The 71,536-nt window shown below is 39.6% G+C and overlaps 5 protein-coding genes across 10 annotated transcripts in view; 2 read left to right on the forward strand and 3 right to left on the reverse strand.

Annotated features, from left to right (window-relative positions):
* Window positions 1-25,272: 25,272 nt before the first annotated feature.
* LOC135607696 (cytochrome b561 domain-containing protein At2g30890-like) lies at window positions 25,273-26,740 on the forward strand. Of its 4 annotated transcripts, none has more exons than XM_065099702.1 (5): window positions 25,273-25,407; window positions 25,558-25,719; window positions 25,809-25,957; window positions 26,045-26,282; window positions 26,606-26,740. In XM_065099702.1, exons 1-5 carry the CDS (start codon window positions 25,282-25,284, stop codon window positions 26,645-26,647), a joined length of 717 nt encoding a protein of 238 aa, XP_064955774.1. In that variant the 5' UTR covers window positions 25,273-25,281; the 3' UTR covers window positions 26,648-26,740. The 4 variants fall into 4 exon arrangements, with proteins under 4 accessions (XP_064955774.1, XP_064955771.1, XP_064955773.1 ...); XM_065099699.1 differs by having other exon boundaries at window positions 26,045-26,327; window positions 26,606-26,739; XM_065099700.1 differs by having other exon boundaries at window positions 25,274-25,407; window positions 25,582-25,719; window positions 26,045-26,327; window positions 26,606-26,739.
* LOC135585589 (tobamovirus multiplication protein 1-like) lies at window positions 26,706-46,347 on the reverse strand. Of its 3 annotated transcripts, none has more exons than XM_065099697.1 (13): window positions 46,013-46,347; window positions 43,898-43,948; window positions 42,043-42,076; window positions 40,232-40,318; window positions 40,069-40,120; window positions 38,277-38,454; window positions 38,014-38,109; window positions 36,437-36,497; window positions 28,828-28,892; window positions 28,165-28,239; window positions 27,994-28,075; window positions 27,555-27,744; window positions 26,706-27,058 (listed from the first exon to the last, which is right to left on the reverse strand). In XM_065099697.1, the coding sequence occupies exons 1-13, from the start codon at window positions 46,121-46,123 to the stop codon at window positions 27,052-27,054; spliced, it is 1,089 nt and encodes a 362-aa protein (XP_064955769.1). In that variant the 5' UTR covers window positions 46,124-46,347; the 3' UTR covers window positions 26,706-27,051. The 3 variants fall into 3 exon arrangements, with proteins under 3 accessions (XP_064955769.1, XP_064955768.1, XP_064955770.1); XM_065099696.1 differs by having other exon boundaries at window positions 27,569-27,744; window positions 46,013-46,345; XM_065099698.1 differs by having other exon boundaries at window positions 27,569-27,735; window positions 46,013-46,344.
* Window positions 46,348-49,036: 2,689 nt separating this feature from the next.
* Window positions 49,037-50,777, forward strand: LOC135607697 (WRKY transcription factor 71-like). The gene is made up of 3 exons (XM_065099703.1): window positions 49,037-49,549; window positions 49,895-50,038; window positions 50,117-50,777. Exons 1-3 carry the CDS (start codon window positions 49,095-49,097, stop codon window positions 50,397-50,399), a joined length of 882 nt encoding a protein of 293 aa, XP_064955775.1. The 5' UTR covers window positions 49,037-49,094; the 3' UTR covers window positions 50,400-50,777.
* Window positions 50,778-52,756: 1,979 nt separating this feature from the next.
* LOC103974352 (ribokinase) lies at window positions 52,757-57,685 on the reverse strand. Its single transcript, XM_009389158.3, has 4 exons — window positions 56,968-57,685; window positions 54,354-54,539; window positions 53,350-53,545; window positions 52,757-53,267 (listed from the first exon to the last, which is right to left on the reverse strand). The coding sequence occupies exons 1-4, from the start codon at window positions 57,601-57,603 to the stop codon at window positions 53,155-53,157; spliced, it is 1,131 nt and encodes a 376-aa protein (XP_009387433.2). The 5' UTR covers window positions 57,604-57,685; the 3' UTR covers window positions 52,757-53,154.
* Window positions 57,686-65,834: 8,149 nt separating this feature from the next.
* LOC135607699 (mitogen-activated protein kinase 10-like) overlaps window positions 65,835-71,536 on the reverse strand; it is a 7,861-nt gene continuing 2,159 nt past the window's right edge. The window contains exons 2-11 of the mRNA XM_065099704.1: window positions 70,810-71,218; window positions 70,107-70,234; window positions 69,891-69,950; window positions 68,862-69,011; window positions 68,598-68,753; window positions 68,225-68,436; window positions 68,021-68,122; window positions 66,856-67,010; window positions 66,154-66,770; window positions 65,835-66,035 (exon numbers count right to left, since the gene is read on the reverse strand). Coding sequence (XP_064955776.1) covers window positions 66,328-66,770; window positions 66,856-67,010; window positions 68,021-68,122; window positions 68,225-68,436; window positions 68,598-68,753; window positions 68,862-69,011; window positions 69,891-69,950; window positions 70,107-70,234; window positions 70,810-71,218 — 1,815 coding nt within the window. The 3' untranslated portion in view covers window positions 65,835-66,035; window positions 66,154-66,327. The remainder of the gene's footprint in view (window positions 66,036-66,153; window positions 66,771-66,855; window positions 67,011-68,020; window positions 68,123-68,224; window positions 68,437-68,597; window positions 68,754-68,861; window positions 69,012-69,890; window positions 69,951-70,106; window positions 70,235-70,809; window positions 71,219-71,536) is intronic.

The raw sequence follows: 71,536 nt of genomic DNA on the forward strand, positions 1-71,536 counted from the left end.
CTAAAGCGGCCACCAACCCTACTAAAATAGGACTATTAAGCATTCGGCCGTCCCTCTACATGCTTACAAAGCATGAACATATCAAGAGACACGGACATACATAAGTATTAAATCAAACATCCTATTTAGAAGTTTGTCTGTGACATTAGGGACATAATTATTATAAAAATTAATTGTGTGGATACCATCAGTCATATTTCTAACTTAATGACGAGAGAAGTTACGAATATGAAACTCTTGAGACATAATTACAAATTCATTAATTATGAATATAATCATAATTATAGATTCATCAATTATGACTATAAATAAGGTTATGGTCACCGGTTGCAAAGTCTAATGAAGTTTCTCTTCACCCGTCAAAGAGAAATCTAAAGTTCTTAAGTATACTCTACAATTGGAAGGCCAAATCACTGATTAATTCAGAAAATACTCTAATGGATTCATCAAGTATGCTTTAGTATTAATATGATTCTTAATTGTTATAGGATTCCATGCATATTATTGTGGATTTAATATGTTTTATGGAAACATTCTAAAATATTGTTTTGGATCTATAAAGCATGTTTGAACCAAAATTCAGTTTTGATTCTATAAAATATTTGTTTGATCTATATTTAATATGTTAAAGATCTAACAATTGATATCAGAGCCATCCTACAATGATGGTTGAACATCTAGACTTGTTTTTTATTATTTTAATGATGTTTTCATCAATATTTTGGAGTGATTTGGTTATATCATCGTCTAGGAAGTTGATGGTTTTATATAACCATGCTACAACTTGCTTCACATTCAATTCAGTGCCTTTTTTCTTATATTAGATCACTTTAATTTTGAGATGTCTTTTCCTCTTCGTGTCTTTTCCTTTTCATAGTATGCAAATTTATTTTTTGTATTACAAGGTATAAATTTCTCAAATTCACTTTGGATTTTATTGATTAAATTTATATTATTGCAATATTATGTTGGTTTAATTATGTTATTACAATATGCAAATTTAATTAATAATAATATTATTGTAATATTATGTTGGTTTAAACATAATATTAGTTCTATAAAGTTGTTTGTTAACATAAATTGAATGGTTTATGTGTATTAAATATTTTAGTCAACAAATTAAGGTCAAGCTAATTTGACTAATATGATTTAAATTCAATTAGTGATTGTTTAATATTAGATTGAGTAATTTAATGTATAAAGTCACTAAAGTGACCTCTCATATATAATATTTTTCATGAAAATATTAAATGTAGTGTGTATTTACATTCATGTGGTAATTACTCGGCCCAAAGGAAGGTTAATGACGGGCAGGATTTTATACATACTTGTAATGATAAACATGTGACAATTATAAAGTTATACATGTAAATGATAAATCAATCCAAAGATGGGTTTCTCATTTGACATGCTTTATTACCAGTATTTGATCATTACAACAAGAGTACCACTAGCAATTAATATTGAAGTTCAAAGACAAGAGATTAATATTGCACTTGGTATCTTGAGATAGGTTATATCATTATTTGAATTTACTTAAGTTTATAGTAATAAATATGAGCATAATTTCTGGTTGTCTATTGTTCTTTTGTTTAGGTTCTTTTGCAATAATATCTGCTAACCTTAGTTCTATATCGGTTCTAAATGGAATAAACTTTAAGGATTGGAAGGAAAACATTCTGATCATTTTGGGCTACATGGATCTTGACCTTGCACTAAGAGAAGACCAACCCGTCTCTCTTACGGAAAATAGTACTCATGATGATAGGAGACTATATGAGAAGTGAGATAGGTTTAATCGCATGAGTCTCATGATTATTAAGGGCGGCATTCCATAAGCTTTTAGGGGTGCGGTATCCGAAGGGATTACCAAGGCCAAAGATATTTTTACTAAAATAGAAAAGTATTTTCTTAAAAATGATAAGGCGGAAACAAGCACTCTACTTTAAAGCTTGTTTTCCATGAGATACAACGACAAAGGAAATATAAGGGAATACATCATGGAAATGTCTAATCTTGCTTCAAAGCTTAAAGCATTAAAGCTTAGCCTATCATAGGACTTACTTGTCCATTTGGTTCTGATATCTCTCCCTGCACAATTCAATTAGTTTAAAGTTACTTATAATTGCTAAAAGGACAAATGGTCTCTTAATGAGCTCATTTCATATTATGTACAAGAAGAAGAAAAGCTAAAGAAAGAAAAGACTGAAAGTGGCAACATGGCCAACACCTCTAAGGGCAAGGGCAAGAAAAGAAAATATAAATCTGGAAAGAATGAGGTTGATAAGGGTCCAGTGCAGAAAAAATAAAATAAGAATAATACTTGTTTCTTCTACAAGAAATATGGGCATTTGAAGAATGACTATGCCAAATATCATGCTTGGCATACTAAAAAAGATACGTTCCTTACTTTGGTTTGTTCTGAAGTCAATTTAACTTCAGTACTTAGAAATACTTGGTGGTTAGACTCTAGTGTAACTACTAACATCAGTGTTTCAATGTAGGGTTGCCTGAGCTATCGAAGGCCCAATAATGCTGAGAGATGCATTTATGTGGGGGACGAAAAATCGGTAGATGTGAAAGCTATAGGTATATTTAGATTGTTATTATGTACTTAATATTATTTGAATTTGAAAGACACTTTTATTGTACCATCATTTAGATAGAACTGAATTTCTGTTTCTTATTTAGACAAATCTAGTTATTCTTATTCATTTAGGAAAAAATCAGTTTACTTTGTCTTTAAATTCAAATATGATTGGAACTGGTTCACTTATAGCTTATGACAATCTATATTTACTTAATACTATAGCATCCTATCATGAATCCTTGAATACAGAATTGTGAGGTACTAAACGTAAAATTAAAAATTCGGGTGTATTATGACATAAACGTTTGGGTCACATATATAGAAATAGAATTGAAAGACTTATGTTAGAAGGGATTCTTGATCCCATTGACTTATCAAGTTTAGATGTTTGTGTTGAATGTATTAAAGGTTGTTAGTTTGGCAAGTCCCACATAGTCCCACGTCGGGAAAATCAAGCTTGTTATCTCCTATTGCAATTATAAATAAGGGCCTGGGTTTTGAAGCCAGCTACACCATAAAAAAATCTAATTATTTACTTTAGGCTTTTCTTGTTTAATAGTTTCAAGTGTTTTATGGCCTAGGAACATCTTCCTAAGGCATTTATAATTGTCCCTTTTATAGTAGTGATTTGCTCCTCCTTCGTCCGTGGATATAGGTCAAATGATCGAGCCACATAAATTTGATGTTCTTGTCTCTTTTATTTTTCTACTTTATTGTCTTTATTGGGTTGTCAAATTACCCTTTGGTAAATTTCTTGGGACCAGCTCTAACAAACTAGTATTAGAGCTTGGTTTCAGGATCTTTTGGCAATGATGACAATAACAAAGATCATTGTCGAGAAATTTGATAAAAATATCAACTTCAACATATGGCAGCTCAAAATGAAGGCCATTCTGGTTCAAGACGGAGTTGTTTTGGCACTACAGGGAGCTGACATCAAAGGAAAATCTTGCGAGTATAGATAAGAAGGCCCGATCAAGCATTATTCTAAATCTCTCTGATGAGGTTTTATGGGATGTAGCTATGGAGACTACAGCTAAGAGCATGTGGGACAAGCTTAAAGCCTTGTATATGAATAGAACAGTGGAGAATCATCTCTACTTGAAGCAGAGTTTGTATATGTTTCGAATGACTGAATGTACATCTATACTCTCACATCTTGATAAATTTGATTCCTTAGTTATGAATTTGGAGAATATAGATGCGAAAATTGATGACGAGGATAAGGCCCTGTTACTTTTGTGTTCTCTTCCCCAATCCTTTAAGTATTTCCATGATACTATGATTTATGGAAAAGAAATAATTTTGTATCAGGAAATTAAATCTGCACTAAAATCTAAGGAGCAGATAGACAGGGATATCACTAGGGAAAGTAGAGGGAATCAGGCTGATGGTCTGGTTGTCAAGGGTAGAACGGATAAAAGAAAATTTGACAGTAGTAGATCTAAATCTAGATCTAAATCCAGACATAGAAATTTGGAGTGCAGATATAATCATAAAATGGGGCACATTAAGACTGATTGCTTTAAATTGAAAAATAAATTAAAGCAAAAGGGAAAAATTATTGAGAAAACTATTGAGTCCGCTAAAACTAGTGTAGCAGATGATGAGAATATTGAAAATATTTTCTTTGCTACTGATAACAGGACGAGGTCTAAAAAAGAATGGATTTTAGATTCGAATTGTTCTTATCACATGTGTCCCAATAGAGATTTGTTTTCCACATATGAATCTTGTAATAGTGGAATTGTTTTGATGGGCAATAATACCGCGTGTGATGTTGTTGGTAGAGGTACAATCTGAATTAAAATACATGATGGTATTGTGAGGACGCTCACTAATATTAGACATGTTTCTGATTTTAAAAATAATCTCATCTCTTTAGGCACCCTAGAGGCTCTTGGGTGTAATACGCGGTTGAAGGTGGAGTTATGAAAGTTTCTAGAAGTGCCCTTGTTGTTATGAAAGCTTGTAGGTATGGTAGCTTGTATATTTTGCAGGGAACTACTGTCATAGGCTCGGTTGTAGTCTCATCATCATCATTGTCTGATTCTGACATTACCAAATTATGGCATATGTGTTTGGGTCATATGAGCAAAAAAATGTTTTGAGCATATTGAGCAAAAGGAGTCTTCTTTGTGTACAAAGTACTGGGCCACTGGATTTCTGTGAACACTGCATTTTTAGAAAGCAGAAAAGAGTCAGCTTCAATTCTCCGGCAGTTCACAAAATGAAAGGTACTCTTGATTATATTTATTCAGACCTTTGGAGTCTAGCTCGTGTTCAGTCTAAGGGTGGTGCCAAGTATATATTGGCTTTCATTAATGATTATTCCAAGAAAGTTTGGGTTTATTTTCTAAAGCATAAAAATAATTTTTTTCTAACCTTTAAACAATGAAAGGCTTTGATTGAGAAGCAAACAGGTAAATAGATTAGGTAGCTTCGAACAGATAATGACATGGAATTTTGTGAAGGTGACTTTGATGAATTCTATAAAAATGAAGGAATTGTTTGGCATCGTACTATTAGGATGACATCTCAGCAAAATATTGTGGCCGAACGTATGAACAGTGTTGGGAAATCATAGGGGGGCGATATCATATGCGCAGCGGAAGAACAAGAAAACAAAAATCCCCGATTCCCAAAAAGATGTTCATCGTCGTGCGAAGATTGGTGCGCAAAATCCGCAAAAAACACAAAACTACGTATAGAGATTGTGTTACCTAGGGAGATCGTATATCCCTGTTTCCTTGCAGATCCTTAGGAGAGGGTGAAGGAGGTCAAGCGTCCTCCTCTCTAGCGGTGATCCACACAGCAGGGTTGCGACGACGCTCCTCAAAACTCCAGGCCTACTCTGAGGTGGAGAGGGAGAGGAGAATAGGAAGGGCAAGCAAAGACTCTAGCCTATGAGGCTGTGAATCCCTCCTATTTATAGAGATCCCGTGTCAAAACCCTAATGGGTCCTTTCCCTAGTGGGTATTGGATCTGCATCCAATAAGACAAGGGCTCCGTCGGATATCTCATATCCGAACCTCTACTCATCGCAATGCCTACCATATGTGTGTGACCCTCTAGGCCCAATATCGAGCTGGCCGTGAGTCATACCTGTCAGAACTCCTTCTAACTCAGTGAATTATTATCTCTGTAATAATTCACTCGACTCATCGACTACGGAAGTACTAGGCCACTACGCCGTAGTCACCAGACGATACAGGGGAATCCAATCCATTGGACCTGTCTGTCCTCAGTTACCATGTACCTATAGTCCCTCATCCATCTAATATCCCAGAGACCGTATATCGAGCATGGTGCTGTCAGACCCATACGGTTTCTACTCGAGTCTCGCTCTAATCGGATTCTCCCGGAGAACTCTTTCTCTCTCAACCCGAATGACCCTGGCCAGGGATTTGTCTGAGCAAGAACACATGGGATATTCCTCTCATGATACCGAGAGTGGATGATCCTCTATCGACACTCAATAGCCCTCGTAAGGTCGACTACCACTCCCAATGACCAGCTGTACTAGATCTGGGAACAGCCAAACCTATAAGTCTGGTATCAAAGAGTGGAGCACTCATACAGGACATCCTTGGTGTCTCAAGTCTAAGAACCAGATACACCACTAGGACTACGGAATTGTTGTCTGACAATAAGGCATCATCAACCATCCAGCATTCCGTAAGCGGATCAATCAGTGAACTCATTCTCCAATGAGCACCTGTACTGTATCCCTAGTGTCCCTACACGAGCAGCTATGAGACCAGCTGCATCCATCATATGGACGGGTATACAGCACACCAGTCTATCCGGTTATCACGATGTCCCTCTCGAGTAACCTATGACCGGGATTATTTAGGATATGTGTTTAAAGGTGAATCGATCTCATTATCGTGATCTCATCACGATCCGATTCCCATTGCACAAATCCAAGGACATCACAATATATATGCATTTATGCAATAGTTATAAAGTGATATATGCCAAAATATAATAAGCAAAAAGATTCTGTATCAAGTCACACGTGCCATCACTCACGTGATTGGCTTGCTGGGCACTTATGACTAGCAATCTCTCACTTGACCTAAAGCCAATCACCTATGTGTCTGATCCCCATCAGACCCCTGTGACGCTCAAAGACAATCTGAGACAATGGCTTTGTTAGTGGATCTGCAATGTTATCTTCGGATGGAACTCTTTCCACTGCTACATCTCCTCGGGTCACGATCTCTCTGATAAGGTGGAACCTCCTCAGAACATGCTTAGATTTCTGATGAGACCTAGGTTCCTTCGCTTGAGCAATTGCCCCGTTGTTGTCGCAATATAGGGAAATCGGCTCCTCACTATCCGGCACGACTCCCAAATCTGTGATGAACTTCTTCAACCAGACTCCCTCCTTTGCTGCATCTGATGCAGCAATGTACTCCGCCTCTGTGGTCGAGTCAGCAGTGGTATCTTGCTTGGAACTCTTCCAGCACACTGCTCCTCCATTCAAGGTGTACACATACCCTGAATTCGACTTGCTATCATCGACATCAGACTGAAAACTTGAGTCAGTGTAGCCTTCAACCTTAAGGCTATTACCTCCATATACTAGTAAAAGATCCTTAGTCCTTCTCAAGTACTTAAGGATACACTTTACTGCTTTCCAGTGCTCCAAGCCTGGATCCGCCTGATACCTGCTCGTGACACTCAGAGCATGCGCTATATCAGGCCTAGTACATAGCATGGCATACATGATAGACCCTATTGCTGAGGCATAAGGTATCATATCCATGTTCGCCCTTTCTTCTGGAGTCTTTGGGGACATACTCGTAGAAAGCGATATCCCATGTCTCATCGGTATGAGACCTCTTTTGGAATTTTCCATGCCAAACCTTTTGACAATAGTTTCTATGTACCTGGACTGGGACAAGCCAAGCATCCTTTTGGATCTATCTCTATAGATTCTAATCCCCAAGATATAAGATGCTTCTCCTAAGTCCTTCATGGAGAAGTGTCTAGATAACCAAGCCTTTATTGTGGATAGCATTCCTATGTCATTCCCAATGATGAGGATGTCATCCACATATAACACCAAAAAGGTGATAGCGCTCCCACTTACCTTTCTGTATACACAAGGCTCATCTTCGTTCTTAACGAAGTCATAAGATCTGATTGCCTCATCAAATCTTATGTTCCAACTTCGGGAAGCTTGCTTTAGTCCATAAATGGATCTAAGCAACCTACACACCTTATCTGGGCAGTTCTTGGACACGAATCCCTCAGGTTGCATCATATACACCTCCTCCTCCAGGTTCCCGTTGAGGAATGCGGTTTTCACATCCATCTGCCAGATCTCATAATCATAGTGTGCTGCAATAGCCAATAGAATTCTGATGGATTTTAGCATTGCTACGGGTGAGAAAGTTTCGTCGTAGTCAACACCTTGCCTTTGACGATACCCCTTAGCCACTAGCCTTGCTTTATAGGTCTCTACCTTTCCATCTACTCCGATCTTTTTCTTAAAGATCCACTTGCAACCGATGGGTACAATACCTTCGGGTGCATCAACTAGGTTTCAAACCTTATTGGAGTACATAGAATCCATCTCAGAATTCATGGCTTCTTTCCACTTCCCGGAGTCTATACTCATAATAGCCTCCTCGTAGGTCTGAGGATCAATATCCTCTACATCCTCTGCTCTAATATGTCCCACATATCTCTCAGGAGGATGGGATACTCTATCAGACCTGCGTAAAGTTGAAACTTGTGTATTAGATACCTGAACAGACTCGGGCTGTAGAGTGATGCTTGAGCTTGGTTCTCCAACCTCGCTCAATTCTATCATTCTCCCACTGTCTCCGTCAAGAATGTGTTCCTTCTCAAGGAACACTGCTCTCTTAGCTACAAAGACCTTTTGGTCCTCGAGATGATAGAAGTAATACCCACAAGTTTCCTTGGGGTATCCCACAAATTTACATCGCCCTGTCCTTGATTCTAACTTATCGGGGTTGTGTCTTTTAACATGGGCAGAGCAGCCCCAAATCTTAACTACTTTAAGATCAGGCTTCTTCCCTTTCCATATCTCATATGGTGTAGACACCACCGACTTAGTTGGAACTCTGTTCAGAAGGTAAGCTGCGGTTTCTAGGGCATATCCCCAGAATGAGATGGGTAGGTCAGCGAAACTCATCATGGACCGTACCATATCTAATAATATACGATTTCTCCTTTCAGAGACACCATTGAGCTGAGGTGTATAAGGAGGTGTCCATTGGGATAATATCCCATGGTCCTTGAGGAAGTGAGTAAACTCTGTACTTAAGTACTCACCTCCTCGATCTGATCGAAGAGTTTTGATACTCTTTCCAGTCTGGTTCTCCACCTCATTCTTATACTCTCTGAATTTCTCAAAGGCCTCAGACTTGTACTTCATTAAGTACACATATCCATACCTTGAGAAATCATCAGTAAATGTAATGAAGTAGGAGTAACCTCCAATGGCATGAGTTGACATGGGTCCACATACATCACTATGTATGAGTTCCAACAACTCATTGGCTCTCTCTCCAGTTCTACTAAATGGAGATTTGGTCAGTTTTCCACGAATGCAAGGCTCACAAGTTGCATATGACACATAGTCGAATGGATCTAGATATCCATCATTTAGCAACTTTTGAATCCTTCTTTCATGGATGTGACCTAGCCTACAATGCCACAGGTATGCACTGTTCAACTCATCTCGTTTCCTTTTGGACACATTTATATTCATGATATGTGGAGTGGTGTCTAACATAAATAAACCATTATGCAATGTTCCTTTCGTGATGATCTTATCATCTAATAATATCGAACAACCATTGTTCTCAAAAACAAATTTATATCCACTAATTGTTAAACATGAAATGGAGATAATGTTTTTGATAATAGAAGGAACAAAATAACATGCATCTAATGCAATAAAAGCTCCACTAGGCAGATGTAGGGCGACCTCGCCAACAGCTAATACAGCAACTTTTGCTCCATTACCCATCTTGAGGTCCATCTCGCCTCTCTCTAGTCTCCTAGGCCTTGCCAGAACCTGCAACGAATTACATATATGATAAGCACTACCGGTATCTAATACCCATGTGTTATCATAAGAGTCTGACAAATGGAGACTGATCATGAATGTACCTGAAGCTTCATCAAGCTTTTGTTTCGCCCTTTCTGCAAGGTACTCTTTGCAGTTTCTCTTCCAGTGCCCATCTTTACCACAGTGGAAGCACTGGCCTTTGTCCTTTGTTGGGTCTTTCTTAGCAACCTTTGCTTTACCTTGTTTGCCCTTGCCCTTTCCCTTCTTAAGGGACCTTTCTGCTTTCCTTTTCTTTCTGGTCTCACCAGTGTAGAGAACTGGCTTCTCTTTCTTAATAGTACTCTCTGCCTCCCTCAACATATTGAGGAGCTCTGGGAGAGTCACCTCAAGCTTGTTCATATTAAAGTTCATTATGAACTGTGAAAAGGAATCTGGTAGGGACTGAAGCACAATGTCCACACACAAGTTATCCTCTAGGACCATTCCTAGACCTGTGAGTTTCTCTATCCACTCAATCATCTTTAGGACATGGTTCTGAACCGGTGTCCCCTCAGTCATCCTAGCGCGGAAAAGGCTCTTGGATATCTCATATCGTTGAGTCCTTCCCTGTTCCTCAAACAATTTACGGACATGTAGGAGAATGGATCTGGCATCCATCTTTTCATGTTGTCTCTGTAACTCTGGAGTCATAGAGCCCAACATATAGCACTGAGCAAGAGTGGAGTCATCAATGTACTTCACGTAGCGAGCGATCTCATCCTCGCTTGCCCCTTCTTCGGGCGTAGGCATCACTGTATCAAGGACGTACACGATTTTCTCCGCTGTGAGAACAATTCTCAAGTTACGGAGCCAATCCGTATAATTTGGACCAGTGAGGCGGTTGACATCAAGTATGCCACGTAAGGGATTTGAAAGCGACATTTTCTGAAAATAAAGATGTAGCAAAAATGAATAACATGCAGATTTTGCAAGAAATAAACTATCAAGATATGGACTTCTATCTTAATATGCTCCCACTATTTTACTAACGAGTCACGCGACACCCTCAGCACGTGAAACGGAAGTCTCCGGCAGACTTCTAGTGGGGATCAGGATCCAATCAGCGTCTTAGTGTAACCTCGAGGGACTCGACCAATCACACTAAGCCTAAAAGGTAGACAACTCTTGCCGATCACAACTCCTTGTGATTCCCGTCCTGTTCGGCCTCCGAATCACCATGGCCTCGAGGGACTCGACCAACCATGATGCTCGGTTAAGTCAACACCTTCGTTACAAGATGAGTCTGATTTGATGATATACCCTCGAGGGACTCGACCAAGCATATCATGCCCTCAGGTTACCGGTGACATCTCTATGTCGTAAGCAAGATAGCGAATCGCGATATAGGTGAGTCTCGAGGGACTCGACCAACTCAACCTACACCGGGATTCGGTTCCTACTCATAACGATGGAAGGCCACGTGGGTCAATCTAATTGCCTCACGTTTACCGACTTAATATTATCGAGAGATGTTTCTATGATTTGGTCTCCTAATATGACATGTCACACATATACATATTTAATATATATCTACATCGCATGCAAATATATATACATATCTAGTATGTGTATAAGCAATCACACCAGATGATCATGGACCACAACCTAATATGATTAGGCCCGAGCCAGTAGGCCTAATCACTCACATCAAGATCTATGTGTGCAACGGTGCATCTCCATGCCTTGTGATCGTCCATCTCGTCCTCGTCGGTTCCGTCGATATCTTGATGCATCTCCATGCATGATCGTCCGTCTCGTGGGTCCCGCTATGGCTTCCATGCTCCCGCTGCGCCTCCTCATGTGATTACAACTTAATCATAGGCACGCAGGCCCGACAATAAACGAGAAATATAATGGAGGTTCGCAGACCTCAATAATAATAATCACAAGTACACACATCACACGGTCCATGATCATCCGTCCACTCATCATACATCACATGTATAAATAATCATTATCATGTAGGACTACTAGATAATAATAAAAATAATAATCAACTAAACCTTTTAATTAATTAATATTTTCTGAAATCAGGGATATATAGGGAATTTCTCAATTCCTAAGGGTATTTTCGTAATTTGGACAAAAGACAGAAACTGGAATTTCTCAAATTCCGAGGGGCAAAACTGTCTTTTGCGCAGAAAACCCTAATACCCTTTCCCCTTTTCGCTGCTGCCGCCGCCGCCACCCTGCCGGCGGCGCCTGTGCGGCGGGGCGAGGGCACTGCCCTCGCCTGCAGGCGGCACGCCCGCTGGCGGCGATGCCGCTGCGGGTGGGCGCCCTCTTCGGGCGCCGCTGCCTCCGCAGGCGGTGCTGTCCCGCCGGGCGGCCGCCCCTGTGGGGGGGTTTCGCCCGCAGGAGCAGCGGCGGCAGGCGTCGCGCGTCGCTGCCCTGCGGCGGCAGGCGTCGCGCGTCGCTGCCCTGCGGCGGCAGGCGCCGCTTCCTTTCGGCGGTAGGCGCCGCTGCCCTGCGGCGCCTCTGCCCGTGGGTTGCCAGCCCCGCCGGCAGCAAGCCTGCTGCAAGCAGGCCGCCGGCCGGCTGCTGCAGGCACAGCGCTTGCGCATGCGCCGGCGCTGTGCTGCCTGGCTGCGGCTGCGGCTGCCGCTGCAGGTGGCTGCAGGCATGCAGATCGAGGGCAGCAACTGTTGTTGCCCTTCCTTGCTTTTGCGTCAACGATTTTGACGTCAAAATTCTTCCTAAACACAATACACGCAGTTCAAAACCAATCATTCGCACGAACAACCTGGCTCTGATACCACTGTTGGGAAATCATAGGGGGGCGACATCATATGCGCAGCGGAAGAACAAGAAAACAAAAATCCCCGATTCCCAAAAAGATGTTCATCGTCGTGCGAAGATTGGTGCGCAAAATCCGCATAAAACACAAAACTGCGTATAGAGATTGTGTTACCTAGGGAGATCGTATATCCCTGTTTCCTTGCAGATCCTTAGGAGAGGGTGAAGGAGGTCAAGCGTCCTCCTCTCTAGCGGTGATCCACACAGCAGGGTTGCGACGACGCTCCTCAAAACTCCAGGCCTACTCTGAGGTGGAGAGGGAGAGGAGAATAGGAAGGGCAAGCAAAGACTCTAGCCTATGAGGCTGTGAATCCCTCCTATTTATAGAGATCCCGTGTCAAAACCCTAATGGGTCCTTTCCCTAGTGGGTATTGGATCTGCATCCAATAAGACAAGGGCTCCGTCGGATATCTCATATCCGAACCTCTACTCATCGCAATGCCTACCATATGTGTGTGACCCTCTAGGCCCAATATCGAGCTGGCCGTGAGTCATACCTGTCAGAACTCCTTCTAACTCAGTGAATTATTATCTCTGTAATAATTCACTCGACTCATCGACTACGGAAGTACTAGGCCACTACGCCGTAGTCCCCAGACGATACAGGGGAATCCAATCCATTGGACCTGTCTGTCCTCAGTTACCATGTACCTATAGTCCCTCATCCATCTAATATCCCAGAGACCGTATATCGAGCATGGTGCTGTCAGACCCATACGGTTTCTACTCGAGTCTCGCTCTAATCGGATTCTCCCGGAGAACTCTTTCTCTCTCAACCCGAATGACCCTGGCCAGGGATTTGTCTGAGCAAGAACACATGGGATATTCCTCTCATGATACCGAGAGTGGATGATCCTCTATCGACACTCAATAGCCCTCGTAAGGTCGACTACCACTCCCAATGACCAGCTGTACTAGATCTGGGAACAGCCAAACCTATAAGTCTGGTATCAAAGAGTGGAGCACTCATACAGGACATCCTTGGTGTCTCAAGTCTAAGAACCAGATACACCACTAGGACTACGGAATTGTTGTCTGACAATAAGGCATCATCAACCATCCAGCATTCCGTAAGCGGATCAATCAGTGAACTCATTCTCCAATGAGCACCTGTACTGTATCCCTAGTGTCCCTACACGAGCAGCTATGAGACCAGCTGCATCCATCATATGGACGGGTATACAGCACACCAGTCTATCCGGTTATCACGATGTCCCTCTCGAGTAACCTATGACCGGGATTATTTAGGATATGTGTTTAAAGGTGAATCGATCTCATTATCGTGATCTCATCACGATCCGATTCCCATTGCACAAATCCAAGGATATCACAATATATATGCATTTATGCAATAGTTATAAAGTGATATATGCCAAAATATAATAAGCAAAAAGATTCTGTATCAAGTCACACGTGTCATCACTCACGTGATTGGCTTGCTGGGCACTTATGACTAGCAAACAGAACACTCTTGGAGAGAGCAAGATAGATGATCTCAAATGTAGGATTGACAAAGGACTTTTGGGCATAAGCGATTAATATGGCTTGTTACGTTGTCAACCGTGCTCCTTCTACAGCACTTAATTTTAAAACTCCGGAGGAAGTTTGGTCAGGTACTTTTGTTGATTACTCTGATTTAAAAATTTTTGGGTGTCCAGCATACATGCATGTAAATAAAGAAAAATTAGAGCCTCGAGCTAAAAAGTGCATTTTCCTTAGGTATGCTTTTGGTGGTGAAAGGATACAGATTATAGTGTTCTGATCCCAAATCCCAAAAATTTATAATCAGTAGAGATGTTACTTTTGATGAATTATCTATGTTACCTTACAAAGAGGAATCTACTAGTTGTATAAATGATAGTGCGCAGAAGCAGGTGGAGCTTGAGATTGGTAGTTCTGATTCTTTTCAATCGAACTCTTCTACTCAAAGAATGCCAGTAGATGGTCCCAAGTCTACTGACGAAGATGATCCAGAGGAAGAACAATATTCCATAGCCAAGGATAGACCATGGAGAGATATTCCACCACCATAAAGATATACAAATTTGGTTGTATATGCTTTGTCTGTTGTAGAAGAAACAAGTGAAGTTGGTAAGCCTACTACCTACTCAGATGCAGTTTCTTGTGATAATTCTGCTAAGTGGTTGATTGCGGTGAATGAAGAAATTAAATCTCTCCATCAGAATAGAACTTGGGATCTTGTGAAGCCGCATTCGGGCAAGAAAATTCATACGAAGGATAATCCAACTGATATGCTTACGAAGCCTCTTCTAGTTTACAAGTTCAAGCAGTGCTTGGACTTGGTTGGTGTTCATTGTTGGTGATTGCCCATTGGGGCTTTTGTGAAGAAGGTGGGGCAAGTTTTGTTAATTGTCAATGTTGGGACATGCCAAAGTGGAGATTTGTTAGTTTGGCAAGTCCCACATAGTCCCACATCGGGAAAATCAAGCTTGTTATCTCCTATTCTAAATATAAATAAGGGTCTGAGCTTTGAAGCCAAATGCACCATAAGAAAACCTAATTGTTTGCTTTAGGCTTTTCTTGTTTAGTAGTTTCAAGTGTTTTATGACCTAGGAACATCTTCCTAAGGTATTTGTAATTATCCCTTTTATAGTAGTGATTTGCTCCTCCTTCGTTCGTGGATGTAAATCAATTGACCGAACCATGTAAATATGGTGTTCTTGTCTCCTTTATTTTTCTGCTTCATTATCTTTATTGGGTTATCAAATTACCTTTTGGTAAATTTCTTGGGACTAGTTCTAACAAAGGTAAACAAACCAAACCTAAGAGATCAAGTGCATATAAAGCTACGGACATATTAGAATTGATACATACATATATTTGTGGGTCATTTCCTATACCTTCATGGAATGGTCAATAATATTTTATATCATTCAGAGACGACTACTCTAGATATGGATACTTGTATCTAATACATGAAAAATCTCAGTCTTTAGATGTGTTCAAAACATTTAAAGCTGAAGTTGAAAATCAACTCAGCAAAAGAATAAAAAGCGTCAGATCTGACCATGGAGGGGAATATTATGATAGAAATGATGGCTCAGGTGAACTACGTTTATAACCATTTGCTTTATACCTAAAGGAGTATGGAATTGTCCCTCAGTATACAATGTTAGGGTCACCTAGCATGAATGGTGTAGTTGAAAGACGAAATCGCACACTTAAGGACATAGTAAGAAGTATGATTTATTAATCTACTTTGTCAGAGTCACTCTAGGGAGAAGAAATAAAAACTATAACTTACATTCTTAATAGAGTACCAACTAAAGCAACTGCAAACATGCCTTATTGGCTCTGGATTGGGAAAAAGCCTAGTCTAAGACACTTATATGTATGGGGTTGCCCAATTGAGGCAAGGCCTTACAGGCCTAATGAAAAGAAATTGGAACCCCGAATAATGAGTTACTTTATTGGTTATTCTGAGCGATCTAAGGGGTACAAATTTTATGATCCCAAATCAAAAAATATTTTTTAGATGGGTATTGCTACATTTTTTTATGATATTAAGTTTGGGGAAGAAATAATGTTAAAGACTTTACCTTTGAGGAAGAATTGGTTCAGTCTGATCCAATTCATATAGTTGCCACTAATGTGGCAAAATCAGTACCTCAAAAGGATATAGTCATTTCAACTCTCATACAGTACGAGGAAATTATTCATGAGGAACAAACTCAACATCCTCAAGAATCTGTGTTGCAGAGCCAGCACCTTTGCGACGATCCACTAGGGAAAGGAGGAGTGCCATTTCGGATGATTATATTATATTTCTCTAGGAACATGAAGAAATTAGTGGTATAATGGAAGATGATCCAATCAACTTTCATCAAGCCATAGAGGATTCCAAATCGGATAAGTGGATTCAAGCAATGAATCAAGAGTATAAGTCCATGCAAGACAATAAAGTTTGAAAACTTGTCCCGTTACCAGAATGTCACAAACTTAGCTGGAATTGCCTAAGTCATGAGGCTCCCTTGCGGCAAAGACGCGAACTTAGCTTGCGTTGCCTAAGTCACGAGGCACCCTTGCGGCAAAGATGCGAACTTAGCTTGTGTTGCCTAAGTCTCGCTTCGCCCTTGCGATTTACGTCTACAAATATCAGCCCACTTGCAACCTCTCGCAAGTTCCGAAGGACTTGTAAAAGAGAAAGTTGATTAGTTCGAAGAACGAGCGACGGACAAGTCCCAGCGTCTCGCAAAAAGGGGAAGCTTTACAAGCAATTCAGCGAGCACCTTACGTGCAAAAGAGAAAAGAGGGAGAGGAGGAAAACAAGAACTTTAGAGGGTTGAACGAACAACTGTAAGTCCACAAACAGCTGCTCACCGGGAGCTGGGCGCGACAACAAGTTCCTGTCAAGGTAACGTGTGAACTTGCAAAAGATTATTCAACGCCCGACACTATACCGAAGCCCCATCCCCCATGGTGCCACCCAGGTGGTTCCAGGGTGCTGAGATGGCTGACGTTTCATGTGCGGTAGCGGGCTACAGAAAACAGCCCATGGCACGCGAAAACGGAACTGTTTTATGACTATTTTGCTCGGTTCGGTGAGTAGTCACACTATAGCACTGCAACTTGTTCGAACTTATATTTTTACAAGTAAAAGAACTTCAAACTAAGCCAAAACATGCTACCAAGCAACTGTACATATAGACCAGAGCGACGAATGGTTCGTTGAATGGAGTTATTGCGGGTGCGCGACGACCGTTCGTGACAAGAAGGTGTAAAACCCATTGATTGTAAATGGACTTTTAAAACTAAAAGGGATTCTAATAGTAATGTGGGAGAGATACAAGGTATATCTTGTGGCAAAGGGCTATATTCAAAAGGAACAGATTGACTTTAAAGAGACCTTCTCTCCGGTTTCAACGAAGAACTCTTTTAGGATAATTATGGCTATAGTTGCACATTTTGATTTGGACTTCATTAGATGGATGTTAAAATAGAATTTCTCAATGGAAACATTGATGAAATAATTTATATAATACAAGCATAATACTTTGTGTTAGGAGACCCAAAGAAAATGGCTTGTAAATTGATAAAATCCATTTATGGGCTAAAAGAAGCATCCCGTCAATGGTATCATAAATTTCATAAGGTAATTATCTCATTTGGTTTTGAGGTGAAGCCGTTGATGATTGCATGTATCACAAATTCAGTGGGAGCAAATTTATTTTCTTGATATTATATGTGGATGATATTCTACTTGCCACAAATAATATAGGCATATTGTACGGAACCAAGAGATTTCTATCTAGAAATTTTAAGATGAAAGATCTTGGTAACGCTTCTTTTGTATTAGGAATCAAGATACACCGAGATAGATCTCGGGGTATTCTAAGATTATCACAAAGGAGCTATATCGATAAGGTACTCAAAAGGTTTGGCATGCAGGATTACAAATCAGGAGACACCCCTATCGCAAAGGGAGACAAGTTCAGTCTCAATCAGTGCCCTAAAGGAAATATGGAAACTCAAGAAATGCAGAAGATTCCCTATGCATCGGCTATCAGGAGTCTAATGTATGCATAGGTTTGTACACATCCAGATATAGCGTATATTGTTGGAGTGTTAGGTAGATATTTAAGCAATCCTAGAATGGATCATTGGAAGGCAGCTAAAAGAGTCATGAGATATTTAAAGAGAACAAAAGATCATATGCTCACATATAGGAGATCAGACATTTTGAGATCATTGGGTATTCTGACTCCGATTTTGCTGGATGCCAAGATAGTAGGAAATCCACTTCAGGCTACATTTATATGTTGGCTGGTGAGGCGATTTCTTAGTGTAGTGTCAAGCAATCTCTTATTACTTCTTCCACCATGGCAGCAGAATTTGTAGCATGTTTTGAGACATTAAATCATAGAATTTGGGTGAGGAATTTTATCACGGGGCTGCAAATAGTACAAGGGATTGAAATACTACTAAAGATATACTATGATAACAAATTAACTGTTTTATACTCCAACAACAATAGGAGCTCGACTAAGTCAAAGCATATTGACATCAAGTTCCTAGTTGTCAAAGAAAATGTACAAAGTAAACAAATTTCTATAGAACACTTAGAAACAAACTTTATGTTGACAGATCCTCTTACAAAAGGTATACCACCCAAGGTCTTTCACGAGCATACTACTCATATGAGTATATCAGAATTTGATAAAACTTCAGTTTAGTGGGAGTCTGTCATATGTTTGTTGTATGTTCTATGCCAGATTCTATATTTGTACAGATATTTTCTGATCAGAAATAAAGCTTCAGTTTATTATACTTTGTATATTATGGCTATTAAAGTTATCAATGATCTTAAAAATTGTCATGTACATATCACATTCATGTAATTTTTATGTTACACATTTCATAATTGATCTATGTCATTTGGTTATGTTAATATTAGTAATCATTGATGGGTTTAGCTATGATTGATATAGCAAGGCCGCTTTGGTCCTATATTAATATGGCCAATGGATGAGATTGTTTTGTATGTCTTGTTTAATAATGGTAACAGTTTTGAGCTCATAAAATATAGCACATTTATAATGATACATATGTGACTCAGTGGGAGATTGTTAGAATTTTAAGGGTGACACATATATAATTAAATGTGTTAAGCCATTATTTTGATTAGCCAAAATTAAAGTGATCTAATTAAAGTAAAGTTATTTGGCTAAGGGACATAATTATTATGAAAATTAATTTTTCATATTTCTAACTTAATGACGAGATAAGTTAGGAATATGAAACTCTTGAGGTATAATTGTAAATTCATCAATTATGAATATAATCATAATTATAGATTCATCAGTTATGACTATAAATAAGGTTATGGTCCCCGATTGCAGAATAAGTTTCTCTTCATCCATCAAAGAGAAATCTAAAGTTCTTAAGGATACTCTGCAATTGGAAGGTCAAATCACCGATTAATTCAAAAAATACTCTAATAGATTCATTAGGTATGCTTCCATATTAATATGTTTCCTAATTAGTATAAGATTTTATGCATATTATTATGGATTTAATAAGTTTTATGGAAACGGTCTAAAATCTTGTTTTGGATCTATAAAACATGTTTGAACCAAAATTCAGTTTTGATTCTATAAAATATTTATTTGATCCATATTTGATATGTTAGAGATCTAACATAAATCGCTGTTGAAATTCTTGGAGGTACATAATTTTATTTTCATATTAGTTTTTTTCTTGTGTTTGTATTATAATACTGATGCCAATGTTGTATTGAAATAAATGAAGATCATCATAAAAAATTCCTATTTATAGTCTTCAAACCGGTGGAGGAACAAATGCTTGGGAAAAATCACTGCCCTTCCGCATGCTTGGGAACAAATGCTGTGGAGTGCGAAGGTAGACACAGATGAAGAACATGAGCTTGCCGGGGACATGCAGGTGAACAATGGTTAGCTAACAGCAAAGTGGCATTGAATCTTGTCATTTTCTTCTAATTATTGACATTTAATAGGTCCGAGGACTGCCAACTCTATACCTGATTAGCCCAGACCCAAACAAAGATGCCATCCACGCCGAAAGCTCGTGCCACCAGAGATGCTCAAGAACATGGTTGATGATGAAATCATCATTTGGAGATGATCAAGAACAGGACTGCCTACACCATGGAATCGAAGTTCAGCTCATCCATCCTGTTAAATATGTAATACAGACTCCAATCAAGAACACCGAGTACAACAAGGAATCCTGTTGTTGCGACTTCTTGCAAGCAATGAACAGGTGAGGAGGGTGGAAGGCTTCAACGGATTTGAAGAATGACAATTTTCGTGTATCATCATCATATAGCTTAGCTTTCGTGTTTTTGGTTATGTTGTAGCAATTGTTTGTATATGTTCTGTTAACATGCAGAGACTATTGACTAGTGAGTCGGTCTGATTGGTTCTTTATCGAAAGTATAAGTACCTTCTAGTGACTCTTCCGTTTTGATATGGAGAGAAAGCGTTATGAGCAGGATGAAGGAAGCTATAGTAAGAGATAGTGTGTTAGGAGCTGGGCGATCTCCTCTACTGGGTAGCTTTCTAGCTATGCCTTCGGACTACGTCGATGACTCTGCATAATAGGCCTACACCAGGGGTGTCCCGGCTCAATCCCTCTGATATTTAAATCAGAAAAGCAGAGGGAGAGGAAGATAACAATATCAGCAATAAGTTAAGAGAGTAAAGAGTCTCTTTTGCCTATTTGCCCCAGCTTGGCCCGGGGTATGACTTTTATACCTGGGTGTTGGGTGGAGAAGACGAACCTTCATCAAGGCTCCCCTTACCCCATGTGATGGAAACATTTAATGCAAGCGGCTTGGCAACGCATGCTCCCAAGGATAGCATCTAGGGACTGTTGAGATGACACCTCCGATCGGGCTTCCTTGCTACCTCATCGTTAGTGGGGACCCAAGTTTCTGAGCTTTCTCTAGCGCTAGAGCTAGCTCATTAGTGAGCTGGGGAGGCCAAGTCGAGGCTTGAGGAGACTTGGGATGAATTGGCAGTCGTGAAGGATGATGCGATGCGCAGCAACATGGAAGCTAAAGAGCAACTATATGCTTTGTGGCTTGAGCTGAAAGATACCCACCGACAGTTGGGTGACGCTCTCGAGAGGGGGAGGTAGCTAGAGGACCAATTGTTAGCGAACTATGATGAACTAGTGGCCTCCCACATCGAGGCCCAAGAGGCAAGGGAGGCATGGGAAGAAGCAAGGGGCCAGGCCTCGGAGTGGGAGAGGGGAGTTGTGGCCATGTATAAGGAGTCTGAGAGGTTCCAATGTGGCCTTCGACAATTGGCTTAGGTCACCTATGAGTTCAGGTACCACATTACTATAGGTCGCTTCAAGGTGAGGTACTCGAGGATGGAGGTCGACAAGGATCCCTTCATCGAGCATCTCACATATGCTAACATGATGGCTCCGACGAAGGTTCTCTTCGATGATCGCCCCGTGACCCCTCTTCTCGCTTTGCCTCCTCCTTTGTGATGCCCATAGGGCTCTGTACTCCCAACAATCAATGAAAATTTTATTTTCCTTACGATGAGAGTCTTTTCTTGTGAATCATTTCTAAAAGTTTCCTTGGGGGCTATGGACAACTGACTTGAGTGGGGCCTCATGACACTAGGGTCACCCTTGTTCTCCCTTTCTAATCACAAGGTCTTTTGTGGATGGGTCATCTCCCTTTCCTCAATGGTTTTGTGGTGAGGGGACTCTTGGGATTTCGATGGTTTTTCTTTCTTCTTGGGAAGCAAAACCTTCATTAGATAGTAGTGTCTAGATTCTCAAGGGTCGCCCCATACTTCACCAACGCTATCCCGGGTGAGGAACTTGATCACCATATGATATGTGGAGACCATGGCCTTCAATCGATTGAGGTGAGGGTGACCGATGATGGCATTATATGCAGAAGGTCCACCATGACGAACTTGGTTTGTAGCATCTTAGATCAGGGCACCGCACGAAAGGTGATACAGAGGGTGACTATGCTCGGGGGGAGATGGGGTCCCTTGTAAATCCTGACGGTGAGGACGTTATCGAAGAGAGGTGATTCATGGCTAATTCCAGCTTCTGAAAGGCATGGAGGTTTAGCACGTCAACAGAGCTGTCGATGTCAATCATTACCCTTTTGACAAGGGCATTGGCCATCCGGACAGAGATAACCAAAGCATCGTCATTAGTGGGTTCTAGGTGGCACACATCTTCTTTGAAGACAATCCTAGGCCCTTCTTTAATCCTTGGGGTTTTTCCTGAGGAGGCCCGGGCGTAGGCTTTCTAACTTGAGGAGCTTTTGCCTTTGGAAGTGTGCCATTCGAAGATGACATCAATATGCTTTTCCATGAATCCTTGGGGGCGGGGCGAGCACTCCTAGGGTTGTCCCAAGTGCCTTATCAGGTGACCCTTCCTAATGAGCTTCTCAATCTAATACCTCATATCCTGACACTTTTTTGTGTCATGTCCATACCCCCGATGAAAACGACAGTACTTGGATTTATTCCTCTACTTTGGAGACCCTCTCATGAGTTTGGGCTCCTTTAGAAGGCCCTTCTCCTTTATTTAGAGAAAAATCTGTCTTTATCATGTTGTGAGAGAGCAGCCTCATTCTCGCCCGTTGTTTGTCTATTTAGGTGTTACTTACATGGCGATCCTTCATTTAGGTGCTAGGATTCATCCCTATCACCTTCTCAAAAGGCCATTTCAATCACTTATCCTTGCGAGACATCTTCTTTAGGACTGGTTAAATTGCTTTTCCTGTAAACCTGCCTCGGCTAATGAAGCCATTGCTGAGCTTGTCTTCCTTATCTGGAGTGGCTATTGAAGCCAGCGAAGCAGACGTTTGTTTTCCTCATCTTGGAGGGATCATTCTACACCTGCATTCAGCAGAATGATCCCTCTTGTCTACCAAGGAGTAATCTTTTAGATGCCACAAAATGTGCAGATATGCTGAATGTCTCCAAAAATTTATAGCGGGAATTGTAGCATGAACAGTACTCCAAGATGCCGCTAAAATGCGAAAAGGTTCGAGTTTGAAGTGCAAATTTACTTCACCAGTGTTGGTGGACTCCAACTCCTCCAAGATAAGATTCCGAGGAACATTAGCACAGCAAGTGTTTGAGAATAAAGCTGCTTTGTATCTCTTTTCCTGAGAGGCAAAAAGCTTCCTAGTCCACATTCCAACTCTTGGTAATCATCAAAAGGAACTCAGTGGCATCCCCTCTGACACTTGATGGCATGCACCTTGGCATCTGAACTGCTTCCTGAGGACATTGCACACCGGTGGAGGCAACAAAGAGGTCACTCCTGATCTAAATCTGCCCTGTGATATAGGTGTCAGGGAACATGGAAACCTTAAATGTTTTGAACTTTCAGCTCCATATTTGAAGAGGATTTTGATCTGTGTGCATGTTTTGAACTTTCAGCTTCGGCTAGACAGCCTCTCTGGTGATGGATTCTTAATTAATACGAAGAGAAAAGGCGAACATGAAGCATATAATGATTCGCAGATCCACTTCACCTTCCTCTCCTCCTTTTTGGAGCAAAACAGCAGACTACTCCCATGGTTTTCCGAAGAGAACAATTGGATCCTCAAAACGAACTACATCCAGAAAAAGCCGTGCTAATTCATGGTTGTTACGAAAGGAACCCAAGTCATCATTATGCTTTAGATTAACTCTGCCCTCTGCGGTGGCCTATCAATTTATGACAAGCTCAAGAACACCCTTTTTCTACTAGTTCGGTCGGAGAACTTCTCAACGGCGGCAGACAGGTTTTCTCCCTGTGACTGTTGATCTCAGGTCGGAGAAGAAGCAGTGTGGTTTCCAAGGTGGAATCTGAGGCACTGTGGGTTGTCGACTTGTAGCGGTGTGCTTTGTTTTGGAGTGGTAAGGCTGACTTTGTTCAGTCTGAGAAGGATCAATACGATAAAAGATTTGTGGAAGCTGCTCTCTTGTGGTCCACAGGCTAATCTAGTGTTTCAGGTGGCCATGTCGGTCTCCATGCTCTTCCATGATCATCATCAACTTTTCTAGAAGAAGAAGAAGAATTGTGTCTCAATTTGGCCTTTGAAGCAGTCAAAAAAATTTTTCTTCCTTACTATCGAATTGCAGCATTCTCTGGCCATTCATTTTGAAACATAACTTAGAAGCACAAGTGTTTTATCTGATGAAAAGAATAGAAAATAAGAATAATTATTGAAGAAGCTTTATTAAAATAATTTTATCTTGAATACATTAACATGTCCGTCCCTCTCCTATTTATATAGATTATGAGAGACGATTTTCCTCAACAGAATAGAAAATATCCTCTATTCTTTCCGAAAATCCTATCTTCTATCATTATCTACCTACAGTTCATCCGAAGGATTCATTTTAAGTCTTCCCACTATCTAACCTTCCATGAGGAAAACTCTAGCTGTGGGGGACTTCGGAACATGGGGTGCTCTAAAAAGAGTTGTGTCTATAGCTCCCAGGGCACAGCATCCATGACCTGCCAAGCCACAAGAATGGAGCACCCACCACATATTGGCATCACCACAGTGTCAGACTCTTATGATGCAATCGGTTAGCTATCATGCTCCCTGAGCACTACAAGCTACTGTGGAATGCAAGAACAGGAGAGGACAACATACCATTTGGATCCATGCGACTCATCCCTGTCGATTCTGTGCAACCTATAATGGATCTCAGGGAACAACGACAAACTTCTCTTTTGCTTTGGTGCTCCCAGCTGCAACTCCACAAACCTCACCACTGTACCAAAAGCTGACACGGCTGGGGCTAAAGCCTCTCGCATTCCAGTCCCCACGCACAGACTTTCTTAATATATGCGCACAAGCTGTTCATACTCTGACCACCCAACCCCATCCCATCCCTCTAGGTTTCCCATTTTTGAGAGATGCCTTGTTTTGTTCTTCTTCAAGCTGGCTTGGCATGTAGATTGCAGTTGCTTGCAGAGAACAAGTGATACTACTCTTTGTATGCTTCGGATGTTACGAACATAGAGGCTTGAGAATGTATCTGAAGGGAGGCATTTCTTCTTCTCTGGGAGAGCTATGAGAGGTCTGAAATGGCCAGTGTTTGTTAGTTTAAGGAAGAAGGTAAAGAGGGTCGTAGCTCTCTTTGCAGTACATTCCCATTCGACTGATCTGTCCTTCTTTCCTAAGAGCATAGTGCATGTTCCCCCACATTACTTTATCTAGAGAGAGAGAGAGAGAGAGAGAGAGAGAGAGAGAGAGAGAGAGACTCACCGTTTTCAGGAGTGTTGTTAGCCTGTGGAGGAGCTTGCAATTGTGATGATACTTGGGAATTTTGTGGCTGCTTCCCTTCTTCTTCTTCTTCTTCCATGTGTGGGCTCACTGCGAGACACGCCTAGATTGGTCCAAAGCCGCAGGAACGGCCAGCCGCCGAATCCTCTACAGGTATGCCATGGTAGTAATCTACTTTTGTTTCAGCAACGCAAGAGATACAAAGAAAGCTAACCTTCTCTTAGCCGTTGATGGTTCATCTCCTTACTGGACTCATAAAACCACTCGAGATCATCCCATCCTGAGACTCACATGATTGTGCAGCTGACACCCCAACTCTCAACCCAGATCACTGTTCATGCATTCCTGCTCTGGGTTTCGGTTGGCTTCCTGATGCCGGTTGGCATTATCATCATCAGAGTGTCCCACCGAGTCCACTGCATCACAAAGCTCAAGGCTCTGTTCTACGCCCATGTCATCGTTCAGGTCAGCAAACTCTTTCTTCTACATGCTGAATTCCCGACACAGCTACCAGCAGCAGTAAGTAATAAAACGTCGATAATACGAACCGGCAGACCGTGGCGATCCTGCTTGCAACTGCTGCCGCGGTTCTATCGGTAATCAACTTCGAGAACTCCTTCAGCAACACCCATCAGAGGTTAGGAGCAGCACTGTACGCACTCATTTGGATTCAACCAGTGGTTGCCTTTCTCAGGCCTCACAGGTATGGCATGCAATTGAGGACTGTTCTTGCTCCACGTGCAAGCTTGGGAGACTCGTACCCAAATCCATCTTGCTGTATTCGTCTCAGGGGAACGAAGCTTAGGGGGGTGTGGTACCTGCTGCACTGGTTGCTCGGGACTGGAGTCTGCGTGCTGGGCGTCGCCAACGTCTACATCGGTCTGCACACGTACCGAGAGAGAAGCTCGAGAAGTGTGAGCCTGTGGACGTCTCTACTCACGGCGGCGGTGTCGATCGTTGCCGTCGTCTATCTCTTGCAAGACAAATGGGAGTATCTGATGAAGCAAGCAAGGGTGGGAGATGAGCAGGTCACACCATCTCCTCTCGGTGGCAGCCACAAGGAGTCAGAAATGGTGTCGTAGATTTTGCTTCCTTCTCTAAAATTTAGGATGCCTTTAGATCCTTTTAATTGAAATCTACTCTAGATTGTAAACCAAGTCCTCTATATATATAGTGAGAATGATGTGCACTTCATAGATCATAACCAAGTTGGCAGATCTCCAAGCCAAACTCTGCAAACCGTTCTCATCTTCAAACAATCTTTTTCTTGTTCTTTGAAAGTTAAGGAGAGGAGAACAAAAAACAACAACAATTATTTGAGGTTTCCTCTGACTTTTTACTCTTCCTGCAGAATCAATTATGGATGCCATGCTTCTTTTACAAACAGAAGTGAGAGATACCAAAATCAGGAAGGTGAATTAGTAGTGGAATTACAGCTGCAAAGACGATAGTAGGACAAAGGCATCAGAGTATCATATAACAACATCAGGTCAAAAAGAAGGATACAATTGAGCACCACAAGCGCATTTATTGCCGTGGACCTCTCTGATTATGTACAGTTGACTCTGGAGAATCTACTGTTCATCGTCCCCCTATCATTGGATAGGCAGTTTTGCCATACCTTGGAAACATTTCATTCGGCCTTCCCAACTCAGTGATAGATGGCTTAGGCCCAAGAACAACCAGTGTAAGCTTGAATTGTTATCCTTTGCTCGCTAACTGACAGCAGGGTGAATGGAATTGTTGCTGTTTATGCTGCGAGAGTGCACCAGCATACTTCTTATATTGGGCTTGCTTTCAGACCCTGCAATGGCAAGTGCAAAGATTTTGAGGTATTCAAAAGTTAAATATGAGCAATTGACACTTTGCTCAATAGAAGAAAGAAACCTTACTTTTGGTATTTCAGATTTCAGAATACACTAGATTAACTCAAAATAGGGTGTTAAGGAGAAAAAAAAAAAGAAAGAAAAAGGAAAAGAGTGGCTGACCACAAATATGAAAAGAAAATGAATTATTTTGACTGCCATCAACATTAGATGCCATGCTAAAAGTTGCAACCAAGTCTAGTTTGTGTGTCATAACTTAGATGCATGGCAAGTAATTGTACATCTAACCATGTGAGGCTACCCAATTTTAGGAGTTTTCATCATAGTTAGATTTCGTCATCTTTATTGAGGTGAAAAATGTAGGGGATCCCCATGGCAAACAACAAAAGATAGTCACAGCTAACTCAAATTAGTGAAAAATTCAGATCAAAAGTAAAAGCAAAAACAAAAAGAATAAATAGAAAAGGCCCATACGATTTTGAATGCACCTTATTCTGTGAGGTTGTTACCGTAGCCCTCCATTGTGGATTTTGAGTAGTTCTTTCACTGATAAAATTTACGACCGTAGGCCGTGCTGGTCTATGACTATCAGCCACAAGCCGAGGAGGCATTTCTCTCATAACCCACAAGACAAATCCGGATGGTACTGATGAACCTGAGAATACTTGTGTAAGGTGAGCTTTTCAGGATTAGTATGACTAGACAAAAGCAGATAAGCAGATGGAACTTGCAAGATGCTAGAGTTCAACAAGGTAATCAGCCTAGCTTCCACAAACCTTTTGACAAAATCATGCATGCACACTAGTCTGCTTGAAGATATGAATCGTATGTCACAAAAAGGACACGTGTAGTACATGTGCTTGTTTAACTACTAATTTAATTTTGTATGTAAATCATAAACATTCAGGCATACCTAAAAAATAATACAGAAATATAAGAACTGAACTGCTTATGTGGTCTGATTGTGCTGAATGCCAATAAAAAAGCACCTCCAGCTGCAAAGAAACATGGAAATCTTAAGATGTAACTTGAGTTCACTCGATGTTGCACAAAAACTGTAAGTCAGCAAGAAGCAGCAACATACAGGAATATTAGTAACAAGAGCTAGCACAGCAGATGATGTGAAACATGTAACAGAGACAGCAGCCAAACTTGCAACCTGCACATGGCACCAAATCAGGGAAATTCTCAGCAACTCACAAAGAATGCAACAACTAGTACAATCTAAGCACAAAACAAAAACTTACTGCAAAACGGCAATGTTATGAAAGTATTGAAGCTCAGTGAAATATGTTTTGACAAATCAATTTTTGTTGGAATTATCATTTTATATTTTCCTTTTTGGAATCTAGAAAAGATGAAAATTAACTTAATACCAAGACAAATATAGAGACAAGTGGGCTCACCGACATGCATACCGAAGACATAGGAAACAAATGAGAAACCACCATCAAGCAATCTCTTGAGATGTAATACAAGCTAAGCAAAGAAACTACATATATCATGTTGTCATTCAATATCTTTGCAAGGCCAACCAATTAAAATCTAAGTACTTTTGCTAGAGAAATTTGATTCCCAGAATGTGTCTATGACATTTGATGCTAAAGGATGAAGCAATTCTGTCATCTAAATTCATTATTCAAAGATATAAAAAACAAATTACCATGTAGCCATAAAGGAGTCAAAGAACTCAATAAACATAAACCAAGCAAATGTACTCAATATTTATTTTTTATAACATATATACCTTCCACATTTCATTTGAAGCCATTTCAGATCGTACTTTCCTCATTTTTGAGAACAACAGCACCCCTCAACATGATTAAGAAACAAAAAAGGTAATTCAGACTTTAAGGGCTACAATTAACAGAATGTAAAGCATTGTAGTAATGAAGAGAAAACCTAAATCTATAACAGGACAATATACCTTTCAATGAAAAAGATTTTGACATATTATTTGCCATTGACATCATTATACAAGATGGCTTGCACTACACTCATTATAAACAAGAAGTATAAACCAAAACCAGAGTGTAGAGAATAAGTTTGTTCATAAATAAAATTTTAGTGACTGTAAACACAAATGGCTAAGCTGAACTACCAAACTGTGCGATTGCAAGTAATAACAAGGTTCATGAAGGTACTCTTCTGGCAAGTCATATCCACTGTCCACAAATGGTTGACATGTATAACTGATCTTATTTGATTAATGTCTAGCAGATGCTCTAATAGAATCCCAGAGGAATTCTATGTAGATTGATCTTTGAGGGGGATCAACCCTTGGAATGCTATAAGGGTTCCACCCTCCTAGAAGTCGGTCAAATGGCTGCAATTATAGATAAATCTTGTTCCCAAAGAGATGGAGGCTACATGCTTATATAGGGCTCCAAACCCTAGCCCTAGGGGCTATTTCCTAAGTGAGTTATCCCTTTTGCCCGCAACCCTAGTCGACCGGCTCAGTAAAGAGGGGGCGGTGGCTAGGAAGCCCAAAGGCGCAAATATAAACCCTAGCCAGTCTCCTTTATAGGATAGAGACGACTAGGTGGGATTTATTACAATCTCACAGGGTTTTTATTAGCTGCTTCTTGGTTGAGTAGGACCCAACCCTACTAGGGTCCTATCAAGCCCGTCCTCTCAAAATCAGTCTTGTCCTCAAGGCTGAGGTTCCATGAACTCAGGGAACCGGGTCTTCAGCTCCTTATATGATTCGCATGTGGCATCTTCGAGTAGTAAATTATTCCAATGCACTAGTACTTCAGTAGAGGGACGTCGGCGACGCATCATGATTCTACGATCGAGGATGGCTTGTGGTTGGGCTTGAATATCTCCATCATCAGTGGTGTTGGGCAGTTGGATCTGGGGTGACTCGTGTTCTCCCAACTTGGGCTTCAAGCATGACACGTGGAAGACAAGGTGAATTTTGGCATCCTCAGACAATTTAAGTTTGTACGCCACGGCTCCAATATGCTCTATGATTTGATAGGGCTCATAAAAACGTGGGGATAGCTTCGTGGAGGCACGTGTGTTGATGGAGAGTTACTTGTATGGCTGTAGGCGAAGATAGACCCAATCTCCTACTGAAAACTCTCTTTCGTTTCGTCGTGTATCGGATTGCTGCTTCATTCTAGCTTGAGCGGTAGAGAGATTATCCTTTAGCAGCTGTAGGAGTTTGTCCCTGTGAATTAAATCTCGGTCGACCTGATCTACCTTGGCTGAGCCAATTACATACTTTGGAATCACAGGGGTCGGCCGACCATACAGTGCTTCATATGGGGCACATTTTGTAGATGAATAATATGTAGTATTATACCACCATTCGGCCCAGGGAAGCCATTTCGCCCACTCCTTTGGTCGGTCAATAGTGAAACACCGAAGGTACGTCTCTAAACACCTGTTCACCACCTCTGTTTGGTCGTCAGTTTGTGGATGATATGTTATGCTCATCTTGAGTTTGGTGCATTGTAACTGAAATAACTCGGTCCAAAATTTACTGGTGAAGATCCTGTCACGATGACTTATAATGGACCTTGGCATCCCATGCAGTTTAACAATATTTTCTATGAAAATCTAAGCAATACTAGCAGCAGTGTAGGGATATCGCACAGCACAAAAATGAGCATATTTCATAAGTCGATCAACCACCATGAGGATTATGTTTTTACCTTTGGAAGATGGCAGCCCTTCGATAAAGTCCATGGATATGTCAGTCCACATCGAGTCCAGTATGGATAGTGGTAATAGCTTCCCTGGACTCGCCACTGTTTCACCCTTTTGCTGTTGACATACATCATATTGTGCCACATAATCAAAAATAATTTTTTTCATCCCTTTCCAATAAAAATTTTGCTTCACTCTTTTGTAGGTTCTTAGAAATCCGAAGTGCCCTACTGAAGATGTGGAGTGTATTTCATACAGGATGATTTTGATGCAAGAGGAGTCGGGTACAAGCACAATGCGACCTTTGTAGCATAGATCCCTCGAATCTCAAGTGCAGTGGGCGATCCTTCTTCCATTCCTCCCTAATGTTCTCGAAGAAGCCAGTGGTAGGAAGGAAGATGGCTGAAAATTCAGCTTGCTCAGGTAGCCGTGAGAGTGCATCTGCAATAATGTTTTCTTTCCCTTTTTTGTAAATAATTTCATAATAGGTACTTGAGGTTTGGTTACCCATTTTTGCTGAGTGCATCTGCATAATAGGATTTCAAATTAAATCCTAGAAGTTTGGTTACCCATTTTTGCTGCTCAGGAGATGATATCTTCTGCTCCAAAAGATACTTGAAGCTTCTATAGTTGGTTTTAATTTGAAATTACCGGCAGATCAAGTAGGGTTTCCACCTCGTTACTGCGTCCACAAAGGCGAGCATCTCCTTATCATATATTGACATTTTTTATGGGAGAGAGACAACACCTTGTTGGTGTATGCAAGTGGTCGACCATCTTGCATGAGAACGGCTCCAATTCCGACTCCAGATACATCGGCCTCAATGATGAAGGGCCGGCTGAAATCTGTTAGCGCTAGCACCGGCGTCGTCGTCATGGCTGCCTTAAGTTTGTCGAAGGCAGCGGAGGCTTTGTCCAACCATTGGAAGTCGTCATTTTTCAGTGGAGAAGTGAAGGGTGCACTGATCTTCTCATAGTCGTTCATAATTTTCGGTAGTAACCCGTTATTCCAAAGAACCTGCGCAGTAATTTCACGTTTGTAGGTTTCGGACAGCCCTGCATTGCTTCAATTTTTGTTGGGTCTACCGCTACTTCTGATGTTATGTGCCCAAGGTACTCTAATTTTTGCTGGAGAAAGCTGCACTTTGATTGCTTAACAAAAAGAGTATTCTCCCGAAGGATCGTCAAAACAACCCGTAAATGCTGAAAGTGAGTCTCAAGAGAAGGGTTGTAAATGAGAATATCATCGAAAAATACCAACACGAATTTGTGATGAAAGCTCCGAAAAATATCATTCATGAGACTTTGGGAAGTTGAAGGAGCATTAGTGACTCCAAAAGACATTACCAAGAATTCATAATGGTTGTTATGTGTGCGGAATGCAATTTTGGAATATCGTCTTCATATACCCGAATTTGATGGTAACCGGATCGGAGATCCAACTTCGTGAAGACTCGAGCTCCTTTTAACTCATCAAGAAGCTCATCCACGGTATTAGGTACTTGTCCTTTATGGTGATGTCATTTAAAGCTTGGTAGTCGATGCACATCCACCAAGTTACGTCCTTCTTACGTACAAGTAGCACCGGTGAGGCATAGGGGCTGCAACTTGGGCGAATCACCCCTGTTTCGAGCATCTCCTTTACAATATTTTCAATTTCATCCTTCTTGAGGTGAGGATAATAGTACGACCGAGTGTTTGCTGGTGGTTTGCCCGGAAGAATTGGAATCTGATGGTCATGTTGCCGAGTAGGAGGAAGACCGCGAGATTCAACAAAAATGTCAACAAATTCAGCAAGCAATTGGCCGAGATTTTGATCTTCAATTTATATTTTCTTCCCCTCTAGTTGTTACTGGAGATGCATCAAAATGTCACCATTTACCTTGTGTAAAACTTTCTCCATTCGTTGGGTCGAAACGGTGGTTACGTTCCTTCTGCGCTTCCCGCATAGGATGATCCGTTTGCCTTTGCAGTATAATTTCATAATTAATTTAGAAAAGTTCCAAGAGACGTCACCTATCGTTGTCAATCATTTTATGCCAAGCACGACCTCATAATCATCAATTGGTAGGAGGAAGAAGTCAACGACAATTTCTTGGTCTTATAGTAATAGTTTCACCAGCGGGCAAATTTGGTCGCACTTCAAGATTCTACCGTCGACGACCTTTACGTCGAACTTGTTGCAACCTTCGATGTGGAGCGTCATCTGAGCCGCAACCTTACTGTTTAGGAAGTTATTAGTGCTGCCCGTGTCGATGAGAACAGTGATCGGTTATTGTTTGAGAAGGCCTCCAACTTTCATCGTTTGCGAGTTTGAGTAGCCAGCTAGCGTGTGTACCATAAAGTCGATCGATTGTGGCTCTTCTTACGCATCTTCTTCTTTATGTTCAAGGCTCTCTTCTGGATGTTCAATGACCTCTTCTTCTACTGGTTCAATCACAAGAAGTCTCCCTTTTTTACAGCGATGCTCACAGCTCCGCGGCTCGTCGCAATGCCAACATAACCCCTTCGCAGATCGCTCCCGAAGCTCTTCTCTTGTCAACTTTTTTGGTGCAAGGGCTCGGCTGGCAATAGGGGGGGCTGAGGGCTTCGGTATTGCTGGTCGGGGAGTGACCCTAGTCCTCCGGGTTATATGGTTCAATCACTCATCTTGAAATCGTGCAAAAGAGATGGCTGCCATAAGCGTGTACGGTTGTCACGCTTTAACTTCTCCCTGGATCTCCGGCTTTAAGCCCTCAATAAAGGTCCCCAATAATTGTTTTTCAGACCAATCACGAGTTTGATTAGATAACCTTTCAAACTTGGTTTGGTACTCCTGAATGGTGAAAGTTTGTCGGATCTTTACTAGTTGTCCGTCAATGTTCTCGTAATCGATTGGTCCGAAGCGGATCAGCAGTCCTTCTTTGAATTGTCGCCATAAAAGGACTCAATGAGTGTGTTCAAACCAGTCAAACCATTATATGGCATCCCCTTCAAGATGTATAGCCGCAATTTCCACCATAGATGCGTCCATGGTTTTGTGATACTGAAAATATCGTTCCGCGCACGAGATCCAACCAATTGGGTCTCCTTCTTCCCATCTAGGGAAGTCCACCCTTATGCGTGGATAGTAAGGATTGATCACAGAGCCTCCCCTCTCCTGGAAGTCATATCTTCGATCAGAGCTCGCTCCTTGATGTGATTTCTTCAGGCTCGGTGGTTGGCCCAAACTGAGTTCGGTAAAGAGAGTCTGAATCTTATCCTTCATTCACGTCTCGAAGGCTTCGAATTTAGCATTGATTGCCTCCTCAGATATCATATTATATGCCTCCAAATTTGTAACGTTATGATCTCTCTTTTATTGTCGGGTTAGAGGCATGTATCAGTTGAGAGAAGTGGTGGCCGAAAGGGTTGGTGGATTGGTGTATGTAAGAGTAGAATTGTCATCGAAGAAACAATGGTTTCACGACGAAATTTCCAGCTAAAATTGAGAGATTTGAGGAGGGAATTTAACAGCAAAATTTCAATTTAGATAACAGCAATGATGACAAATTTGATCAAGAAGATTTTGGCAATATAACAGCAAGGATTTGCAATGGTTTGCAACGAAAATTTGCAGCAATACAAGAACGTTTGCAACGAAGTTGCGATAGCAGAATTCTTGTCGAAAAATTCCAACGATTTGCAACGAAAATTTGCAACAATACAAGAACGTTTTAGAGATGAATTCCTCAATAGATTACTCTTAGATGGAAGCCAAGACAATCTATGAAGCGTATAAGAAATTTCGTTCAAAAAGGATAGTAAATAGATCGGTTAAAGGCAACAATATGCGGCTAAAATTTCCTACAGCAATCCTTCGTTCGCAAAGATGATAACTTTTACGACGAAAGGAATTCGCAGCACGGGATAGATAAAAAGACTTCTTGATATTTTGAATGAAAAATTACAGCAACAAAAGGTATTGGTAATAGGAGAATAACACATCTCTGATGCAATTGGAGGTGACGACAGTAGATTGATTTGATCTACAGCAGAAGATGACGATGGAGATGGCGACATCAAGAGCAATTGTGGGAATTGCTTGGCTGGTGGTGGGCGGCAGGGTTGGCAGCAAAAGCAGCAAGTTCGCTGCTCTGATACCAGATAATAGAACCCCAGAGGAATTATATGTAGATTGATCTTTGAGGGGGATCAACCCTTGAAACGCTATAGGGGTTCCACCCTCCTAGAAGTCAGCCAAATGGCTGCAATTGTAGATAGATCTTGTTCCCAAAGAGATGGAGGCTACATGCTTATATAGGGCTCCAAACCCTAGCCCTAGGAGCTGCTTCCTAAGTGAGTTACCCCTTTTACCCTCAATCCTAGTCGACCGGCCCAGTAAAAAGAGGGCGGTAACTAGGAAGCCCAAAGGCCCAAAATAAACCCTAGCCACTCTTCTTTATAGGATAGAGGTAGCTAAGTGGGGTTTATTACAATCTCACAGGTTTTTTATTAGCTGCTTCTTGGTTGAGTAGGACCCAACCCTACTAGGGTCCTATCATGCTCTCCTTTAAAAACTTGTCACACGTACAATGTGTGACATTGTAATAATATATGAAGAATTTGCTCAAGTCAAGTGCACATACCCCTGCACTTTGTGCCATCTGAAACAATCTGTCACTAGACAGATTTATCACTTTCTTTAACAAGATAAATTATAATTAAAATTGCCTAATTACGAGGTGGTGACATCCAGAAGATGTGGCTGTCAACAGAAACAGCTGGCATCACTCGGTGTTTGGCCAAAGAGACTACACAGATTTTCCACTTTCTTGACCAGGATAAATTTCAAAATAACAAGCCCACCTTGTATCTTACAGGATAACTGCACCCAAATAATCTGACCACTCATGACTGATTCCAGCTTAGAAATTTGTCAGAAACTAAGGCATTACTATTAGGGCCAGGAAAACATTCAATTTTACTTCAGTTCATAGGTCCCAATTTACAGGCCAATATTGTAAAGATTAATATAATGAATGCAATTTTCAGTTCTGTCCAGTGAAAGAAATCCAGCATTGGAGATGTTTTGTTTGCTAGAAATCGATAGGAAAAGATGAGTACAACTTAGGTCTATCATTTTCTGCTATGGTGAACTTTCTCACTAAGACATTAAACATGATGAATCTAGACACATCCTTGGACTCTAAACCTTTTTCCTAGTAGAACTCCAAAAAAAATTGTCACTTTACAACTTTTTCTAACTACAACTTCTCTAACGATGAAATAAAAAATCAGAACAAAATACCAAAAGCTTAGAAAAATGACTTGGATCTGTTCAACTTGCCACTACTCAACATAGGCTTGAGTCACTCAAACCCTTTGAGTTGAATTGCATAAAAAAACTATATTTATCTTCACAATTTAGTAATCTTTAAAAGAAAGTTTTAGCAAGCTAATTTACTATACAGGTGACAAGCATGTACCTTGAGTTTGGATCTCATTTATGTTCTGGATGATGAAGAATGCAACTATAGGCACCATTCCCTCTAACTGTTTTCTTATTAGTAATGTTGATAATGCTTTACGGCTTTGTTGTTATTGGTGATGGCATGGATAATGGATGCAGCTCATACATATACATGAGATGTGTTTCGTAACTTTCGAGATATTAAAAGAGCCTGGTCTAACCTAATTGGTTAAACTAGTCAATAGTTAACATATCAAACGATGCTTACCATAGCATGCTAAAGCACCACCTAGTAGGAGTATAGCTACAGAAAAGATATCCAAAGAAACCTGCAAATGAAAAACAGAAAAAAAAATTTATTTTATATATTTCCATGTAAAGCAAACTCAAGAGGGACTGGAAATTCATCAGATCATGCTGGTGAACAGCATTAAACTTAACAAACTAGTGAGAACTATAATATGAATAAGAGAAATGAAAATAGTAGGTTGTGTTGGCACTTCTTTTCCATTCATGTACCAAGTTATCAGACACAATGTCGAATGAGATATCCAATCCATCTACTCAAGATTGAGCATAACTTGTTGAAATTTCTTGTGGACCTTTCAGGATACATTATCAGTGCTAAGATATTTTAAATTTAGACACAAACCCAAAGACTTATATAGTTATATGTATATTCATAGACATGAACATACAAAAACTGTGTTTACTATGGTATACACATATATATGAAGCAGGGACACAGGCCATGCAACAAGGACACATGACCTATCCAAAGGTTACGCTAGATCATAAGTCTGGTAAAAGATACATCCATGCCTACCAAGACCACATCTAGCTAATCGAGGGGCATTCACATAGCCCACGGAGCCGGATCTACATTCAACATAGAAAGTGCAAGTGTCATACTGCACGTACTATTGTGCAAACTGGGGAACTACACTAGATACTCTTACTTGAGGCAGAACATATCTCCCAGCTAACCTAAACTTGGTGATCCAATTTCCACTTAATTGAGTACTTGTGGTATGGTAAGAAGTAAAATCTACCCTCCAAGAGGATACAAAGAATGATCAAGTACAACAAAACAAAGAAAGTTCTCCAGCAAAGCATAAAGCACATCTCCCATTAGTAGTTAATGCTCCAAAAAGTATCTCATAAAGCACATCTCCTATTAGTAGATAGAAGTATCTCAGAAAATAGATCAAGCAAAGATGGTTGAGGGTCCTTAAGATATCAGTCAACTATGCAAATCACATGAGAGGAGCAATGAATGCTCTTAATCCTTGGTGAGCTCAGACCCCAGATATTGACATATTGCAGAATTTGTCCTATCTTCAATGCACCCAAATTTCCTCACAGAAAAAAACTTCAAATTTTATTAGGTCTGCCCATAGCAGATATATTTCAATGAGGCAAAGAAGAGATCAACTCAAAGCTTGTTACAAACACAGTTTTCAGAGAGAAGCTAATTCTCTTTGATAAGCCAGTTTCCACACGCTCCACGCTCTAGTGCATAAGGTCAGGAAAAGTTGGTACAATAAACAGTATGTTTTTGGCAACTAGGTTTTTAATTTATTCCTGGTATTTTGAGAGTAGGGTCCCAGATGTAGTTGACGTTATGCCTAGCATTAACTGTTGTTCGACAAAATAATTGAATTTAACTAATGACAGCTGAAAGTCCCAAATTATCCTTATTTTGGTGGCATATTAATCATGAGATATGAAGACAAGGTGATAAGAAAAGATAATAACAATTGGAGAGAACTCGAGATAGTTGGATTTGGTCCAAAAATTAAGCGACAAAGAATGTCCGAAAAGTCGGTAAAGCCAATTACATACCCTAGCCACAAGAGAAGAATCGATAGGAGTTTTTCCTCTACCAATCCATATCAGGATGGAAAAAGAAATCACCGAAACAAATGTCAGGACAATCACCTGCAAAAATAAGGTGTGACATCCATTTATTTCGTTAGTGTGATATTATGTTATCAAACTTCAGAATGTTTCAGAAGAAAAACCAGAATATTTCCAAGGAATCTATAAAATTTACTCCAATAAACATGTGAAGATATGATTAGTTGGCATGCCCAACATTCAATTACCAAGATTACAAACTTTTGTCGACTTCCAATATGAATGGTTCGAGGAAAGCAACATTTCATATGGCCATCAACATGTGGTGAACCTTGTTTGCTCTTTGACTTTTCCAATAAAGCTTCATTATATCCATGTTCATCATCATCTTCTTCATCATCGTTTGCCTGATGGCATAGGTCAATCCTGTAAAAGCAATTTTTCAAAAACACTTACCAAACTATAAGCTTACAGATTCTCCTTTTTTACTTTTTACAAGAATGCAAACATAGTTTACAAATGGACTTCCTATGAGTTCCTCCAAACCTAGACGAAGCTTACAGTTGGACTTTATGTAAGTTGCTCCATGGTATAAGTTTTAGAAGGCAGCTAAAACATGGGTAGCCAAGGTCTAAAAATGTATAGCTGACACTACTTAAATAGAGATTTTTGTGGATTATATCCTTAAAACAATTTTTAATTAAATTCATTAGTAGACAGATACAACTAGCATTTCACAGGAAGACTGTAAAAATTTAGGAAACATTAGACAGATCCAAGGGCCATATATTAATGTACTTAACAGGGTATATCTTATGTGGGTAAAATAAATTAACGAAAAAAAATATTTTTTACTTTGTATACAGCCTAAATCAATACCATTTGCCATACAACAAATGCATAAATCAATAAAAAAGATCAGTTGGGATAAGAAATTCTATATCAAAAAAATGCAAACTTCCATAAGAAATCAGAAGTTTTGTTAGCTAATTCTTTTGGTTAGAGAACTTATGTGATTGGCATCACCTTTCAAAAGGGTGTAAATTACAGTTTGCTACAAACAAATTAAGATGAGCAGTATACATGTGACAGCTGAGACATTGAGATTCTAGAGAAATCAGCATTTTGTGTCAACCAGGATATGATGGCTATGAAACATGGACTCTGACATGATACTGATACAATAGGACATGAAATTATAGATATCTAATATGGTGAAATTTGAAAAAAGGAAAGAAATTGTTAAGGCACAGATATGACAATGAAATGTACTTTAAATAAATAGATTGTGTTTCTGACCATCATAGACAATTCCTAGAAGTCAAGGAATACACAATAATATGATATGGAATTATAGATATCTAATATGGTGAAATTTGAGAAAAAGAAAGAAAATGTTAAGACATGGATATGACAATGTGAAATGTACTTTAAATCAGGGTCTGTCGTACCGAACCGTACCGCCCGGTACCGGGCGGTACATACCGATCCGACAGGTTGTCGGTACGTGGACCGCCTGTTACTAGTCCGAGTGCACTGTAGTGCTGCTACAGTACTCGGCACACCTGGGTGTACCGCTCGGTATACCATACCGTACCGGTACCGAACCCAGGTCGAAATACCGGTACGGTACGGTATTACGAACCTTGCTTTAAATAAATATAATGTGTTTCTGACCAGCATAGACAATTCCTATAAGTCAAAGAATACACGATAATAAAACATGAAGAACAACAAGCAGTTTGTGTGCATTTCTAATAACATAATGTTCTAAAATAAGGTGATTTAACTTATTAAAAACTAAGACAAATTCATCAATATGTTTTTGATGACTATCGTCTGATGCTCAACAAAAATAACTTCATCAAATCAATATATTGGTAAAAAATGCATCTTTAAACATCAAAAAAGGTTCTACCAATTAACACATACAAAGTATGCCACAAGTAGAATCTTTAAGCACTATTTTAAATCAAATATTTCAGGAAATTGTGAAATGCCTTAGTTATATCTCAGAAACAAAGAAGATAAGTTACTCACCAGAAAGACACAAGCAGAAGGAAAGCAGCTAGAAACAGAATCTGAGGACAAGCTGCAAAATAGTTTTTAACTTTTAACCAATTTAAATACTAGCATCAGAGTTGAATGTACAGTAGAATTTGAAGAAGCGAACTGAAGTAACTTTGATTAAAATTGTGCTTACCCATGAGGATAAACCCACAGCCATGTGACCAACACTGCCATCCTTCACAAGTAGCAACAATAGTAAAAATAAAGTACACCAAGTAGCCTGCCATATGATTAACATATATCATTTAAGTGTGGCAAAATGAATCATTTTAATGAATAGCTGACAAAATATATTAGAACAAATAAAATAATAATATACTGGAACTATCATATGAAAATTATCAGAAGCTCTATAACATGTAGCAGAATAAGCAGGAGAACTTCAAATAGCAGGAAAAACACTTTTCATGGAAATAACCTTCACGCTCGAGACAATGGTTTGACTTCACACTTCAACAAAAAATGCATGCTGAGGTCTTTTACAAGTTGAAAGAAAATGACAAGGAATCATTTGGATTAAGAACTGTGGACAAAAAAAAAGCTGCTAGGTAATAAAGGTGCATATTAAGTGAACCAGCTTATGTGGCCACCATTTAGTTATGATGGCACAATTATCTTCCATTTGAACAAAAGGAATCTCAGTTTGGTACCAATACTGGTCGGTGGCCAAACTATCACACTGGCTAGACCACTACAACTAGAGGGGGAGAGAGAGAGAGAGAGAGAGAGAGAGAGAGAGAGAGAAGAGGAGGAGGAGGTATAAGAGAAGGCTCAACAAATGGAGCCTGGGAGGAGTGGAGCAGTATTAACAGAAGACAGTGAAAAGGAAGAGAGGAAAAATGTAGGATACAGCAGGTACCAATACCAGATGATAGACTTACCACCAAATACAACTCAATACATATCAACTCACCATTTGATGAGCTCATTCCAGTAAGCTGACTGCACAATAAGCTTGTTTATGGATCAGACTGAGTCAAATTGTTTGGTCTGCATACTACTCAACTATCAGATCAGTAAAATCAGTTTTTAAAATCTTGATCCACATATCTTAAAGTGTTATTGTTGATATAAATTCTTCTTAACATGACAAAAGATTGTGCTAGAGTTCATTCTTCTTAACATAACAAAAGATTGTGCTAGAGTTCATACTATTGTTGATATAAATTCTTCTTACCGAAGAAAATTAAATGCTTCACTTCGCCAACTTTTTCCTGAACAACCTCAAATGGTCTTTTGATTTTAATTCAGTTTCACTTGACCATTGCTTGTAATAATTGGTGTTAGTTGCCGCCTAACACTGTATTGGGCTTTAAGCTATGCTGCTACCATGTGTAAAGTAGTAAAACTTCTTCATAACATGATGTCTGCTCAAGAAAACTGTCATGTCTGGCAGGTGCAATCATCATTGATGCTAGCTTTTAATGGACCAAACAAGATACCCTAGATTATGGCTTTAATAGACGTCAGCTTATGCTGTGTCACTTTATATAACAAGCAAAATCCATGCATCAGCAAATTGTGGTACCATCTAGTTTACCCCATGAGAAATCATATTTGAAGAAAAACACAGACAGATATATTTCCAACACTAGATTTATCACTGAATGTCAATTTTGTAGTTGTAAACAATGTACAAAAGGGAAAAAAGTCAATTAGACAAGCATTAATTGGTCATAACTTATTTTATGCTAAATCTCAAAAGTTCATCCAAGACCACTATAAAAAGTGCCAACATCAAAGAATCAGATTATGACATGGTTTTGTAAGTGTTACTAAGTAACTGATGTTATGCATACTGTTAATAGGTTGCAGAATCTTAACATTGAACCTAGAATTTGTGGTGTTTGAACAATGAGATCATGAGATTAAAGTTGAATAACAGTCAAATTCAAGATTACTTAGCGCGATAAGTAGATACTGTTCATATTTTAGGTGTCTCACCGATGTTGGATGAACCAATCATGAGATGGAATATCTGCAAGAAATTAGACATTCACAGAACTAATCAATGGCACAATTAAACAGGCTGAAACAAATAGCATAGCAATATGAAATGGATTTTGTTCAAACAAATCAAGGTCAGCAGACCTATGATCTAGACATTAAAAAAGATCTGTTAAAAAAACCAGAATCAAATTATTCTAGTGTTGGTGTACAATACTGTATGATATTGTTTAAATATGATGGTACACATTCTTAAAACTTAAAAGTAAGAACTTAGCCCTTCATATTCTCGAGTAATTAATATTGGGAGAACAGGAGACTAGATCTATATCAATTGGCATAGGAAATGCAGGAGAAGTAAATTACTCTTCAGGAGGAGAAAAAGCTAAGCCTAGCCCCCAAGAAGAACTTGCACCTTGTGCCAAAAGTCCTACTAAGTAGAGATTTTTGATGTGACATGCATTCTTATTCTAGGTACAGAAATAAGAGCAAATAGGTGATAGAACAATCACAAGATTTATATTATAGGCAGCAACATTTCATGTTGAAGTTCTTTCACATCTGGAATAGATGTAATCATGTAATTAATAAAGTGAAGAATCATTGTCCAGGGAAAAAAAATCCAACAGGATAGACACTGATTTAAGAAAATAACCTCCTTAAGCACACTTGGAGTAGTTGAAGGCCTCCGTATACTGCATGATGCAAAATTCAGGATAACTAAAATAGTCCTAGAAGGTTATAAATAACTCCCAGATCATGATATGTGGCAGGTGTAACTTATTTAGCATATAGAGTTTTGCTTTTAGAGAAAAAGATCTACTTGACATTCAAAGCTTAAATGGAATAGTCAAGGGTGATAATTTTTTTTTCTGGAAAACTTGTTATTTGTAGATGATGAGTCATACAGATATAACTTAGAAGGTAAAAGTAGCAAGATGATAAAAAGGACCAAGGTAATCAAAGAGGATAGTAAATTTATCAGAGACAAACCGAGTCGTATATCATCTTGCTACAAAAGAATTGATATTTCTGTCCACTTTGAGACAAGCAGTCAAGCAAGGAGATTATGCTTTCCTTTCTTGCTTGATAACTACAATACACTAGTGACTACTTACCAGAAGTAATGGCTAAAAGCCTAATATATATCATTAACCAAGACAGAATGTTGATAGCTAATTCCATACAAGATATAACATTATGTAAAGCTGGGCCAAGATATGGATTCGACTAACAGAAAGGTTGTCTATGCATGACAAAGATGATAGGTTTTGCCTGAGAACCTCAGAAGCACGACAAAGATGACAGGTTTTGCCTGAGAACCTCAAAGAGGTGACTGTATATGATCCAGTAAGTACATATTGAAACATATTGCTTGAGTTTGCTAATCTCTATTTGGCTGTGCTCTACTTCCAATTTACCTAAGGTGGACAGTAAAATGGATCTTATAAAATCAAGTGGCTAAATAAGCTTCATACTAAGAAAAGTTCTCCTGAAATCATGGTTTATTTAAAGCCTTATTTCACAACTGGTGAATAATGAAATATCAGAAAGGTGTGTGCAACCACCTGCATCACTGCATGAAGTAAGAACCAAACTAAAATTAAGCAGCAGCTAGACTGACTGACTGCACAGTAAATAATTTAAGCATCTCAAGGAAATATGACAAATACATAGGTTATATATTCATCGTTTGTATTTTAAAACTGATAATCAAAATAAGTATAAGAAATAATTAAAGCAGAACAAATAACATAATATTAAGATGCTACTTGCTGATGGATTTCATACTTAAACAAATAAAGAAGATAATGTATTTACACTGAACAACTCGAGGCTGTTTTCCGCATACCTTTTGGCGAGTCCAGCCAAGTTGTTGGTTGCGTAAGTGAATTCTCAACAACTGCCATTAAGAGAAAGCTAATCAATGTACAACATAACTCGATAAAAGTTGGTGTAAGAAGACTAAAATGAAAAAACATATGAAGACCCATACCCCAAAATCACATAGGAACATATTATTAGTTACAATCACCTCAAAGCTCACTAAGAGGAAAAACAGAGAGAAAAAAATACTGAAATAGGCTGGAGTTTAGCTGCAATCTCAGATAATGCACCACTCCAAGTTAACCATACAAGTAATGACAAAAACAAGCATTATCTTAACTATCTCCAGTTCCATAGATCCATAATTAAAATGGAAGAACCCCATCCTTTATGACTGCTAGCATTCAATTTTTTGTCAATACAATAACTATAGGTCCTAGACACGCACGTTTCTCAAATGGTCACCATGTATCCTACCACCATTTTTATAATGTGCTCTAACAATATATGGAAAAAAAGGGTAAATCAAACAAAAGGAAAAGAAAATTCCAAAACTTGTTATGGAACCTAGAGAAGATAAAATAAATTAAGCAAACTAAAACTGTTACAAGACCATTAGATACTACTACTTAACTCCTAGTTAGTTAATCATTAGGCATTCAGCAAAACATAATATCTAAAGATTTGAAATATGAAAGGACCACATTATAAATAAGAGCTAAATAGGTGCAAGATAAAATGAGCCAAAAAACTGGGAAGCAAGTGCAGGAGAAAAGTGAATTAATATCTCAAGGAAAAGATTAATAATATAAAGAAGCATTTAAGTATCAGTGACCTAACATGGAATAAAAATGGCTCTAGAACTTAATACGAAAGCCTTTGTCCCTTTAATGGTCTACAACTCCACTTTCTGGTCACTTTGTCCCATTGCCCTTGCTTCCCATCTCATCATACCACCTCCCACACAGCCTAATCATCACCTTCATCACATCTTACTACCTAGATGACACATCAACTGCACTCTACAATCTCAGTCCTCTCACTCCAGTTCACTTCTCCTTGCACCACCTGACACCCTTTAGCTCTAATTACCATTTCCACCGTCATAAGCACCATCCACCACAATAAATCATATCTGCCCTTTCCTCCCCTCCCTTTCATGGAAAACCAGGTGCATAACAACCCATTGAAAACACACCTAGCATGAAGAAGAGTGGAATACCTCTCCAAATTTCTCCTCCTCTCTGTCTTCCTCTCCCCCATTTCTTCCCCTACAGTAGTATGCAATACAACTGGACTATGTGGTCAGGGTGCATGCACTGAAACGATGAGCCTATGCTATCGGTGAGCGATAGGGGTGCGTGTTGTTTGGCTCAACTAATTTTTCGAAGAATTTTCAGAACTAATCATTGAGTCAGTTTACAAATCATGAAGCATAACAAATGAAACCACAAAGGAAGAAAAAGAAACCCAAAATGTGTTTAGTTTCATTATTCTTGTTAAAAAAATTACTATATAAATTAATATGATATAAGTTATATTATTATCATAATGATAAAAAAGATACTATATTATGTTAATATTTTTATATATCAAAAAGATGATTGAGCAATATTATATGAAGCATTTGAATTTATAAAGTAAAATTTATTTTGAAGATCAAATTGAAAAACTTGAATAATACATCAAGTTCACATAGTTCTAAAACTAAATAATTTTAAGAATTGCAAAGCGCCGAAAATTATAATTTTAATAAGACGGAATATCTTTAGCTACCAACAGATAATATAAGCTACAACGTATGGTTCTCGACCTATTATGGGCCCTTCAAGAATCAAGTCTACCGAGAATGGCGATGTCCACAAATGTCTTGATGTCTTAGAATGATGCCCATTTGGTCTATTGAACCATAACAAATTTATGACTGCAAACACAGCCCGCAATGCGTAAGAAAAGATAACTGTAATTGGCACTGCATATACCCAAGATTCCCAATCGATGCAAGATAAAGAACACCAGCGAGGCACATCAAGGATTCCATAAAGGAAATAGCTGGTCATTTGGAAATAGAGCGAGTTCTTTAAGCAAACAGCGAGAGCAGAAATGAGGGAAACGAACTCCAGGACCAAGGGGGATCAACCTGCAAGAAAGCGACGACCGCCAGGGCCCCGTCGACGACCGCCAGGGTGGCATCTGCCGCCACGACTTCGGTCGGCAGGCACCTGTGCCCCGCCCCACCCTCGGTCCGCATCCCCCTCGCCCGCTCCGGAAACGGATCGGTAGGGAAGATTTTTGCTCCCTCAACCTTATTGCCCAGATTCAAGAACTATCGCCGACTAGGGTTTGCACAGAGAGAGAGAGAGAGAGAGAGAGAGAGAGAGAGATTTGCCGGCGTCAAAACACAAGGTGGGGGGAAGAAGGTGGCTGATGGAGGAGGAGAGCTATTGTCGTCGTCGGATGCGCTCAACGGCAATGCCATCGAAGCAATTTATGTTTTACTAGTTCTTCGATCTCGTACCTGTAACGTAGTTGGAAGTTTAAGTGGGTCCGGAGTCTGTGGCCACGATGAGCCGTCAAGAGTTGCTCGAAGAAACGCGGGTAAGTCGTTGGGCGTGTTTCTTGGCGAAGGCTTTGGCCTCTTGACCCACCACAACGACAGCTGTCGGACGAGAAAACCGCTCCTGTCTCACGTGACGCGGCGCAGTTCTGCTTCCTTCGCGGTGTTCTTTGGGTTCCTCTCACAGCCCTCTCCAAACGACGCCCTCCTCGTGAGTCACCCGACTCGACTGGAGTCACAAGAAGGGTCCCAAGGCGGGCCCAGACCGCAGTCGAATAGAAAAGAAGGTTCCTCACTTTATGAGATGAGACGGGGGCGGTGTTCTTAAACCCAGCACAAACCAAACGGAACGAAACACAACGAAATGAAATGAAATGACACGGTTTGGGCCGGGCAGGTAAATTAAGTGGCCCGTTCCGTGGCGATCCATCGACCTGTCTTCGGTGATTCGCCTCCATTCTTTCTTTCTCCATTTGCACGTCAATCATGAATCAAGGAAACTGTTTGATGTACTCATTCATCCAATTAACGAGCGATGATATGTGTGATTGCAATATTAGTTAACTGATTTTTTGGGCAAGAAAAATGTAAATTGTAATTACTAAGATTAAGGGGATGAGTGCATGAATTGAAATGAGAAAGACAGAGTGGCACAGCGATGAGGGAGGAACAATTAGATTCTTGCAATTGAAAACAAATTATAAGGTATATAGTGGGTTACTATTTATTAATAGGCATTCATGATGCAAGATGCTACTTATACTCTTGTCATTATCATTGGCATGCTCTGGAGAACATTTAACTTGTTGGTAGCTACTCACCAACATTTTACTTGAACGGAAGGAAGAAGTCTTGGAATCATGCAAATGCCATCGTCAACTCTCCAGCTATATGACAAGCATAAGTCCAAATGATTGTTTCAAAGATGCCTTAATCTTTTTGTAAAGACAAGGTTAGGTGTCGGGACAATTGAAGGAGAGGATATCATCTCATTCTCTCTCGTCGGTAAAGAAGAAGAAGACGTGTGCTTGGGTGATCAACACTGATGTGTCAAATAATGTCGGCATGTACAAATATCTCTAAGCTAAAAGTTCATAAGAGTTTTAGCTCGAGGGAGCACTGTTCATCAAATCTTGATACTAGAATAGTTAACGGCAGCAGCTAGCAGAAGAAGATTGAATGAATCGAGCTTGTTTGTGGATGTTCTTCTTTGGAGCTGGTACTGTTCGTCGATGGAGGAACAAAACGTAGGGTCTTGGATTCGGGGGGGCGGGGGGGGGTGACAGCAGCAGTTCACCGGAGATGTCGGCTGTCATTTGTCAAAGAGATGGCCGCACGCCAGACCGCAGCTCATGCATGGTTGCCCAAAGCCCCAACAAAAGCTCCCTTCCCCCCTTCTCCGTCGATGGCGACGTCTCCCCCACCGATCACCCAATCCGACGACCACCACTTGGTCCCCAATCTCTCTCTCTCTCTCTCTCTCTCTCTGCAGCGAAGAGGGAGAAACAGTAGTCGTCGTCATCGAGCTCGAGCGACCGACTCATGTTTTCTACTGTGAAGTGTAGACACCATCGCACTCCTTTCTCGGATCCGACGCCGTGACGCCTCCAACCCCATGCCGTACGTCTCATAAGCTTATACACATATTCCCAATCCGCGATCGCAGTTTGATGTCATTAGGTACCCAAGGATGATAACAAAAGCACTGCATCCTTTCCATGATTTCAGTGAATGAAACCAAACCAGCTCTTGTGAAGAGAACCGAAGCTACAGAGACCAGTGCAACTCTTCAGCAAAGTCAAACCCAGGCAGAGCTGGAAGAGTGTTGGCAGGGAATTAAGGATGTTCTAATGTAAATATTTACTGGTGCACATGCAAACAGATCATTGTGCGGTCTACGAGAGGACTTGGATTTGACTCATCCATCCTCGCAGAAGAAGCTCCACAGATCTTTCTCTTTCTCGCAGCTGCACTCAAAAGCGTATCAGAAGCTCTACCGGATACAACGACTCCGTTCCTACCCCTCTCTTTCTGTGCGAGCTAAATGAGCAGCATGCAGCAGAAAAGAGCACGACCGAGTGATTGATTTCAGCACACTTAAGACGATGCTGACAACTTATTGCAGCCACATCTCGAAGACCTGTAGACATGAAGAGAGCACGACGCGAAGGGAAGCCATGGCGGAGGAACTCAATGCATGAGGTGGGGAGAGAGCAGCCACATCTCGGTCATCGATCGGGTTGGTGTGCTGTCGCGATCCGGACGGACTAAACTAGATCATGTGTCGCCATTGGGAATGGACCCCACGCCCCACATGGCTCCACTTTTTACGGCTTTTCGGAGCCGGTATCGAAGTGGGCTACTCTGAGCTGACCTGTGGAGCCATCGGTTTCTCCAATCACGAGAGCGGTGGGAGAGTGGGTGGAGCGTGAAAGGGTAGGGGAAGTGGTCTAGGAACCTAAAGGCACTGCGGTCGGGCGCACACCGTAGAGGAACGCGTCCGCGGTGTGGCCGCACTCTTCGACGTCGGATCGAGATCGAACGGTTCGGGGCTCATCGTCAACGATTCTTGCGTCATGAAGACGTCCACTTATCTATGTCCACCAAAACAAAAGAAGGAAGGCAAAAGCCACACTCTTCCTCCCACTGACTGCCTTCTCTCCCTATGTCCGGAGACGAGGCCGACCACTATGGCCGCCGCCATGATCACTTCCCTTTCCACGGTGAACCGTCGTCGGTGTCGCCGCAGAAGCCGGGCAGCAGCAGCAGCGGTGCAGCCAACAGTCTGCAGGTTTCCGACCTCAAAACGCTATCGCCGTTCCTGAGCTTCACCGACTACCTCCACGACTCGCCGGTGGACTTCCACAATCTGGTTCCGGCCTTCGATGACCCGAGCCCTAGGTCACACCTGCTCGGCGGTGCACATGAGCCGTGTGAATTGTTGGCGGGCGGCGACGGCACGGCTCCGGTGACTCCCAACTCCTCGATGACTTCGTCGTCGACGGAAGCGGCAGGGGAAGAAGACTTGGGTGCCCGCAAGACGGATCGGCCGAAGCAGGAGGAGGGAGAGGAGAGGCAGGCAGCAGGGGGTGAAGAAGGGCGTGACAAGTTCAAGAAAGTGTAGGTTTTGATCGGTTCTGTGCATGTTTTGCTTGCTCTCCTTTCTCTGTTCCTGATTGGTGGCAGTCAATTATGATAGGCGGCTTAGAAATGAGTAGTTTATATGCTAATTGCTTTTGCCTTTTGGACTTGTTGTTCTACTGGGATAAGAACACTTGTCTAGCGTCTAGGGTTTCTCTCCTCCACTAGCAGAACAAATCACGGTATGTAGGGTTTCCCTATTCCCTTTGATCTGCTTATGATCTGCCATGGTGCAATTTAGGATGAGAGATGCACGGGTCTCCGGAACCAGAGCTGAAAGAGGTGGTAGTGTGAACTGTGATGTGATCTTTTCATGTGGAACAGGAACAAGCCAAGGAAGAAAGGCGAGAGAAGGCAGAGGGAGCCACGGATTGCATTCATGACCAAGAGCGAGGTTGATCATCTCGAAGACGGATATCGATGGAGGAAGTACGGGCAGAAGGCAGTCAAGAACAGCCCATATCCCAGGTCAGTACGTATACTGCGCCAGCTTCCAGCTTCCAGCTTCCCATTACACCATCTCCTTTGCTAACACATCAGCCGCAGAAGCTACTACCGGTGCACGGCGCCCAAGTGCAACGTGAAGAAGAGAGTGGAGAGATCGTATCAGGATTCGTCGGTCGTGGTCACCACCTACGAAGGGCAGCACACTCATCACAGCCCAGTCAATCTTCGCTTAGCGCCACCTCCACCGACGACGAGCTTTCGCGGCGACCTGCTGTCGCATCAGCCGTCCCCCATGAACAGTAACATTAACCAGCAAGCCGAAGGCCATGGTCTCTTGCAAGACATCGTCCCTACTCTCATCCACAGCAAGCAGCGACAGTAACATACTGCTTTACTCCCTCATGCTGCTTGTGTGTGTTCATAAGATGGGTATGAATCGACGATGTAGAAACAGGGAAACTCTAATCGATTCTGGGCTCACTCTATGTTTAGCCTCCGTGTAAGGACACTAATGATTCAGAGAAGCAGGCTGGGAGATCAGAGTGAGTGACACGGCTTTTCTGCGTGAGGAATCCAAGCTTTTGGTACGGCTACATTAAATGCTTGGCCATGGTTGGTCTTGTTCTTGTTTGGTAGCTGGAGTTTATGGTGAAAGCGTCAGTTGTTTACGAAGGGGAATTTGGAGTCATGAATGCTATTGGCTCCATTTCTTCTTCATGATTGCAGATGACAACAGCCAGAACTCGTACACATTATTACACTTTGCTTATCGAATCTTAAAGGTGAGAAGACGGTCTCTCTCTCTCTCTCTCTCTCTCTCTCTCTCTCTCTCTCTTGACTCATTTTGTTACTCTCCAAGGACATGAACATTATCTTATCATAAAAGTTATAGATCAAAAATGATACAAATGGACTAAATGTGCAAGTAAAATGCATCACATGTATCAGAACTAATCATCCTTCTTGAAATGAGGTAGAATTTACGAGGAAGGAAGGGCTTATGCTGACTTTTATATAGGTTTAGGCGATTGACTTGAATCAGGAGTAAAGTTTGTTTTACTGGTAAGAAACAATGTACCGATTAATCGATGATATAATATATATGATCTTATATCGATGTATCGTGTGTCGGCACGATAGAATGTGTCAATAGTACAAATTAACTTAAAATATTTTTAAAAATAGATATAAAAAAAATAAATTAAAAATAAATATAAATTTAGTAAAGTTAATTTAAATTAGAAAAGAATAGTATCACATATCTTTTGATTAGAGAATCAAAAATATGATTATTCATCTAAAAAATGATCAAAAAATGAGAAAAAAATGTATATCTTTGATTATAGAGTTGTTCATTTGACTTGAGTGTTAATCCTCCTTAATTAATCTTTTAAGCTTAATCCAATCCATAAATCATAATTTTGTAAAGTTCAAAAAGTACAAATAAGAGAAATATATGAGTGGGGAAAGTGAATGAGAGTAGAAAAGTTAGAGAGAGTGTAAAAGGAAAGAACGAGAGAATAGAAAGGGCTTAAAAACCTCTTTTACTAATTCAAACGGTCTAATGGATCGTTGGAATCAAATCATTTTTTACCCTTGATCAATATTAGTTGAAATATGATCGTTACCGATCGATATAAGTTGATAACGATCGAATTTTAATCGTTTTTATCATTGGATACTTCATATTAGGTGATACAGGATGGATCATATAACGTAGACTTCATATCGTCAAATAATATTATATCATAGCATGGGAGACGTTGGTCAGGGGCATTTCTTTTGTTCTTGATGGATTTGGTGGCATGTGAAGGGAGTTTGTTTGCAAGGATTCTCTGAAGGCTGGCTATAAGTGAAGCACAAGAGTAGGGATGGCTGCCAATTTCTTCAAAGTCAATAGGAAGATGCATATGTGCATGTGTAATGTGATGCAAGTTTCACCCATTAACATCTTTGAGGTTGCTATATACTCCATTTGTTGTTAAGTGTCCATCAGTCTACCAAATAAATATAAACTAGACTGACAGTTAAATCTATGCATACAAGAAGTAACACAATGAACTTAAAAGAAGCATATCACTGTAACATACACTGATAGAATTAGCTAAAATGATGCATGAACATTACCAAGGATACATGAACAAGTTTTATAATAATAATAATAATAATTATTATTATTATTATTATTATTATTATATATATATATATATATATATATATATATATATATATATAAGAAAAAGCCAAGTCATATCAAACCAGTATTTTATGGGATATGGAGACTGCTCATGCATAACATAATTCAGGTATGACCATATCCTTATCCTTCTCAAATGAACTGATCTATATCCCCTACTAAATAGGGGGTTTACATGATGGTTGGATGTGTAGCTAAAATAATAATTGATATGAGCTAATCAATAGCTCAAGTCACACACTCCCATGATTCATCATCTCTTCAAAAAATTCACTTTAATTATTTGTAGCATAAAGGAATACAATACTTGGGACACAACATCATCTCATAATTCATGGAGTCGAAAAACACAAGTTAAATTTCACAATAATAGATTCCTAGATGATTTAAGAAGTTGCTTGTGCCACTAATTTACCAGATATTGATATTATTAATATGAACGACTCGATCAAGTTCATCTCCTGCCGAAGTAAAATCAGCTGCTAAAAGGTTTTTGGCATATACATTCATCATCTGTGATTAGCTCAATAAATTTCTCAGTCTGTATTAACACATCATAAATTAAACAATCACTTTGGGAAAATAATCAATTGCTACCCAAAGGTTAAGCAATAGGCATTATTACAATAGACTGAAAACTTGGACATATGATACTCACTTGGATGTCCTGCTGCCCTTATAAAGGAAAAGTGACATGGTGAGAGATAATGTTTTATTTCCCCCTTGCGCAGAATTGCAAAAGGGTATATGGTGTTGTAGCTCAAAGTAAGAAGAAAACATCCATGAAAAGTTGGCACACTGGAAATGCCCACCAAAGAGATTACTGATTCAATACCTGTACTTTAAACACTGATAAGTAATTACACTTGGTGGAACAAAAAGAAGAAACGGCATGCCAACGTTTATTCCGAAAGTTTGAGAATTATGTTGGCTTAGTTGTTCACTTTGTAGCAGCATCAGCTTGGAGAGACTGTAGAAGCTCGACAACTGCAGCTCTGTCAGGCATGCTTGGGATGGCCCCCTTAACTTGAACACAGAGTGAAGCTGCGGCAGCTGCAGCATAACGATCAAGGAGTTTTATTAGTTACCTAGGATGACATGAGAACCATGCAATAGGAGTTTTGTTTCTCTGTACCGGCAAATTTCAAGCATTCTTTCATGGGCTTGCACTCAACAAGAGCCACAGCAAATGCAGCAGTGAAGGTATCACCGGCTCCCGTGGTATCAAGAACTTCTGAAGCAGGTATGATGGGTTGTACGATTGGATCTTCCCCTTCAATAAATAGAGCTGAACCTTTTGCCCCAAGTTTCACTAGGACTTTCTTGACGGCCTGATACAAAAAAGTGGCAGCATTACCATCTAATGCTTCATGAGATTTAATGTCTGGGCATCTCTCTAATAAAATCATTCTTCAATTGCCTATATGCTGTTTGTTAAGTAACATAGTATTGCTGATATGCTCTTGATGGCAGCTAGATGCCAAATCAACTTGATATGTGGAGATTGCATGTTTTGGAATACTAAAGATTGCACGAACAATTATCGACAAGATTAGATCTATACTAAACTAACAGTCCTTGAATTTGATTTTAGGACCTGCATTGATCTGTATCAAATATCAGAAGGTACAGTCCTGAGTATTCACATTATCAGTGAACCTCAAAAAACAACAAATGCAGGAATTAAAAGAGCAACCATCACAGGACCTTTCAGAAAGGTCTCGTGTTTGTTACATCAATTGTGTTTTATAAAAGCATCAACTTTTAAAATAATATTTTTCTGAAAAAATCATGGTAAGCATCATCCTAAAAAGAAGTCAGACTCGTTGGTTTAATAGTTCATCTTGGACCCATATTTTGAAAAATATAAGTCCCATGATCTAATACCTATACATAGTATTCAACATTTGTCCATCTCATATAACTTCCTATGACGAAAAGGAAAAAGAAAAGATAGGATATAATGCATTTTAAAATATGCTATCATTAAAAAATTAAAAAACAAAGCAAAGTAATATACTCTCGATTCATTGATAAAGGGACAATTCCAAGTTTCAGGACACTTTTAAGTGTTTCTTCGAGAAGCAACAAAAAGCAAAAAAGGGGTGAATGAAGTTATTGCTAAGACATTGATCTCACCTTCTCATGGATTCTTTTTGCAGCATGGCTGATCTGTTCAAAAGTCTCTGTTGGCATTCCTGTCAAACGTGCTAACTCTGTTTCATTTGGGCTGAAAATATCCACAAGCTTTATGAGTTCATCAGGAACAGGACCTTCCTTCCCTCCAGCATCTAGAATAACAGGAACTCCTGCACCTTTTGCAGCCTGAAGATGACAAGGATTCAACTTAATGCCAAAACATGGACAGGCATTATAAAGGAAGGCAGGAAACAACACAAAACATGTGTTGTAGCCGATAATTATCCACGCAAGCAATCAGCACACACGAAGCAAAAACGTACATCAACATAGTATTAGATATCAAGCCCTAAGAAACACTTTCAAGCATGTGAGCTCAAGAACAAACCAGATCAGACCGCTTGAAGTCAAGAAAAAAGACTTGGTAATTTGAAATTCAATGGTGCAGGATCAAAGTAAAACAGAACTACACAGTTTTCATCCATCTTAACATCAATGCTCAACATCAATCAAGAAAAAAAGTATTAAAGAAGAGAATCCTGTTTCTGAACTTAGAGATAATAATATGATAAACTAAAGTTACTCTAGGGCATAAATTTCCAAGTTTTATTTCTATTAACAACACAAACAAAGATAAAAATCAATTTTTTTCACATCCAACAGCATTTATAACATCCTAGAGAAATAGTAGAAGTATTCTATCTTCATCCAAAAGTGAGATAGATTAGTATTATCAGTGATAGAGAGATTATCGTCGACCAATCATCATCCGACACGTGGCCTCCGTGTGACATCCAGGCTGGAAGAAGGAGACAAGTTGGCCCCATTGATCTGCCCACGTGGACAAGGGTCCAAGACAAGTAATTGCAAGTTGTCTCCCCCCTTGTCGCCCACATGGAGAAAAGGCCAATGGGAGGTTGTTAGTGGCGATTGAGGATTGCCTCCTTGTACAATATTCCACAAAATATTCACTCATTTACGACTAAGTATAAAGGCTCATTTTAGCATAGTTGCAAGGGGTCATTTTTCACCACTCGCATCAACACGCACCTATCTCGGGTTACTAACTTGGGCGTTGAAGGAATCGAGTCGAGAAACCTCTCTCGACCTCGTTAGTCTTCGTACAAGTTGTGGAGGTCGGGTGCCCCACCCCCTTCATTGATAAGGCATGAAGGTCGAGCACCCTGACCCCCTCGCCACAGATGTGTGGAGGTCGGGTGCTCTGACCCCTCCTCGATACCGAGGCATGGAGGTCGAGGGCCCCGATCCCCCTCACTCCTCCATTTTCTTGTCCTCCAGCTAGAGCAGATGCAGTCACCCCTGTAGTTCTTGCAACTCGTCTATGAAGGACTCGCCAGCCACCGTGGAAGACTTGTCGACAAGAGCAGCATGGAGAGCCCGTCTCGGCTCTCCTTGCACACTTCCCCCAAGCGGAGACGAGGATTCGCCGATGGAGATGTTGATGTTACTCAGCAACAAGTTCTTCAACGCCTTCCAGCTTCTCCCCATCCTTTGAACAATCACGGTTGCCATGGCTGAGTGGAAGGGAAGAGAGAAGAGAGAGATGTTGGACGTGTCGGATAAGCTGACAACTGCACTTCGGGACCTCTTGGGAAAAATTCCTAAAGCGCACCTTCGAGGAAGAGGACAAATGATAGGGAGAATATCATCGACCAATCATCATCCGACACATGGCCTCCACATGGCATCCAAACTAGAAAAAAGAGACAAAGGATGCCCCCTCACCGGTCTTCACGCGTGGACAAAGATCCAAGATAAGCAATTGTTGGCTGTCTCCCCCCTTGTCGCTCATGTGGAGAAAAGGCCAATGTGAGGTTGTCAAAGGTGGTTGAGGATTGCCTCCCCACAAGATATTCCAAAGAATATTCTACCTATTTACGACCAAGTATAAAAGCTCATTTTACCACAATCGTAACGGTTATTTTTTACCACTCACGTCCACATGCATCTACTTTGGATCACTAACTTGGATATCAGAGAAATTGGGTCAGAAAATCTCTCTCGACCTTGGTCTTCGTGCTGGTGACACCTCGTAAATAGGTAGAATATTCCAAAGAATATTTTACATATTTACGACCAAATATAAAATCTCATTTTACCACAATCGAAAGGGGTTATTTTTCACCACTTGCGTCGCGTCCACACGCATCTACCTTGGATCACTAACTTGGGTGTCGGAGGAATTGGATTAGAAAACCTCTCTCGACCTGGTCTTCGTGCACGTGACACCTCGAAAGCTTGGACTCAAAAAGCTTGGACAACCTTGTGCGCACAGGTCTGGACTCTTTTTCCACTTAATGGGAGATTTTCAAATTTAGCACAGCAATAGAATAAGAAGAAGAAAGAACAGACTTGCACCGAGAGAAAACGAAGAAAGAGCCAATTTCTGTATAAGGAAATAAAGACGCATAAATGGTAACAATAGGGAAAGATGACATTTTGGATTCCGGAGAACGAAGCAAATCCAGATCAGAAGGGGGAAAAAAAAGCATTCAGCCATGATGCAAGATGCAAGCAATTCCAGATCTCAAAAAAGGTACGCAGCTCCAATGATGAGTGGTAAGTAATCTTAAAACCGCAAATCTTCGATTACCTGAGCGACCTGGATATTGACCCGATCGGGGATCTCGCGCTGCAGCAGCAGCACTCCGGCACTACGGACGACCTCCAAGTCCTCGTCGCGGGGATCCTCGGGCCAGCAGCTCATGTTGGCCCCGCCGACGATGATGATGGCGTTCTGCCCGTCGGACTGCAGCATCACTACGGCATGGCCGGTGGGCGCGCTGGACACCCGCGCGAGGCGGTCGAGGCGGACGCCGCCGCCACGGAGGGCATCCTCGATAAGGCGCCCATGGGCGTCGTCCCCGATCTGGCCGATGAAGTAAGTGGGGTAGTCAAGGCGGCCGCCGCAGCAGGCCTGGTTGGCGCCCTTGCCGCCCGCGAGCGTCTGCCCGGCGCGGGCGGCGATTGTCTCGCCCTCAAGGGGGAGGCGGTCGATCTCGACGTAGATGTCGGCGTTGGCGGAGCCCACGACGACCACCGGCTTCGCCGCCGAGACGGAGATGGCGGCGGCGCCGGCGGGGGAAGAGGAGGAGAAGGCGGCAAAAGAGAGGCGGGCTGGGATGGGACGTTCGGTGGTGGGGTGAGGGTGCTCGGCGTTCCACCACTGGCTGCGGCGCTGCTGCCGCGGGGAAGAAGAAAGGAGGGGGCCTCGAGTTAACGAGTTCATGGGAGGTCGTCTTCGCCGTTGTACAACTTGGTTGAGCGAAGTGGTGATGGAAGTCTATTACAATATACCTAATGGCATATTTCGAACGTATGGAATGGGGCTTATCTGCTAGTAATTAGTTTTTCTTAAAAAAGCGAAGCTCTGATCTCCCATTTTTGTTTTAAATATTAAAAAAAATTATTTTTATGACTCGAATTCGTATGTGGCAAATGAACAATCTTATCGTTGTAATCTTTTTAGCAAAATAATATTATAACATGGAATGCTTTTTGAACAAATTCCTTAAAAAAGCTCCTAATTTTATCTTTTCTGGTTCCTATTTTTATTTTCTTTTTGAATTTTAAATTTTCAAGAAACATTTCAAATAACTTACAAATATGTTTTTTTTAAAGTCATTACATGAAGTTATAATATTTTTATTTCACTCAATTTAATGAATTTATTATAACTTTGAGAAAAAACGACTTGATTATTATTGTAGAAAGGTTTTATGAGATTTTAAGGATAAAAGAAATTGGGTCACACTGTTTTTGAATATAGTTATATTGTTCTTAGGTCATATACAAAAATAATATAATCGAATTAAAAAACATCTCATCTTTTCTAAAAATTGTTAACTTTTTTAGATAACCTTTCAAATAACATATAGATGCCTAAATGACTATTTTTCTATATTTAAGCTATTAAAATAGATATTTTAAATTATTTCAACCATTTAAAGGTGTGAATTATGATTTTTTTAATTTTTACTCAATTTATGTTTAATTTACTATAACTTTAGAATAAAAAATCATTTTATTATTATTATAGAATACTTGAGTTATATTGTTTTTGAATGAGGTTACATATATAAAATATATATATATTTATTTTTTTAGCAATTAAGAGATGTCTTTCCAGTTAATTCGACTCGTTATATTTATAAAATTTTTAACTTTTTTTATTTTTGTTCAACTTAAGTTGAAATTATAAAATTATAATTGTCTCATTATTTTTGTTATATATATTTTTTAATTTTATAATATTTACATTTATAAGTTTAAAATTATTTTTAAATTTTTATTTTTATTAATATATATTACTATTATTTAATTTATTATTTATCTTGGACCAATTTAAATTTTAGATTGGTTTAATACATCAGATTGGTTCGATATAATATGTTTGAGAAAAGGAAAAAGAAAGGAGGAAAAGAGAAAAAAAATTGATTGAGGATACCTTTGTCATTTTGAAAACTATCGACTCAAAGGGAAAAAGATAAAATCAGGATTTTTTAAAGAAAATTTGACCTTAATTTTTCTTTTTCATATGTACAAAAATATAAGCTTCCTATTATTTTCAACCCACCACATTTTCTAGTAAACCCTCACCGGAATACAACACACAGTGTACTGATGTGTAATAAATCTTTTAATAAAGAGTTAACAAATATAGGATTTCCATTGTTAGGAAAGGGGTCAGCACAAATAGGGGGGGGTGAATTAGTGCAGCACTCAAATCACGTAGGTTACGAAAATTTCTTCGTTTCTTAGAGGAGCATAAAGAAGCAGTTTATAGTTTAAAGTAAATTGCTCAAAGTAAAGCAAACCAGATTTTTATAGTAGTTCGATCGTCGTGACTTACATTCATTCTGTCGATTCCTCTTCCGTCAAGACCACCGGCATCCACTATCGGTCTTCCTTCAATAGGCGAAGACCAACCATCTTTTACAACTCGATTCTCCTTTTACCGGGTTTCGGAGATAATCTTTACACCTCCACTTACTCCTCTCTCAAATTATTCTAACACTTACAACTTTTGAGAGGAGTACACACAAGATTGAAGCAACGTTTCTTTCTATTTTTACTCTCAAGTCTTGTGTATTTTTAACCGGGGATGAGAGGGGCATTTATAGGCCTCAAGTTGATTCAAACTTGGAGCCTAAAAATATTTCATCCCGGGTTTCCTAAGTCCGGGCGGTACCATCACCAATGTCAATCTGACACTGACACTGACACTGCACTGGGCGGTACCACCATCTGACATTAGGCTACCTCCTGCAGCCTCTCGGAGGCTGTGTCTAGGCGGTACCACCGCCTGACAGTCTCGGAGACTGTGCCACAACGGTGTCACCTCCCGGGGCACTGTTTGGGCCTTTTCATTGGGCCCAACACAGTTCTTACATGGGCCCAACTGGCCCCTACTTGGGTTGGCCCAAATCCAAACCCAATTATGTGTTAACTACGATTCCTAAGACATATTCTAAGCTAAACAAGCCTATAAGTCTAGTTTCTTCTGGCGAGCTTCTAGCGATCTTCCGACGAACTTCCGACGATCTCTCGACAATGTTCCAGCGGACTCCCGACAAGCTCTTGGACTTCAAGATGATCTTCTTGGCGAGTTCCGACAAGCTTCTCTGGCAAGCTCCGAGACTTCTCGGCTGGTTCCGACAGAACTTCCGACGAACTCTCGAACTCCTAACGAAATCGTGTCCTCGACTCTGGGACTTCATTTTGCTTCATACCTTGCTATCGTAGTTAATCCTCACATGTAAAACACACTTGATCTAGACAATTAATACTAAGCATTAATCATGTTGTCCGGCATGTCATTGGTCCATCGACGCTTCGTCCAATTCTTCGGCTCATCGTCCTCTCTTACGGCCTATTGCCCAATCGGCCGGTTGACTCCGCAACTTCGATATCATAGGCGTAATATCCGCTCTTCTTGGCTCGATGCCCGAATCCATGGCCCGAAGCCTTCTATCGATATGTCGACCGATCCTCCGGCCCGACGTCCAATCTTCAGATATATTTTCCTCCGGCCCAACATGATTTTTCTTGCTTTAATTGTCTCATCCTGATTGAAGCATCCTGCGTCACTCAAAACACAGATCAAATCATAAATATTATCAATTGGTTTCATCATCAAAATATGAGATTCAACAATCTCCCCCTTTTTTATGATGACAACCAATTGATGACAGAGTTAACCTTAACTCCCCTATCAATATGCCATATTGATAGAACCTTGAATTCAAGCTGAATTCAAGTCATTGCAAATTTTATCATGAATATTTGCAATACATCATCATGCATAACATGATCATACTTCTCCTCTTTTATCATCAACAAAAATGAGAAATACCAACTATCAAGTGATATAAGTTCAAAATATTACATCATAAATCTCCAATTTTATCATCATGCAAGCTAACAATAATTTTACAACATTTTAAAACATGCAAGCTAGCAATTTTGAGATGTTTAAGAAAGCAACTCTTGCTTATTGAAATATACAAGTTTATAAATCTTGCTAGATGTGCAAGTTAACATTTTTTGCTTCTTGAGATAGGCAAGATAGCACTTCTTGGTGATGTTCAAGATAACAAGTTCTATATCATGCAAGCTAGTGAATCTTACAATATTTTAGAACATACACAATCACCAAATTATCATAAATTTTAAAGATGTACAAACTTACAATGTTTGCAAGCTTGCATTTGTGCGTCTTAAGATTTGCAAAATAGCACTTCTTGCTTCTCTTTTGATATAAGCAAGCTAGCAAGTTTACTTCTTTTGCAATGTGCAAGTTTCCAAATTTTGTATCTTGAGCTAGCAATTTTTCTCTCCCTTTATCATTGTCAAAAAGAAGAGAAGAATACAATATTGTAATTCTTTTCCCTTTACAATAATTTTTAAATCATGACAAAGTTGAAGTATCAATCCCCTTTTTTTTTCAATATGTTTGTGCATCATAATAGTTTAAAATTAAAACATGTATAATTTCAAAACCTTACATTTCATTTTTCATGCATGATATAAAAAATAAATCAATCATCATTATAATCATATCATACTCATAAGCTAGCAAATTTTATATCATTTTAGAGTATCAAAATAATATTATGAGTATTTCATGCATGATTTCATTTCATCACATTCATTTCATCTCATCAAGAAAAATTAATTGGGTGATGAATACAAGGAGTTATACAAAAATAAATCATATCATGAAAGATAAGATCATGTAAATATCAAAAAACATGATTCATATAATCGATCTCCTCTTAAATAAAATATCAAGAAAAATTATAGGGGTAAAAAGAAGAGATCTTGATTAAGAAAAAAATCTTAAGTAATTTGAAGAATTCAAGATTATGATTTGAATAAAACTCATTCAAATTCAAATCGTCAAATCAAAATCATTTTTAAGATATTCATAAAAGTGATACAAATAGATTCATTAATCTCTTTTTTAAAAAAATCGATAAAATAGAAAAAATTTTCAAGGAGAAATGTTTCCTCTTTTTAGTTTGTTTCATACAAGTATGCCTTTATCTTTTTTATGCCAAATCAAAATATATATATCATCGTTTAAAATGAAAGTGCAAGATTTATCATCATAAAAATCATCAAGATCAATAATTCACAAAAATCATCATGTATAACTTTAAAATCTCATGCATAAAATCGTCAATCATGGTATTACAACATTTAATATTTTCATTACATCATTATACATCATTAAATATATAATCATTAACACTTACACTATTTCTTCAAATCATCATGCTTAATTAAATATAAATTCATCAAGCATGATACTTGATGTAATACTTGATGTAATAATTTACATCAAATCAAACATGATTTCACAAGGCATTCAAAATCATTTTGTTTATTTATCATGAAACATGCATTTGTCATTATCATTTTCAAAATTACTAGCATGAGAAGCATGGTTCCTAATTTTTTATATTTTTATTACATTATTAAACATGTAATTTTTAAGAAAAATAATTATTTTAAACTAAATTAAAAATAACTCATGAAAAGCATCATGTAATTTCGAAATAAATTAAAGGCATTTTGATTACCTCATCATCGAAAGTCGTTTAAACGTAGTTTGTCACCTCGCCTTTGTTAATTTTCTCCTCGTCTTCGGATGAGCTTAATTCGTCCCAGAGAGCTTCCTTCTTCTTGCGTTCATAGCAAGTAGTTGTGTTCTTTTTAAGTTTATTTTTGTTCTTTAACTCTTGTTTCATGAACCTTTTAAATTTCATAGTGAGGAGTTCATGTTCACCATCACTTCCTGTTCTTTGGAAAGTGGTTCTCAAAGTTCTTTACGTGCATTGCACGTCATTTCATAGGTCATTAGAGACCCGATAAGTTCTTTGATCAAAAAGGTATTCAAAATTTTTTATTCTTGTATAGCCGTTATTTTCGAATCCCGATTCTTAGAAAGCGATCGTAAAATCTTGTTAACGAGTTCAAAATTCGAAAAGCTTTTACCAAGAACTTTTAAACTATTGACGACATCCGTAAAACGGGTGTTCATGTCTCCAATAGTCTCACTTGGTTTCATTTGAAACAGCTTGAAATCATGTATTAAAAAATTAATCTTCAAATCTTTTACTCTATTAGTGCCTTCGTGTGTGATTTTGAGAGTGTGTCATATGTCAAAAGCCGTTTCGCACATAGAAATTCGATTAAACTCAGTTTTATCCAAAGCGCAAAATAGAGCGTTCATAGCTCTAGCATTTAGAGAAAAAATCTTCTTCTCCAAATCATTCCAATGGTTCATTGGAAGAGAAGACCTTTGAAAACCAAATTTGACTATATGCCATAAATCGAGATTCAATGAAAGTAAGAAAACTCTCATTCGAGTTTTCTAATAAGTATAGTTTGGCCCATTGAAAAAGGGAGGACGAATGAGAGAGTGACCCTCTTGAAAGCCGAAAAGAGTCATTTCTCGTTGGGTGTTAAACCAAATGAGAAATCACGAGGCTCTGATACCAATTATTAGGAAAGGGGTCGGCACTAAGAAGGGGGGTGAATTAGTGCAACGGTTAAATCACATCGGTTACAGAAATTTCTTCGTTTCGTATGATAAAACTAATTTCGGAAATGCTTAACTTTGAAAGCAATAAGAGGAGCGTAGCAAGTAATGAGAAGGCAGTTTACAGTTTAAAGTAAATTGCTCAAAGTAAAGCAAACCAGATTTTTATAGTGATTCGGTTGTCGTGACCTACATCCACTTCGTCGATTCCTCTTCCATCGAGGCCACTGGCATCCACTATCGATCTTCCTTCAATAGGCAAAGACCAACCACCTTTTACAACTCGATTCTCCTTTTACTGGGTTTAGGAGATAACCCTTACACCCCCACTTACTCCTCTCTCAAACTATTCTAACACTTAGAACTTTTGAGAAGAGTTCGCACAAGATTGCAGTAGCGTTTCTTTCTATTTTTACTCTCAAGTCTTATGTATTTTTAACCAGGGATGAGAGGGATATTTATAGGCCTCAAGTTGATTCAAACTTGGAGCCTAAAAACATCTCATCCCGGGTTTCCTAGGTCTAAGCGATACCACCGCTAGTGCCAGTCTGACACTGACACTACACTGGACGGTACCACCGCCCAATCTGGCAGTACCATCGCCTGACACTGGGTGGTACCACCGCCAGACTGGCGGTACCACTGCCTGCAGCCTCTCGAAGGCTGTGTTTGGGCGGTACCACCGCCTGACATATTCTCAGAGACTATATCACGACGGTGTCACCTCTTGGGGCACTATTGGGCCTTTTCATTGGGCCCAACATAGTTTTTACATGGGCCCAACTGGCCCCTAATTGGGTTAGCCCAAATTCAAACCTAATTATATGCTAACTATAATTCCTATGACATATTCTAAGCTAAACAAGTCCGTAAGTCTAGTTTCTTCCGGCAAACTTCCGATGATCTCTCGACAATGTTCCAACGGACTCCCGGCAAGCTCTCGGATTTTACGACGATCTTCTTGGCGAGTTCCGACGAGCTTCTATGGTAAGCTCCGAGACTTCTCGACTGGTTCCGACAGAACTTCCGACGAACGTCCATACTTCCGACGAACTCTCGAACTCCTAACGAAATCACGTCCTTGACTTCGAGATTTCATTTTGTTTCATGTCTTGCTATCGTACTTAATCCTGCACATGTAAAACACACTTCGATCTAGACAATTAATACTAAGCATTAATTATGTTGTCCGACATGTTATTGGTTCTTCGACGCTTCGTCCGATTCTTTGACGCATCGTCCTCTCTTGCGGCCTATTGCCCAATCGACCAGTTGACTCCGCAATTCGGATATCCTTGGCGCAATATCCGCTCTTCTTGGCCCGATGCCCGAATCCATGGCCCGAAGCCTTTTATCGATATGTCGATTGATCCTCCAACCCAACGTCCAATCTTCTGACATGTTTTCTTCCAACCCAACATGATTCTTCCTGCTTTAATTGTCTCATCCTGATCGAAGCATCATGCATCACTCAAAACGCAGATCAAATTATAAATACTATCAATTGGTTTCATTATCAAAACATCTATGGGATGATAGATGCTCAAACATATGTCATTTAAACTAATTATTATATGTTGCATGTAAGTAGGATAGGACTGGCAAACGTAAAAAATTTATGCTTTATTAGTCATGGCTGCAAATAGGGATGCTGATTTCCCTATTTGAGAATGCATGTTGATTTAAAAATAAATAAAAATCAATGGAACTAAGAGTGCAATTTAAAATTCTAAAAAGGGTCTTCTGATACAAATATAAGTTTTTGACTTTAGTCTTGAAATATAATCCTCATTTATAATTATCCCAAATTAAAAGTTATTCTTTTTAATGAAAACAAAAGAGACCAACTAGAAGGTTTTCTTACAAAAATAGTAAAATATTTACATGTCATCAAGCAAAACAGATTATCTATGTCCTTATCCCCTTCTTTTCCTCACCAAATCACAGTCCATGCAATAATAGAAATCCTCAACTAATTTATGGATTGAGATGAAACTTTCATCGATAGGAAAGGTTAAAATTCAGCCATACCATAATTCTACCCTGAAACTAAATCCAAAAGATTAATTGCATCAATAACCAAGCAAAATCTCACCCCTTTTTTTCATTTTTTATTCTTACTGACAAGGTCATATCGATAACCAATCAAATCATAGAATATCAAGAAGATTAATTGCATCGAACAATTCTTTCCATCCAGCTCTATTTTCATATTTAATTTGAAATTTGCTAGATTTCCTTCACAAACCAATCTCAAATTATTTGTCAGCATCAGAAACATCGCAGTGTTAGCCTCATTGCTAGATATCTAAAAGAGTTTTTTTCCACAAAATGCACGAAAATGGTATTCAGGAAACTTCTCATGAGCTATGTTCCCTAAAAGAAACACACGTCAAAACATAAACAACATATGTGCAAACCGTCCACAGAGAAAAATAACGAACATAAAGACAAGCACAAAAAAGCCATCCGATATGAAGTTCCTGGTGGATTGCTTATTCCAGCTATTCATACAGAGGTGAACTCAAAGAACTTGCCTTAGTCCTGCCAATGTAAGCCACTTTACATTACTGGGCCCCTCCATCATGTACAGTTCCATCCATAGACATTTCCTGCACCTCCAAAGAATTAAGTACAAGTGTGCCATAAGAAACCTGGTCGCGATTAATCTACTAGAAACCAAATTTGCAGCAGTAAGCAAAGATGAACTTTTAAACTGTTCCCACTTACTGTAGCAATGCGCATTGCAAGCAGGAAGCTGTCGCTTATATCACATTCTTTCCCTCTCTGTAATTTTCTTCTTTTCCTTGTATGCTCTCCAGTCTTCCTATTGGAAAGCCTTGAATTGAATGTTTGAGTGCGAGTATTGCTCATCAAGATGGCTTATTGATCAGCTCGCAGTGCTTAATACATCCTAGCCATGCCAAACTGAAGAGTACCAACTTTTCTATGACCACCACCACCACCAGCTGCTGTGACAATCCCATTAAATGGGGATTTTGCCTGTAACACGTTTGCCTCCATGGTATTTCTCTCAGCTGAATTAGCCTTGGGTCCTGCAAGATAAAAGGGGGCAGCTCTTGTGTCAAGAGCTATATCTGGAGTCAACTTACTAGTCATGCCTGGTTGGGACGGTCTATGCTGTATGGGTCCCCGTTCACGTTCAGCATCTATTGGGTCTCTGTTTGAGTTCTCTGACCTGCCAGTGGTACTATGAAAACAATATGGAGGAATGGCTGGTTCCACTGGAAGAACAGGGTTCCTAGCGAAACGCCTAGGGTCATAGGCATCCTTCATACTCCCACTTTCCTTTGGCATTATTGGACCAACAACTTTTCCTGGCCTAGCTGGAAATATAAAGCAAAATACTATATTATCGGTGTGCAACAGCATCACAATTACTTGTGGCCAATCTTGCATTTAAGCAATTACCAGTTGGGATCCTTTGAGGTGCCTGTGAAGCCCTTGCTATTCTTCCAGATGACCTTCCAATATCTCGAGAGTTCTTGTGTGCTGGCCCATCCCTTGAAGAGCCCATATTTGGTTGTTCCAATGGAGGGATGGTAGTAGAGTGGACCACTGTAGACCTGAAAGGGGGGAAATGAATCTATGCATAAAGATCCAAAACTGCAGTAGAAAACAATAAACATATTTGAATCAGTTGCAAAGCATGTTCATCAAAGCCATCCAATAAAAGCTAACCAGTCGCTCCTACAAATTTTGAAAAGGGCAGAGAAAAAGTCAAAATATAAGAAAAACAAAAAGGAACCTGTTGCATGGTAGATTCCTGTTTCATGCTTCAGATTTCTTCTAATACTAAATTCATCTGTATGCTAAAAGAGGATGAAGCTTTGCTAAGATGACACCACAACACTGTTTAAGGCCTATTTGGTCACGTTTTCCACCTATGATGCATTTCTCCTGCTCAAATGGAAATTAATGATAGTTTATGTTGAAGAAAATACTAGAGATGCAGCCTTCCTCTCTTGTTTTTGATAGTATACATGAAAACAATAGCTGTTAAGAATTTTTTTGGAAAGTAAACCAACATGGCGCTTAAGGAGAATCTAAATGCACCAGAGCAGTTCTGTTCTGCAACCAAGAATAGCTTAGGCCCTAGCTCCAAAGTTCGAAATATCGTACCGTACCACCATTTCGACGTTCGCTCGGTACGGTACGGAACGGTATACCGAGTGGTATATATATATATATATATATATAAGCGCCTCGGCGACGTCGCGTCGCCTCGGTGGCATCGCCGAAAAAGGCGACGTCGCGTCGTCTCGACGACGTCGCCGAGCCTTTTTCTAAAAATATATATATATAAATAAATACATAAATAAATAAATAAATAAATATTATTTTATTATTATTATTCGTTCCATCTGGGAACGGGCGGTCCGCGTACCGGTATACCGTCGGACCGATATGTACCGCCCGTACCGGGCGGTATTATTCGGTATTGCTTACCTTGCCTAGCTCATTAAATTATACCTTAAAAAGAATTAATCCTCCTCAATCATGAAAAGTTTTTTAACATAAGCTAAATGCATGAAAAATAGAAGGAATCAAGTTCAGGAACTGAATGTGAAATTACCTAGGGAGAGAAACATGCTTCCTATCTAACGGAATGCCAAATCCACTTTTACCACCATTCTCCTCGAGGTATGCAAATTGCTTTCTAAACTGATCCACAGCACTGCATAAAAAGAAAGCAGAAAATGATACCAAGAACGAGAATGTCAGTGATGTGTTGTGTATGATTAGGAAATGAAGGGAATAAATATCTGAAATTCAGAACCTAGGATATAGAAAATTTGTCTTTTCAGTTCCATTAACTTTGTCTTTAAGCAGCTGAGGATGATATTCTAATATCTCAAGGAAGATTAGCTCTTGTACGTCTTCTTTGGTCAATCTTCGACACTCAAACTCAAATTCCATTTTCGTGATTGATTGGCAAGATGGTTCTCTCTCTATTTTCGCAAGACCTTTGAAATATGGATCAGCTAATGCCTGATAAACCAGAAGGAAACATGATATCTTATGCAAAAATCATGTATGAATAAATACTATATACTATCATATTAAGATCATGAAATTCTATAAAAAAGATTGCAAGAAATAACTTGGTGACAAACAAAAAATATAATGTGAATCTATTTGGAAATGCGTACTTCTTCAGCAGTTGGCCGCTTGCTAGGGTCAAATGACAAAAGCCTCTCCAAAAGTTTCAATGCCAAAGGATCTGCATTTGGGAATTTCTGTGCAAATGGTACAGACTGTTTTTTCCTCATGCAGCTCAGGTATCTCCTTGCCTTCTCATTCCGAACCTACAGCAAAAAAGAAAGAAAAAGGATTTGTGAATGTAATTGATTTTTTTATTTTTTGCATCTAGAAAAGGCACCTTCCACTATAAAGTTCCGAAGCAACTACCATACCCGAGAAATTGTATCCAAGGAAGGTGTTCCCAGAAGATCAGTCATCAAATCTAACTGATGAACCACATTTTTTCCAGGGAAAAGAGGCTTGCCTGTCAATACCTCAGCAAAAATGCAGCCAATGCTCCAAATATCGATAGCAGCAGTATACTGCGATTTTAGGACGCAATCAATCAATATCTCTTTGACAATGAAAATTTTACAGTCCAAAAATATAAACCAACATAGGAAAAAATAAATACTGGTACCTGCCATTGTATTTCAACTTGCGGGGCAATTCAAAATTGTTCCTGAACAGGCAGTTTTTTTAATTATGAAACTATTTTATTCTTCAAAAGTTTTATGGAGACTCCCACCAAACCAAAACAACTGCTAAAATAACCAAACTCATCAATCATCCCAAGTTTAGAATGTTCTGAGCGGTCAGCAAATAAAGTATCAAGTAAATCAATTGCCAAAGAATCATCATCAGATGAAAAAATTGGTAGAGAATAATTAAAATAAAAATCATGATCACTGTTATGCCAGCAAGCTGGTGACCCAGATCCACTTCCGTACGAAACAAAGGCATAGGCGTATACCCAAGAAAAAGGCCAAAAAACAAAAAATGAGCATGCAATGATGATAAATTCGAAGTAAAACTGTCTTTTAGAAGTTCATTGGTGCTTCCGTTATTTTTCTGCAATGTCGGAGAACATATCATATGGTAGCTCGTCTAGTAGCATCAAAAATTTAAGTATTATCTTCTGGTGCATGTCAGGAAGGATTTCTTTCCTAGTTTAGTAGTCGCATAGAAGTGAAGAACAAGTTTACAAAACAAGAACACAAGCTCAAGCCTACATGCATAACCATATGGTTGTGGATCAGATCTTCATAACATGAAAATAAACCTATCATATAGTCTGATATAGGATTGACAATGGTTTTAAACAGTTGTTCTAGCACAAGAAATACATGCATGATTGTAAGATGTGTTTGCATAATATACTTTAAGCACCAAACATAATAGCAAAAGACTAATGCCTATACCTTGGAAAAGAATGATCCACATAACTCAGGAGCCCTATACCATCTGGTTGCAACATAATCCTGTCATATGTTAGTGATATAGAGTTAAGAATATATAATGTCATTGCTTCCTTCAAATGGCAAAACAAGCAATCAAGAATATACGACCCATAACATAATAGCAAGTTGTTGTAATGGAAAACAAAGAAAAAAAGAATTATCATCCTTTTAACAAACCGTCCAAAATATTGTTGTGGGGGTATCACCGAATGCAACTCTTGCTAGTCCAAAATCACAAATTTTCAGTTTGCAGTTTGCATTTGCGAGTATATTCTTTGGCTTTAAATCGCGATGATAGACATTGGCTAGACACAGAAGATTTAGTGTCAGTACATTAGCTCTAAGATGTTAATCAGCATCCAGCACAAGAATAAACATGGCTGAAAGAAAACATAATTAGAGTCACAACTTAAAAGAGATAAACCATATAAGTTAGAACTGTTGAATGGTCAAACGAAAACATTGGAAATATCACCGAAGTATGTTTAGTACCAAAAATTTTCAACCATCACATATTTTGAGCATATAGAAGAATAATACATCACAACTACACTAAGTATTCTGACATGACAAAGTGAAGATTACAACAAGAACAATCCAAAATTTGACATGACAAAGTCTGTTTCTTCTAGCTTGTAAATCTTGATACTATTGGATTGTGAAGTTCGAGTGGCAAATAATGTGCAAAACATGCCAAAACAACAACTTAAATCAGACATATCGGTAGAACAAAAACAATAAAAAAGGCTGAAAGATTTTATTGTTCAGACGATTTTGGTAGAAAATAATATCTAGGAAAAATATGTGGCTGACAAAGAAATAACTAAAAGTTGCATTTATCCACATCAATTTGTGGTTGTTTAAATATGTGAGAGTTTACCTGTGTGGATATATTTAAGTGCACGGAGCAGCTGATAAAGAAAAAATCGATAGTGTTCTCTTGTTAAATCATCATTTGCCTTGATGACTTGGTGAAGATCTGACTCCATGAGCTCAAAAACAACATATATGTCATTGAAATCCCTCCTCGACATAGGTAAAATGATGTGTTTGATCTCCACTATATCAGGATGTCTTAAAAGACGGAGAAGTTTGATCTCACGAAGAATTCGAACTGCATCGGATATGTGTCCAAAAATATCATGTATCCTCTTGATAGCCACCTTCTGTCCAGTATGTGTATCAATTGCTGAGCAGACCACTCCATAGCTACCTTTGCCAATAACCTCCTGAATTTTGTATCTATTGGCATCCCCATACTCACTGAAAAAATCCAGTTCTGGTGAATTCTGCAGAAGACAATGAATTGCCATAACAGTTCAAGGTGAGAAGCAGCAAAATACTTTTATTTGTTTTAGCTTTGCAAAAATAAAAATTTGTATATGAAAAAAAAATGACTACAAACACTAATTTGTATAAAAACACTGGCATTTTATTATGGAATCATAAACTCCTCAATCTCTCTAAAAGACAACAATTATCAAAGATGAAAATAACCTGAAGTATGTCAGGGTTGAAAATATCAAATTTGAGAAGCTGTAATTTCTGTCAACTACAATAAACTGTCAATAAAATTATGGTGCAAATTCTAATTCTTAAAAAATGCA

Source organism: Musa acuminata, chromosome BXJ2-3 (assembly GCF_036884655.1).
Source record: "Musa acuminata AAA Group cultivar baxijiao chromosome BXJ2-3, Cavendish_Baxijiao_AAA, whole genome shotgun sequence".
NCBI classification, from domain to species: Eukaryota; Viridiplantae; Streptophyta; class Magnoliopsida; order Zingiberales; family Musaceae; genus Musa; species Musa acuminata.

Bases quoted from the DNA above. Each gene is read 5' to 3' on its own strand.
- LOC135585589 (XM_065099696.1), bottom strand. From the start codon at position 46,123: ATGCGGACCGAGGGTGGGGCGGGGCACAGGTGCCTGCCGACCGAAGTC. The intron at 43,949-46,012 runs GTTGATCCCCCT...TCTTAATGGCAG, and splicing joins CGGTCGTCGCTTTCTTGCAG to TTGTTGAGAATTCACTTACG. The intron at 27,745-27,993 runs GTATGCCTGAAT...ACCTTACACAAG, and splicing joins ATTTCTGTATTATTTTTTAG to TATTCTCAGGTTCATCAGTA.
- LOC103974352 (XM_009389158.3), bottom strand. From the start codon at position 57,603: ATGAACTCGTTAACTCGAGGCCCCCTCCTTTCTTCTTCCCCGCGGCAG. The intron at 53,546-54,353 runs GTGAGATCAATG...TTTTTGTATCAG, and splicing joins CAAAAAGAATCCATGAGAAG to GCCGTCAAGAAAGTCCTAGT. The intron at 53,268-53,349 runs GTACAGAGAAAC...GTTATGCTGCAG, and splicing joins AGAATGCTTGAAATTTGCCG to CTGCCGCAGCTTCACTCTGT.
- LOC135607696 (XM_065099699.1), top strand. From the start codon at position 25,282: ATGATACTTGGGAATTTTGTGGCTGCTTCCCTTCTTCTTCTTCTTCTT. The intron at 25,720-25,808 runs GTCAGCAAACTC...ACGAACCGGCAG, and splicing joins ACGCCCATGTCATCGTTCAG to ACCGTGGCGATCCTGCTTGC. The intron at 25,958-26,044 runs GTATGGCATGCA...TATTCGTCTCAG, and splicing joins GCCTTTCTCAGGCCTCACAG to GGGAACGAAGCTTAGGGGGG.
- LOC135607697 (XM_065099703.1), top strand. From the start codon at position 49,095: ATGTCCGGAGACGAGGCCGACCACTATGGCCGCCGCCATGATCACTTC. The intron at 49,550-49,894 runs GTAGGTTTTGAT...CATGTGGAACAG, and splicing joins CGTGACAAGTTCAAGAAAGT to GAACAAGCCAAGGAAGAAAG. The intron at 50,039-50,116 runs GTCAGTACGTAT...CATCAGCCGCAG, and splicing joins AAGAACAGCCCATATCCCAG to AAGCTACTACCGGTGCACGG.